Source organism: Zea mays, chromosome 10 (assembly GCF_902167145.1).
Source record: "Zea mays cultivar B73 chromosome 10, Zm-B73-REFERENCE-NAM-5.0, whole genome shotgun sequence".
Classification (NCBI taxonomy): Eukaryota; Viridiplantae; Streptophyta; class Magnoliopsida; order Poales; family Poaceae; genus Zea; species Zea mays.
The window spans coordinates 117,149,337-117,221,158 of NC_050105.1; the positions used below are offsets into that span (position 1 = coordinate 117,149,337).

The window sequence follows — 71,822 nt, forward strand, 5'->3', positions numbered from 1 at the left end:
GCAGGAGCAGGAGCCCGTGCTGCACATCTCGGACGGTTCGATGCACAGACGCAGACGGTCCAAGACCACGCCAGACGGTCCGGAGAATTCCAGCAGACGGTCCGATCATACTCAAGACCCGCAACGACCGCGCACCTTCAAACCATGACGACAAGAGATAGGTACGTGGAAAATAAATACATTTAAAGCAGCTGGTTGGCTGGTCAAATCCGGCCCGACTTTCGATCAATTATTGTCCAAATATGTGAAAAAGAAGGCTGGCCCCAGTGACCGGCCAGCAAAGCGACCTCGCTCGCCCATTCGTGAGCAATATCAGGTAAGACCGATTGGACCACCTCACCAATCGGAAAAAAATGGAAGGTCATACTGTCCAATTAAGACCTAACATACCTACATGGACACCTCCACCCCCATATCCACCAGACACAGGCCCAACAATATTGCCGGACTACTCGGCCTCAAAGGCCGACCAATCCGGCAAGGGGGCATGTGCCTGCAGCAATTGAAAGAACGACAAAAAAGGACATCATCAAAATAGGTACAACGGATGTCGTCATACAGAAAGAAAGTGAAGGGCCGATGATTTTTGGTGAATCGGCCAACACGAACAAAACAGAAGATACAGCTGCCTTCAAAATAGCCGATCCAAAATACTCCATGCCTCGATGGTGCCCAGCGAGATTGACACGGTCCCAAAAGCGAAAATTACAGCGCCTAAGAGCAAAAGAGAACCAGGAAAAGGAGGCGGAAAAGATATTCAATGACACACATCCACAGTACCCGCCACCGCAAAAGAAATGGAGACCAAAGGCCATTGAGGAAAAGCCATCAGCCACAAAAATAGAAAATAAAACAACACTTGTGCAGCACCCTGCAGGTATGACAGACAACCCGGCTAAAAAGGATGGACCATATACACAAGTAGGGGTGGGCGTTCGGGTTACCCGAAAATTTCGGGTCGGGTAATTCGGGTTTTTAAAATTTCGGGTTTTGAGAATCGATACCCGAAATTACAACGGGTTTTGCAATACCCGAAAATTCGGGTACCCGGAATTTCGGGTTCGGGTTCGGGTATTCCCGAACTACCCGAACTATTGTGTCGGCTTCGTAAAAACACATACACCCTATTAAATTAGTATAAAAATATAGTTTAAATAATGATATACGTGGACATATAAAACACAAGCAATCTACAATCACAAGTTATGCACACTTACACATAATTATAGATGTACAAATTAATAATTAAGCATGACATTAGTACATGACACATGAAAGTTCGGGTTATTCGGGTATTTCGGGTACCCGATTGTGATACCCGAATTACCCGAAATAAATTCGGGTTTTGCAAGTTGCTACCCGAAATTCCCGAACAAAATTTGGGTTTCGGGTATTTCGGGTTCGGGTTCGGGTATTTTGGGTTTGAGTTTCGGGTTACGGGTTTTTTTGCCCAGCCCTATACACAAGGCGCGGACAGTCCAACCCCTGAGTCCGGACCGTCTGCACCACACCAGGATGCCTCCGACGACGTACCGACATCAATGGAGGAGGACGACCTACTAGGAGAAGACCTGGCCGACTATGAAGCTTCTCCAGAGCGTCCAGGTATTGATGTAAATGTTATTACATTTTCCGCTGATTGTACTATTGTCGGCGACGATGAACCTGTTGTTGCCCAGTTTGATTTTGGTCCTAAAGAAGCCGCCTTTACTAAACCAAACGAATCGGCAAATCATTTAAAGCCGCTCTTCGTGCGCGGTCACATTGATGGGATATCGATTGCTAAAATATTGGTAGACGGAGGGGCGGCTGTAAATCTAATGCCTTATTCATTGTACAGAAAATTAGGTAAACAAGATGACGAAATTGTCAAGACCAACATGACCGTCAACGATGTTGGAACTGATAGTTCGATCAAAGCCAGGGGAGTCACGTTCGTTGAATTAACCATCGGGACTTAGACCCTTGCTGCTGCATTCTTCGTTGCTGATGTAGAAGGAAATTACAGTCTAATCCTAGGCAGAGATTGGATTCATGCCAACCAATGTATACCTTCTACATTACATCAAATGTTAATACAATGGGTAGGCGATGATGTAGAACAAGTACATGCTGATGTATCGGCCTGCATCGCTATGGCCGATGCCCCTGTACTATGGACTTATGAGACTGCTACATGTTTTACAGGAGTATATTTTTCTGATTACCAGTTCATAAGTATAGATAAGAAGGGTTTCATTCCTGTAATGCTAGAGCCGATGGAGAATCAGCTATCCTAAATAAAATTTAAATGATGAGTACACACAAAATTCATGAGTCCTTGGTCACGGACAGTTCGGCTTCTAAGGCCGGATGGTCCGGTCTTTCACAAAACAGTTCGGTCTTTAAGACCGAACATCTACTACAGCGTAAAGACAGTATTACAGATGATCTAGCCCCCGAGATCAGAGAGTCCGCCATCACATAAAGATCATCTGATTCCTCTGTGGGGGACATGATAGAGGAATTCAGAGATCTCGATAAACTAGGACAGGGGTTTACATCGGCTGATCCTTTGGAGGAGATCGACATAGGAAATGGTAAAACTCCAAGGTCGACTTTTGTAAACAAGACCCTAGAGACCGATCCTAGAAATGAAATGATCGGTCTATTGAAGGAATATTCGGATTGCTTTGCTTGGAATTACACTGAGATGCCGGGATTAAGCCGAGAGATCGTAGAGCATCGACTGCCCATTAAGTCCGGTTTCAGACCTTTCAAGCAAAGAGCTAGAACATTTCGTCCAGATCTTCTCCCACGGATCAAGGACGAAATCCACCGGCTGCTTGAAGCTAATTTTATTAGACCTTGCAGATACGCAGAGTGGGTCTCCAATATTGTGCCGGTGGAGAAGGAGTCAGGTAAGCTTAGAGTATGCATTGATTTTCACAATTTAAATAGAGCAACTCCTAAAGATGAGTATCCCATGCCCATAGCCGACACATTAATCAATAATGCATCAGGAAATAGAATTATTAGCTTTCTTGATGGTAATGCCGGATATAATCAGATTTTCATGGCCGAAGAAGATGCGTCTAAAACTGCCTTTATATGTCCAGGCTTCATTGGTTTATTTGAGTGGGTTGTCATGATATTTATCTGAAAAATGCCGGTGCTACTTATCAGAGGGCTATGAATTTGATCTTTCACGAGCTGTTGGGTACTGTGGAAGTCTGCATTGATGATACTATAGTAAAATTGGCTGAGTTTAGTTCTCATTTAGCTGATTTGCGCAAAGCCTTTGATAAGATGCGTCGGTATGGTTTGAAAATGAACTAATGTAATTGTGCTTTTGGAGTGTCGGCTGGTAAGTTTTTAGGATTTGTCATCCATGAACATGATATAGAGATATACCCTGACCAAATTAAGTCTATTCGGAATGTGGGACCTCTGACCTGTAAGGTCGAAGTGCAGAAGTTTCTCGGCAAGGTGAATTATTTACGAAGGTTTATTTCTAACCTAGCCGGGAAGATTGATGCCTTCACCCCTATCCTTCGGCTTAAGAATGATGCCGAATTTGCTTGGGGGGCAGAGCAGCAGGAAGCATTTGATCTCATTAGAAAATACTTGTCTTCGGCTCCCGTATTAAAAGTGAAAGGGAAATGTGCCCTTGGGCCATTTCTAAGTATTTTGGTGATTTAGTGTCCAACACAAGTGCCCTAGCGTAAAAAGGTGGACAAAGTACAAATCAAGGATAAATGTATGTTTCTCAGACTTAGTACATTGTTTTATGGACTAATGTGTTGTGTCTAAGTGCTGGAAACAGGAAAAATCCAATTGGAAATGTCTTGGCTCGAGCAGCCAAGAATCTGCTGAGTCTGGGGGCACCGGACTGTCCGGTGGTGCACCGGACAGTGTCCGGTGCGCCAGGCTGGCTCGAGCGAAGTGGCCGCTCTCGGGAATTCACCGGCGACGAACGGCTATAATTCACCGGACTGTCCGGTGTGCACCGGACTGTCCGGTGAGCCAACGGTCGGCAGGGCCAACGGTCGGCCGCGCGATCTGCGTGGGACACGTGGCCGAGCCAACAGCTAGAAGGGGGCACCGGTCTGTCCGGTGTGCACCGGACATGTCCGGTGTGCCAACGGCTCTCAGGCTGCCAACGGTCGACTGCGCCATTTATGGAAGGAAATCGGGCACCGGACAGTGTCCGGTGTGCACCGGACTGTCCGGTGCGCCAGTTGACAAAAGGCAAGATCAGCCTTCCTAGATTGCTCTCAATGGCTCCTAGCTGCCTTGGGGCTATAAAAGGGACCCCTAGGCGCATGGAGGAGCACACCAAGCATTCCTACAACATTCCTAAGCACCAAGACATCAATTTCGCACCTTTGATTCTTTGCGATAGCAATTAGAGCTCTAGTTGAGTAGTGAACTCATTGAGTTGTGTTGTGAGCTCTCATTGCGACTTGTGTGCGTGGTGTTGCTGTGATTTCTTGTCTTGAGTGTGTTACTAATCCCTCCCTTGCTCCGTGTTTCTTTGTGAATTTCAAGTGTAAGGGCGAGAGGCTCCAAGTTGTGGAGATTCCTCGCAAACGGGATTGAGAAAAAGCAAGCAAAACACCGTGGTATTCAAGTGGGTCTTTGGACCGCTTGAGAGGGGTTGATTGCAACCCTCGTCCGTCGGGACGCCACAACGTGGAGTAGGCAAGCGTTGGTCTTGGCCGAACCACGGGATAACCATCGTGCCATCTCTGTGATTGATCTTGTTGGTTATTGTGTTTTGTTGAAGATTCCTCTCTAGCCACTTGGCAGTTATTGTGCTAACACTTAACCAAGTTTTTTGTGGCCTAAGTTTTAAGTGTTACAGGATCACCTATTCACCCCCCCTCTAGGTGCTCTCAATTGGTATCAGAGTCGTTCTCTTCACAAAGGGACTAACCGCCCGAAGAGATGGATCCTAAGGGGAAGGGAATCGTGATTAACGACAAAGAGAAGGAATCCTTCGTCAACGAGCCGAAGGATGACAAGCCCACAGACTCCGGCTCGGGCCATAGACGGAAAGACGGGAAGAAGAAGAAGACAAGGCGCATCAAGGAAATTGTCTACTACGACGACAGCGATGAGTCTACTTCTTCCCAAAAGGGCGACGACCACAACGACTACGAGAGAAGGAAACCGGTCAATTCGAACTTTTCTTTTGATTACTCTCGTATTCCTCAAAGTACAAATGCTCATTTATTATCCATTCCTCTCGGCAAGCCTCCACACTTTGATGGGGAGGACTACGGATTTTGGAGCCACAAAATGTGTAGTCACCTTTTCTCTCTCCATCCTAGTATATGGGAGATTGTAGAGAGTGGAATGCACTTCGATAGTACGGATAGTCCCAGGTTCATTAATGAGCAAATTCATAAGAATGCACAAGCTACTACTGTTCTTCTAGCTTCATTGTGCAGGGATGAATACCACAAAGTGAGCGGCTTGGATAAAGCCAAGCAAATATGGGACACCCTTGTTGGGACTATGCTTCGTTGCCGAAGGTCTTGTAGGAAGAAGCGGCTTTCGGATGAAGCTGTTTGTATGGGATGGCCGAAGGTTCCTCTTCATGAAGCTTCGGTATTACAAACCGACTTAAAGATAGAATGACCTTTTAGCCCATAAGGGTCTGAGTCAATGTTGTAAACTTTTATGAGGGGCGTAATTGTAATTCTTCATAGGCTGCGACCTGTGCCTATAAATAGTGAACAGTATTCCTTTACTGTTCACACATTCTGGTAATTGCTGTCGCATCTTTCGGGAACCAATCTTTGCCAAGGCAGAGGTATAACTGTTTTCAATGATTCAATATATTGAGTAAATATAATATAATTCGTTTATGATTCATTTACCTTTTTATACCCTTTATTTTATGTTATCTTATACAATCTATTAAAATTTAATTACGAAGACTTAACCTTCGTAATTATATTCTCATCAACCTTCGTCCAAGGTTCATTATCCTCAAGGGAATAATGTTTCATGGACGAAGAACGTTAACATTTAACATTTTATGTTGCCTTGTTCTTAATTCATAGCATTTGAGAACAAGTCCCCAACATTGGCGCCCACCTCCGGTGAACTCACTTCCACTTTTTTGAGCTGATGGCTTCGTTCAACGATCAAGCTGGAGCTGCTTCGGACCCGAAGCTGGTGCTCCTGATTACAGGTGGTTCGTGCTCAGAACCAGCCAATAAAAAGCAGAAGAAAGAGGCGCAGAGAAGGGTACAACATGTTGGAGTGCAAGGACCCTTTATCAAGTCAAGGTGGTCCCACATCCCAATCACCTTCTCCCAGGAGGACCTTCAGCTCAAGGATTTTCCTCATAACGATGCTATGGTTATTTCTTGCGTTATCAAAGGGTTTCTGGTCCATAATGTCTTGGTTGATACAGGCAGTGCAGCTGATATCATATTTGCTAAGGCCTTCAGACAAATGCAAGAGCCAGAAGATAAGATTCATGATGCTACACATCCTCTCTGTGGCTTCGGAGGAAGACAGATTGTAGCACTGGGCAAAATCACCATGTCAGTGACCTTCGGGTTCATCAACAACACTAGAACTGAGCAAGTTGTGTTTGACATTGTTGACATGGAATACCCTTACAATGCAATTATTGGTCGTGGCACCCTCAATGCTTTCGAAGCAATTCTTCATCCTGCTTATCTTTGCATGAAGATACCTTCGGATCAAGGACCCATCGCTATTCATGGAAGTCAGGAAGCTGCCAGAAGGGCCGAAGGAAACTGGACTGACTCAAAACCAATCCATAACATAGATGGAGCTGAAGCTTGTGAACAGTACAAATTCAGAAGGGAGAAAGCAGCTTCAGCAGATCAGCCGAAGCCCATGCTCTTATGTGAGGACATAGCAGAGCAGAAGGTGCTGTTGGGCTCTCAATTATCCGAAGAACAGGAGAAAACCTTGATAAGGTTTTTGTTCAACAACAAAGATGTTTTTGCATGGTCAGCCAATGATCTCTGCGGAGTTAATAGGGATGTTATTGAACACTCGCTCAATGTTGACCCATCCTTCAGACCCAGAAAGCAGAGGCTTCGGAAAATGTCTGATGATAAGGCCGAAGGTGCTTGTAATGAAGTCAAAAGACTCCTCAGTGCAGGAGTTATCAGAGAAGTAAAGTACCCAGAATGGCTAGCTAACACTGTTATGGTAAAAAAGGCCAATGGCAAGTGGCGAATGTGTATTGATTTTACAGATCTCAACAAGGCTTGTCCGAAGGACGAATTCCCATTACCAAGGATAAACTCTTTAGTTGATGCAGCAGCTTCTTCAGAGCTCATGAGTCTGCTAGACTGTTACTCAGGCTACCACCAAATCTGGATGAAGAAGGAAGATGAGCCGAAGACTAGCTTCATAACCCCAAGTGGCACATATTGCTATCTTCGGATGCCTGAGGGGCTCAAAAACGCTGGAGGAAGTTTCAGCAGAATGACTGTGAAGGTTCTCCAGTCTCAGATAGGCAGAAATGTGCTAACTTATGTTGATGACATCATTGTAAAAAGCACGAAACAGGAAAATCATATTGCTGATTTGCAGGAGACCTTAGCCAGTTTCAGACAAGCTGGCTTAAAGTTGAATCCAGAAAAATGTGTTTTCGGAGTAAAGAAGGGGAAATTTCTTGGATGCTTGGTTTGAACAAAGGGAATTGAAGCTAATCCAAGTAAAATTGAAGCTATACTTCGAATGGAGCCACCAACTACAAAAAAGGGGGCCCAAAGATTAACAGGGAGGTTGGCATCTCTTAATAGATTTATATCCAGATCAGCAGAAAGAAATTTACCATTCTTCGAAGTGCTGAAATCAGCCGAAGTCTTTCAATGGGGACCAAGCCAACAAAAAGCCTTCGAGGAACTGAAGCAATATCTGATAGATTTAACAACATTAACTCCACCAACGCCAGGGGCTCCTTTGTTATTATATGTGGCAGCTTCGCACTCAGCGGTAAGTGCAGCACTTGTCCAGGAGAAGCTTGATGGCCAAGTCAAGAAGCAGGTCCCAGTGTATTTTGTATCTGAAGTTCTTAGTATATCAAAGAAAAACTATACAGAATTAGAGAAGGTGTTATATGCTGTTTTGATGGCATCCAGGAAGCTTCGGCATTACTTTCAAGCATACAATATTGTTGTTCCTTCTTCGCAGCCGTTGAAGGATATTATGAGAAATAGAGAAGCTACTGGGCGGATTGGAAAATGGGCTGCAGAGCTCAATGAATTTTGCATTGATTATGTGCATAGATCTTCGATCCAGTCCCAGGCGTTAGCAGACTTCATTGCTGACTGGACGCCAGGGGCTCAGGATGAAGAAACAAATAAAGATGCCGAAGTATGGACAGTGTTTTGCGATGGGTCTTGGGGAATCTTCGGGGCAGGAGCAGCTGCTGTGTTGGTCTCGCCATCCAAAGTTAAAACTTGTTATGCGGCAAGACTCGATTTCAGTTGTACAAACAATATTACTGAGTACGAAGCCCTGCTTTTGGGTCTTCGGAAGCTAAAAGCAATGGGAATCAGAAGGGCCATTCTTAAAACTGATTCTCAGGTTGTTTCGGGTCATATCGACAAGAGTTGCAAGGCTAAAGATCCGAAGCTTGAAAAATATCTAGACATGGTTCGAAGAGTCGAAGCTTCCTTCGAAGGATTTTCTGTCAAAAATATCCCTCGAGGACAAAATGAGCATGCTGATTTGCTAGCTAAGTCAGCAGCGCAGGGGCTGCCCTTACCTTCGGATGTGTTCTTCGAAACAATAAAAGCACCTTCGGTGGAACTTCTTGAAAGAGCAGTCCTCAATATATCTCCTATTTATAGCGAAGATTGGAGAACTGAGATCATCTATTACCTTCAGGGTAAATTCCTTTCAGATGACGAAACTTATAACAGGAGGATAGAGGCAAGAGCTCGTCCATATGTCATGATAGAAGGGGAGTTGTACAAGCATGGAGTTTGTGCTCCGTTACTCAAGTGTTTATCTAGAACCGAAGGCATAGAGTTGATGAAAGAAATACATGCAGGCCTGTGTGGATCTCACATTGGATCTAGGCCATTACTTGGAAAAGTTTTCCGTCAAGGGTTTTATTGGCCGAAGGCAGCTTCGGATGCAGCGGAATTAGTTCAAAAGTGCGAAGGTTGTCGGAAATGTGCAAGAGATCAAAAACAACCTTCGTCCTTAACACAGCTCATACAACCCATCTGGCCATTGCAAAGGTGGGGCCTTGACTTGTTGGGTCCATTACCACCGGCCCAAGGGAACTTAAGATATGTTGTAGTGGCTGTGGAATATTTTTCCAAATGGATTGAGGCAAAGCCTTTAGCCACAATAACTTTGGCCACCATTCAAAAGTTTTTCTGGCAGAATATTGTTTGTCTTTTCGGGGTACCAAAGGCCATCACTGTGGATAATGGAACACAGTTCGACTCCGAAGCTTTCAGAGATTTCTGTGATCAAATTGGTACGAAGATTCATTTTGCATCAGTCAGGCATCCGGAGTCAAATGGGCTCGTTGAAAGAGCCAATGGCATTATAATGACAGGAATAATGAAGTTAATCTTCAATCAACCCAGGGGAAAGTGACCAGATCAGCTAACCAAAGTGGTGTGGAGCCACAACACAACAACATCAAGGTCTACAGGCTTTACTCCATTCAAGTTATTATTCGGTGACGAAGCAATAACTCCGGAGGAAGCTAAAACTGGATCAATAAGAGTAGTAGCTTCGGCAGAATCAGGTTCTGAAGATGCTTATTCTGTGGAAAAAGATGCTTTAGAAGGGATCAGGCTTCAAGCTGTGGAGAATATCAATAAATATCAAGCCGAAACAATCAAATGGCGAGATACAAAAGTTCGGCTAAAGAATATTGAGCCAGGACATTTGGTGCTTCGGAGAGTGGCCAACCCAGACACAGTGGGCAAGTTGCAGTTGAAATGGGAGGGACCTTTCTTAGTAGCATCTTTGTCAAGACCCGGTTCATACAGATTGAAGGATATGGACGGCAACGACATTCCTAGATCTTGGAATGCGGATGAGCTTCGGCGATATTATGTGTAACTTGATGTAACTTTTTATGTTTTTTCTTTTTCATGGCACCCTTTTCCTTTCTAAAGGGGGAGAAAGGTTTTTAATGGGGCCATCATATGTAATTTCCTTTTTAGTTCTATAAGAGCAAAATCCCCCAAGGAATGTAAATGTAAAAGCTGAGAACGCACCATCGAGTGCCGAAAAGTAAAAAGCGAAGAAGCTCCAAAGTCGTTCCTAAGGGAATGCAGAGCTTACAGCGAAAAGTCAACGCTGATTCCGCCAAAAGTAAAAGGCGAAGAAGCTCCAAAGTCGTTCCTAAGGGAATGCAGAGCTTACAGCGAAAAGTCAACGCTGATTACGCCGAAAGTAAAAGGCGAAGAAGCTCCAAAGTCGTTCCTAAGGGAATGCAGAGCTGACGTGTGATTGTTTCTAAGAAAATAATGGCTGAGAGTATGGCTTCGGATATGTGTTTGGACATTCATTCGCACATCACATTACATCATAGCATTTGCATTCATAAACATTCATCCAGGCATATGTAGGATAACCATCATCATGGCATAAGTGGTTGCTTCGGCATAAGAGAAGAGCTTCTTCGCGTATAAAAAGGAGAGCTTCGGAAGAAAGGGAAATGTTGTTTTCTATGCTTCGCTGTGTACGAAAAGAAGGGAAGGTGTTTTTTCGCCTTCGGCTCAAAAAAGATAATTTCGTCCACAACAAAGCACTTCACATACATTAATGGAAGGGTAAGAGCATAATACAAGGTATGAACAGAACTCATTAAAGACAAGTTTAGTTACATTTACAAAAGTTATCTCAAAAGTTTCCTGAGTCTGTCTACAGTCTACTCCTACTTAATCTTCGAGGGATTTTAGCTTCGGTGTCATTCTTTTTAATCATTGACTTCGGCTTCGTCATCCTACATGAATTAAGTTGTTGTAAGTCAAAATCGAGCTTGAAGGAAGAGGTAAGCACAGGGTATGATTTCTTACTGGTTCAAGATGACTCTGAGCTTCGTCTCCAGCCTTTTCTCGCCCGCCTTTTGTCCATATCATTTTTACAAATCTATTGGAAATACTTCGGGCGAGATCAGGAATGTCATCTAGGATTGATGGTGATAAAGTGAAATTGGGCCTATTGACAATCTTTCCATGATCGCAGCCAGCTTTTAGGAAAGCTGCAGCAGTGCCCCGAGAAGCTACCCAGGCACAGAAGTCACCGTGCCCAGCTATAACTTCGTCGAGCTCGTCAATTTCACCCTCAATATGTTCGAAGGTCTTCGGTAAATCTTCAGCTGAGGGGGTGAATTTCTCACTGCTGGCTCCAACTGAGTGGAAAATTTTTCTTAGTCGTTGAATGCATTTGTTGCTAAATTCCAAACATTTTTCTTGAAGGCCCGCCAATAGTTTTTTCAAATCTGAATTTTGTTGAGCTTCGGCTTCAAGTTTTGCATTAAGTTCTTGCTTTTCTTGTTCAAACTGCTCAGATTGGCAGAGAAGCTTCGTGTTCAGTTCTGTTATTTTTGCTTCGGCTTCCGCCAATAAACCTTCAGTTGCCTGGAGCTCAAAGTTCTTTTTCTCAATAGCAGCTGATTGCTCCTTTATTTTGCTTTCTAAATTTTCAATTATAACTTCGTGCTTCTTGTCTTCAAAATCTTGCTGCATTTTCAAGGCTTTGCTCAACAGCATACTCTGCACGAAAACAACCTTCGTTAGACATGTTTTCATTATTAAAAACAATAAAAGTTAAGGGAAAAGTAGTTCACCTTGAAATTGGAATAAAATAAACTACCAACGATATGTTGTCGTCGGTAGCGGCTAATGTCCGTTTCTAGCTTCGGAAAACCGATACTCTTTGACAGAGTACCGATAACTTTGGCTCCAGTTTGGTTTCGGATACAATCTAATTTTTCATCATCAATACCTCCGAAGAGGAGTGCTCCTGGTTTGTACCCGCAAGATTTGGCATACTCTTTAAGCTCTTCTATTTCGGGTTTTGACAATTTTTCTCCAACTAAATTTTGAAACATGAAGGCCTCGTCCTCTGAAGCTTCGTCAACAATTTCCTTTTCTTTCCCTGGCACTGTGGCCATAGTCTCTTCGGCGGCAGTGGCAGCTTCTTCTGTGGCCATGTCTAGCAGTATTTTGTCAATGTGTTCGATTGTGCTTTCCAGGTTCAAATCTTCAATTGAGGCAGCTTCAGCAGCCGCGACCTCCGAAGGTGTGATTTCAATATTTGTTCTTTCCTCAGCCGCTGATGTCTTCTGAGCTGAAGCTCTTGGTGGTGTCTTGTCAATGACCTCGGTCACAGTGATGATTCTTTGTCTCTTTGCTTTAGTCGTTTTCTTCGTTTTTTCAGGCTCCTTTTCCTTTTGAAAAAACTTTGTCAGTTGAGGCCCCAATGGACTTAGCTTCGCAGGCAGGGATTCAGTCATTACCTTCAAAATTTCCTCCACGTCAGGGGCAGAGGGTGATGCGGGGGTTTCTTCTTCGTCGGATATTTTTTGCTTCGGAGAAGACGCTTTCCTCTTCTTCGGAATTTTCTTCTTTGATTCTTTCTCATCTTCATTTAAGGCTTCAGTTATCCTTTTCCTTTTCTGGCCCCCGACACCTTTATTCAGATTTTCATAGTCAGGGTATTCAAAACCCAAGGCATCCAGCACTCGGTTCAGTCTTCGCTTCGGACGGGTGCCGAAGGCCGCAGTCATCAATTGATCTTCTTTTTTGGAGTAGTTGCCAAGTATTTCATTACACATTACTTCAATTGTATCCAGCCACTCTTGGCAAGGTGTTTTAAAGTATTTCTTAAACTTGAAATAGTAAGGTAAACGCATAAGTTCACCTTCTTTCTTCTCCCCCTTTAGCTTCGGCATTTCCCATTCTTTTAAACTAGGAAAAACCTTGAAAGCCAAAAACTCCTGAACCAGGTCTCTTGTACTGATATGCTCTGCAATAATTCTGAATTCATTCAACGCTTGTTGTGTTGGACCTTCTGGTGTCATGTTGCAACGAGGTCGGGTTTCTCCGAAGATTAGTTCGAGTGGACTTTGCACAAGCTTCTCCTTGTCGTCATCAACCTTGACATAGAACCACTCCGACTTCCAGCCTGCTGCCCATTTGCTCCGGTAGCTGATTACAGGAAACTTTGTGGTTTTCCGATAAGCAAAATTATAGCAACCAAAATTGTCATGCAATCCATCTTTTCTAGCCTTCGTCTGATAGTGCAGTTCGTGAACTCGACAAAAGCTGTCCGCAAACGGCTCCACCGCTTGGCTTCGGAGGGCCCAGATATAAACACTAAGCCTAACAATAGCGTTAGGAGTCAACTGATGAAAATAGATACCAAACCTCTTCAGTACCTCTGCAATAATCCCATGTAGGGGGAATCTTAATCCAGCCTTTAGAAAGCTCTTGAAAATGACAATTTCATCCTTCTCCGGCTTTGGGGTAGTCTCTTCTCCCCCGAAGCGTAATAGCTTCTTCTGATTTTCATTGAAAAAGCCCGACTTTACCATCTTGGAGAGATCAGCCTTCGAAACAGTAGATTTTCCGAAGTCCAAGTGGCTGGGCTTGCTTGGCATGGCAATACGATAATCGTCTTCGGGATCAGTTTCCTCAATATCTTCTTCTTCCGCTTCGGCAATTGCTTGTTCTGCATCATCACTGGGGATCTTTTCCGAAGTTACCAGTCCGGATCTTTGCATCGCTTCGGAGATGGGAACAGTCTCCGAACCTTCAGCTTCGCCCCCCTCACGCTCAACCCTAGCGGTAGAACGCACTCTGGCCATTTAATTCTGAATTTGTGGAAATTTAATACTTTTTTCTTCCCAAGTTTTTTTTCTGACGAAGCAGGCTTCAAGTTGGAGCTTCGTTCGATTCCGAGAGTCAAGCTTCGGCGTCGGTTAAAAATTTTGGCAGCAAAACAGTGCAAATAGCAATGAATGATGTGGTAACTTCACACCTACTCGTCTGTTTATATAGTACTGCAGGTAAGAAGGCGAAGCGCCAGGATTTTTACACCAGGCGGATACCCGCTTGCACTCGCTGCGTGGTGGACCGCAGAGTCAAACAGTAACTCTGCAAGGTGGGACCGCCACGCGCTGGGAAATTGAATCGTTTCTCGACAACGAGCTCAGGGAAGGTGTTTTTTGGACCTTCGGCTCCCCGAAGCTTAAGAGACTTTTTTCATGGATCAAACTCGTTACGAAAAACGATCTAGCACCGCGAAAGGGGCTACTGTTGGGACTATGCTTCGTCGCCGAAGGTCTTGTAGGAAGAAGCGGCTTTCGGATGAAGCTGTTTGTATGGGATGGCCGAAGGTTCCTCTTCATGAAGCTTCGGTATTACAAACCGACTTAAAGATAGAATGACCTTTTAGCCCATAAGGGTCTGAGTCAATGTTGTAAACTTTTATGAGGGGCGTAATTGTAATTCTTCACAGGCTGCGACCTGTGCCTATAAATAGTGAACAGTATTCCTTTACTGTTCACGCATTCTGGTAATTGCTGTCGCATCTTTCGGGAACCAATCTTTGCCAAGGCAGAGGTATAACTGTTTTCAATGATTCAATATATTGAGTAAATATAATATAATTCGTTTATGATTCATTTACCTTTTTATACCCTTTATTTTATGTTATCTTATACAATCTATTAAAATTTAATTACGAAGACTTAACCTTCGTAATTATATTCTCATCAACCTTCGTCCAAGGTTCATTATCCTCAAGGGAATAATGTTTCATGGACAAAGGACGTTAACATTTAACATTTTATGTTGCCTTGTTCTTAATTCATAGCATTTGAGAACAAGTCCCCAACAACCCTCAAGATTTCTCATGAGGGGAACGACGTCACCTTGCTCACCAAGATGGAATTGGTGGAGGGCGAGCTTGGTCGATTCGCGATGATAAGGGGCGAGGAGCCAACCCAAACATACAACCGGCTCAAGACCCTTATCAACAAAATAAGGAGCTACAGAAGCACGCGATGGACGGACCACGACGTTGTCCGACTGATGCTAAGGTCCTTTACCGTTCTTGATCCTCATTTGGTGAATAATATTCGTGAGAATCCCAGGTACACCAAAATGTCGCCCGAAGAAGTCCTTGGGAAATTTGTAAGCGGGCGAATGATGATCAAGGAGGCGAGGTACGTGGACGACACATTGAATGGTCCAATCAACGAGCCTCAACCCCTTGCTCTCAAGGCAACAAGAAGCAAGGAGGCGCTACCTAGCAAGGTGGCACAAATTGAGGCGGTCGGACTTAATGATGAAGAGATGGCCCTCATCATCAAGAGATTCAAGACGGCGCTAAAGGGTCGCAAGGGGCAGCCAAGCAAGACCAAGACAAAGGGGAAGCGCTCATGCTTCAAATGTGGTAAGCTTGATCATTTTATTGCTAACTGTCCCGACAATGATAGTGACCAGGATCAAGGGAACAAGAGGGAGAAGAAGAAGAACTATAAGAAGGCAAAGGGCGAGGCACATCTTGGCAAGGAGTGGGATTCGGATTGCTCCTCGTCCGACTCCGACAATGAAGGACTCGCCGCCACCGCCTTCAACAAGTCGTCCCTCTTCCCCAACGAGCGTCACACATGCCTTATGGCAAGGGAGAAGAAGGTATGTACTCGAGACTCTACCTATGCTTCTTCAAGTGAGGACGAATCTAGTGATGAGGATGAAATAGATTATTCATGTTTATTTAAGGACCTAGATAGAACCAAGGTAGATAAAATCAATGAATTGATTGATGCATTAAATGATAAGAATAGGCTTTTAGAAAAACAAGAAGATTTGTTGTATGAAGAACATGACAAATTTATAGAAGCACAAAAATCTCATGTTTTAGAAGTTAAAAGAAATGAAATGCTTTCTTGTGAATTATCTTCTTGCCATGAGACGATTACTAGTTTAAGGAGCATTAATGACGATTTGAATGCTAAATTAGAAATAGCTAGTAAATCAACAACTTGTGTAGAAAATGCCGTTATTTGCAATAGATGTAAAGATTTTGATATTGATGCTTGTAGTGAACACATAGCTTCTATTGCAAAGTTAAATGATGAAATGGCTAGTCTTAATGCCCAACTTAAGGCTAGCAAAAGTGATTTTGATAAACTAAAATTTGCTAGGGATGCCTACACGATTGGTAGACACCCCTCAGTTAAGGATGGGCTTGGCTTCAAGAGGGAAGCCAAGAACTTAACAAGCCATAAGGCTCCCATCTCCGCCAAGGAGAAAGGGAAGGCCCCTATGGCAAATAGTACTAAAAGGAACCATGCTTTTATGTACAATGATAAAAGACAGTCTCATAGGAGTTGCAATGCTTTTGATTCACATGCCTATGACTCTTATGCTATGTTTGCTCCTAGTTCTTCCTATATGCATGGTAGAGATATGCCTAGGAAAAATGTTCATCATATGCCTAGGAAGAGTATTGTTCATGTTCTTAGAAAAGTTATGAATGGTCCCTCTACAATTTATCATGCTTTAAATACTTCCTTTGCTATTGGTAGAAAGGATAGGAAGATAGTTGCTAGGAAATTAGGGGCAAAATGCAAGGGTGATAAAACTTGCATTTGGGTCCCTAAGGAAATTGTGACTAACCTTGTAGGACCCAACAAGAGTTGGGTACCTAAGACCCAAGCATAAATTTGCCTTGCAGGTTTATGCATCCGGGGGTTCAAGCTGGATTATCGACAGCAGATGCACAAACCATATGACGGGGGAGAAGAAGATGTTCACCTCCTACGTCAAGAATAAGGATTCCCAAGATTCAATCATATTCGGTGATGGGAACTAAGGCAAGGTGAAAGGTTTAGGCAAGATTGCATTATCTAATGAGCACTCTATCTCTAATGTGTTTTTAGTTGAGTCTCTTGGATATAATTTACTATCTGTCAGTCAATTATGTAATATGGGATATAATTGTCTATTTACAAATGTAGATGTGTCTGTCTTTAGAAGATGTGATGGTTCACTAGCTTTTAAGGGTGTACTAGACGGCAAACTTTATTTAGTTGATTTTGCAAAAGAAGAGGTCGGTCTAGATGCATGCTTAATGGCTAAGACTTGCATGGGCTGGTTGTGGCATCGCCGCTTAGCACATGTGGGGATGAAGAACCTCCACAAGCTTCTAAAGGGAGAACACGTGATAGGTCTAACCAATGTACATTTTGAAAAAGATAGACCTTGTGCAGCTTGTCAAGCAGGTAAACAAGTGGGAGGAGCACATCACAGCAAGAATGTGATGACCACTTCAAGACCTCTGGAGCTGCTGCATATGGACCTCTTCGGACCCGTCGCCTATCTGAGCATAGGAGGAAGTAAGTATGGTCTAGTTATTGTTGATGACTTTTCCCGCTTCACTTGGGTGTTCTTTTTGCAGGATAAGTCTGAAACCCAAGGGACCCTCAAGCGCTTCCTCAGGAGAGCTCAAAATGAGTTTGAGCTCAAGGTGAAGAAGATAAGAAGCGACAACGGGTCCGAATTCAAGAATCTTCAAGTGGAGGAGTTCCTTGAGGAGGAGGGGATCAAGCACGAGTTCTCCGCTCCCTACACACCTCAGCAAAATGGTGTGGTAGAGAGGAAGAACAGGACGCTCATAGATATGGCGAGGACTATGCTTGGAGAGTTCAAGACCCCCGAGCGCTTTTGGTCGGAAGCCGTGAACACGGCTTGCCACGCCATCAACAGGGTCTACCTTCACCGCCTCCTCAAGAAGACTTCATACGAGCTGCTGACTGGTAACAAACCCAATGTATCTTATTTTCGTGTATTTGGGAGCAAGTGTTATATTCTTGTGAAGAAAGGTAGAACCTCTAAATTTGCTCCCAAAGCTGTAAAAGGGTTTTTATTAGGTTATGATTCAAATACAAAGGCGTATAGGGTCTTCAACAAATCATCGGGTTTGGTTGAAGTCTCTAGCGACGTTGTATTTGATGAGACTAATGGCTCTCCAAGAGAGCAAGTTGTTGATCTTGATGATATAGATGAAGAAGACATTCCAACGGCCGCGATACGCACCATGACGATTGGAGATGTACGGCCTCAGGAACATTTGGGGCAAGATCAACCGTCTTCCTCAACTATGGTGCATCCCCCATCCCAAGATGATGAACAGGTACCTCAAGTGGAGGCGCATGATCAAGGGGGAGCACAGGATGTTCAAGTTGAAGAGGAAGAAGCATCTCAGGCACCTCCAACCCAAGTTCGAGCGACGATTCAAAGGGATCATCCCGTCGACCAGATATTGGGTGATATTAGCAAGGGAGTAACTACTCGCTCGAGATTAGTTAATTTTTGTGAGCATTACTCCTTTGTCTCTTCTATTGAGCCTTTCAGGGTAGAAGAGGCCTTGCTAGATCCGGACTGGGTGTTGGCCATGCAAGAGGAACTCAACAATTTCAAGCGCAATGAAGTTTGGACACTGGTGCCTCGTCCCAAGCAAAATGTTGTGGGAACCAAGTGGGTGTTCCGCAACAAACAGGACGAGCACGGGGTAGTGACGAGGAACAAGGCTCGACTTGTGGCAAAAGGTTATGCCTAAGTCGCAGGTTTGGACTTTGAGGAGACTTTTGCTCCTGTGGCTAGGCTAGAATCAATTTGTATCTTGCTAGCATATGCCGCTCACCATTCTTTCAGGTTGTACCAAATGGATGTGAAGAGCGCTTTCCTCAACGGGCCGATCAAGGAGGAGGTGTACGTAGAGCAACCCCCTGGCTTCGAGGATGAACGGTACCCCGACCACGTGTGTAAGCTCTCTAAGGCGCTCTATGGACTTAAGCAAGCCCCAAGAGCATGATATGAATGCCTTAGAGACTTTTTAATTGCTAATGCTTTCAAGGTTGGGAAAGCCGATTCAACTCTTTTTACTAAGACTTGCGATGGTGATCTTTTTGTGTGCCAAATTTATGTCGATGACATAATATTTGGTTCTACTAATCAAAAGTCTTGTGAAGAGTTTAGCAGGGTTATGACACAGAAATTCGAGATGTTGATGATGGACGAGTTGAACTACTTCCTTGGGTTCCAAGTGAAGCAACTCAAGGACGGCACTTTCATCTCCCAAACAAAGTACACACAAGATTTGCTAAAGAGGTTTGGGATGAAGGACGCCAAGCCCGCGAAGACGCCAATGGGAACTAACGGACACACTGACCTGAACAAAGGAGGTATGTCCGTTGATCAAAAAGCATACCGGTCTATGATAGGGTCCTTACTTTATTTGTGTGCTAGTAGACCGGATATTATGCTTAGTGTATGCATGTGTGCTAGATTTCAATCCGATCCAAAGGAGTGTCACTTAGTGGCTGTGAAGCGAATTTTGAGATATTTAGTCGCTACGCCTTGCTTCGGGATCTGGTATCCAAAGGGGTCTAACTTTGACTTGATTGGATATTCAGACTCCGACTATGCTGGATGTAAGGTCGATAGGAAGAGTACATCGGGGACGTGCCAATTCTTAGGAAGGTCCCTGGTGTCGTGGAACTCTAAGAAACAAACTTCCGTTGCCCTATCCACCGCTGATGCCGAGTACGTTGCCGCAGGACAGTGTTGTGCGCAACTGCTTTGGATGAGGCAAACCCTCCGGGACTTTGGCTACAATCTGAGCAAAGTCCCACTCCTATGTGATAATGAGAGTGCTATCCGAATAGCGGAAAATCCTGTTGAGCACAGCCGCACAAAGCACATTGACATCCAGCATCACTTTTTGAGAGACCACCAGCAAAAGGGAGATATCGAAGTGTTTCATGTTAGCACCGAGAACCAGCTAGCCGATATCTTTACCAAGCCTCTAGATGAGAAGACCTTTTGCAGGCTGCGTAGTGAGCTCAATATCTTAGATTCGCGGAACTTGGATTGAAATGTAGCATACATGTGTTTATGCCCTTGATCATGTTTATTCTGCATTTTGTTGCTTATTGTGGTGCTCAAGTTGTACAAACACTCCCTGGACCTCACAAGTCCTTTTTGCAAGTGATGCACATATTCAGGGGGAGCTGTGCTACAACTTGACCCTTTGAGACTAACCATGTACTTGAGTTTGGTTGTTTTAGTCTCCAAGGAGAATTGAAAGGGAAAAGGTGGACTTGGATCATGCAAGACTTCCACTGCACTCCGATGAAAAGAGTAACTTTTCCAAGTTCATCTTTATAATCTTATTGCCTATTTGCTCTTAGTTGAAGATTGTGGTGAGGCAATGGGGTTAAAGGGCCAAGATTTATCCCGTTTTGGTGCTTGATGCCAAAGGGGGAGAAAATAAAGGCCAAAGCGATAAATGGATCAGCTACCACTTGAGAGTTTTTGAAAATAGTAGAATAGAGCTTTTGGTTTGTCAAAACTCTTTTATTGTCTCTCTTGTCAAAAGTTGGTTTCTAGTGGGGAGAAGTGTTGATTATGGGAAAAAGGGGAGTTTTTGAAATCTTGAATCAATTTCTCTTGGAATGACTCTCTTTATGTCTTAACACGTGTGTTTGATTTAGAGATAGAAATTTGAGTTTGATTTGCAAAAACAACCAAGTGGTGGCAAAGAGTGATCCATATATGTCAAATTTGAATCAAAACAATTTGAGTTCTTATTTGAATTGATTTTGTATTTGTTCTACTTGCTTTATGTTGTGTTGGCATAAATCACCAAAAAGGGGGAGATTGAAAGGGAAATGTGCCCTTGGGCCATTTCTAAGTATTTTGGTGATTTAGTGTCCAACACAAGTGCCCTAGTGTAAAAAGGTGGACAAAGTACAAATCAAGGATAAAGGTATGTTTCTCAGACTTAGTACATTGTTTTATGGACTAATGTGTTGTGTCTAAGTGCTGGAAATAGGAAAAATCCAATTGGAAATGTCTTGGCTCGAGCAGCCAAGAATCTGTTGAGTCTGGGGGCACCGGACTGTCCGGTGGTGCACTGGACAGTGTCCGGTGCGCCAGGCTGGCTCGAGCGAAGTGGCCGCTCTCGGGAATTCACCGGCGACGAACGGCTATAATTCACCGGACTGTCCGGTGAGCCAACGGTCGGCAGGGCCAACGGTCGGCCGCGCGATCTGCGCGGGACACGTGGCCGAGCCAACGGCTAGAAGGGGGCACCGGTCTGTCCGGTGTGCACCGGACATGTCCGGTGCGCCAACGGCTCTCAGGCTGCCAACGGTCGACTGCGCCATTTATGGAAGGAAATCGGGCACCAGACAGTGTCTGGTGTGCACCGGATTGTCCGGTGCGCCAGTCGACAGAAGGCAAGATCAGCCTTCCTAGATTGCTCTCAACGGCTCCTAGCTGCCTTGGGGCTATAAAAGGGACCCCTAGGCGCATGGAGGAGCACACCAAGCATTCCTACAACATTCCTAAGCACCAAGACATCAATTCCGCACCTTCGATTCTTTGCGATAGCAATTAGAGCTCTAGTTGAGTAGTGAACTCATTGAGTTGTGTTGTGAGCTCTCATTGCGACTTGTGTGCGTGGTGTTGCTATGATTTCTTGTCTTGAGTGTGGTACTAATCCCTCCCTTGCTCTGTGTTTCTTTGTGAATTTCAAGTGTAAGGGCGAGAGGCTCCAAGTTGTGGAGATTCCTCGCAAACGGGATTGAGAAAAAGCAAGCAAAACACCGTGGTATTCAAGTGGGTCTTTGGACCGCTTGAGAGGGGTTGATTGCAACCCTCGTCCGTTGGGACGCCACAACGTGGAGTAGGCAAGCGTTGGTCTTGGCCGAACCACGGGATAACCACCGTGCCATCTCTGTGATTGATCTTGTTGGTTATTGTGTTTTGTTGAAGATTCCTCTCTAGCCACTTGGCAGTTATTGTGCTAACACTTAACCAAGTTTTTTGTGGCCTAAGTTTTAAGTGTTACAGGATCACCTATTCACCCCCCCCCCCCTCTAGGTGCTCTCAAAAAGCACCACAAGAAGGAGTACCATTCCGACTATACATTGCAGCTGAAGATAAGGTCATTGGGGCTGTTCTCACACAAGAAACTGAAGGAAAGGAGCATGCAGTGACATATCTAAGTCGGAGGTTGGTGGATGCTGAAACGAGGTACACTTTTATTGAGAAGTTATGCTTATGCTTGTTTTATGCATGCACCAAGTGTAGATGTTATTTACTGTCTAGTCATTGCATGGTTTGTGGTCAAGCCGATGTGATCAAATACATGTTGCATAACCCAATTATGAGTGGTAGAATTGGTAAATGGGCTTATGCACTCATAGAATATGACTTGGCCTATGAACCATTGAAATCCATGAGAGGCCAGGTCATAGCAGATTTTATTATAGAACATCAGATTAATGACACTCATAAATTAGACATATCATACCTCACTGTTTCTCCTTGGACTTTATATTTTGATGGATCGGTTTGCAATGAGGGGCAAGGAATTGGCATTATGCTTGTTTCACCAAGTAATGTCTCCTTCGACTTCTCTAGCCGATTGAAAACTTACTGCACTAACAATCAAGCCGAATATGAAGCCCTTTTGTTCGGCTTGGAACTTCTAAATTGTATGGGAGTAAAACATGTGAAGGCATTTGGTGATTCTCAGCTGGTCGTCCAACATGTGTTAGAAGAATATCAATGTTTTGATGGTACTCTAAATAGTTACCTTGAAAAATGTTGGGGCATAATTCATTCTTTTGACGAATTCAGTATTCGGTATATCTCTAGAGTTGAGAATCATAGAGCTAACAATTTGGCACAAGATGCATCAGGTTGTCGAATAAAGCGAGGGAGATTTCACAACACTGAAAATCTGATAACCGGTGCAGGGCCAATTCCCCAGGTCGCGGACCGTCCGAGTAAAGACTCCGGACTGTCCTTGGTTACCAGGAAAGTTCTCCTAATTAATTCAGCTGATAATGAAGCCGATGCAAGTGATTGGAGGACGCCCATAACTAATTATTTATGAAATCCCAATATCAGGACAGATAAGAACATTCGGCGTACAACTTTGAAGTATGTTTTGATGAGTGATGAACTTTACGCCGAACAATCAACGGCGTCTTGCTTAAGTGCTTAGGCCCAGATGATGCTATATTAGCCATGACCGAAGTACATGAAGGAATTTGTGGTACCCATCAATCGGCTCCAAAGATGAAGTGGTTGTTGCGAAGGTCTGGTTTTTATTGGCCTAACATGATAGCTGATTGTTTCAAGTACTACAAAGGATGCCAAGTGTGTCAAAAATTCAGTGATCTACAGTTGGTCCCTGCAGCCGAATTACATCCTATCATCAAGCCTTAGCCTTTCAGAGGATGGGGATTAGACTTTATAGGAGAAATTCATCCTTCATCATCAAATGGGCATCGATTCGTGTTAGTTGCCACTGACTACTTTACCAAATGGACTGAAGTCGTTGCTCTGAAGAACATGACACACAAGGAGGTAATTGAGTTCATAACTGAGTATATTATTCATAGATTCGCCATTCCCTAGACCTTGACTACAGATCAAGGAACTTCTTTTTTGTTAAAGGAGGTACGTGAATTTGCTAAATTATATAGAATTAAGTTGCTTAATTCATCTCCGTATTATGGTCAGGCCAATGGACAGGCCGAGTCTAGTAATAGGGCATTGATTAACTTGATAAACAAGAAGATATCCGATAATCCTAAGCATTGGCATAAGATTTTGTCCGAAGCTTTATGGGCTCACAAAATATCTAAACATAGTGCTACTAAAGTATCTCCTTTTGAGCTTGTCTATGGGCAGGAAGAAGTGTTGCCTGTGGAAATAAGTTTGAATGCTGTCAGGTTCGCCAGACAAAATGATCTAACTGTCATTGATTATTATAATTCAATGATGGATAATATTGATGAGGTGACCGATAAGAGGGTGATAGCTTTGGGAGCAATAGAAAAGGACAAGATCATGGTAGCCAGGGCCTACAACAAGAAGGTCAAAGCAAAGTCATTTCAAGTAAGGGACCTGGTGTGGAAGACCATCCTGCCTCTAAGGAATAAAGACCGGAAGTTTGGGAAATGGTCGCCAAGCTGGGAGGGTCCTTATAAAGTAAAACAGGTAATGTCTGGTAACGCCTATTTACTACAAACATTACAAGGCAAGGATTTACCCAAGGCTTTGAATGAGCATTTCCTCAAGCAGTACCATCCTAGTATGTGGCAAGATGCTTAAGAAAACCGATGTAATCACATCGAGTTAAGATGCTTTTGATTTGCTCAGCTCCACCAAAAGGCAGGGGGCATATGTTGGGCGCCAAAATGAGAGACCGAACGGTCCGGCCCTAGGGCCGGATGGTCCGCGGTCCGGACGGTCCGCGCCTGTGGGCCGGACGGTCCGCGCAAGCGCAGAACAAATTAGGGTTCCGAGTTTCTTTCTATGTTTGTTGGCGAGAATCTCAGGATAAGCTCGGAATTTTGTTGGTAACGGGTCCAGCCCCCTCCTCTATAAAAGCAGAGGAATACGACCGATTTAATCAATCAATCGAACCCTCAATCAATACAATTTACATTTATTCTTAGGAGTAGTTCTAGTCTAGTTCTAGGTTAGTCTTCTAATCCCCAAATTCTCTGCTTCTCTTCGACTCTATGTCGATTAGAGGAGTCTAGGTCAGCCTGCCCGAGCCTAGCAAAGCGGAAAAAGACAGAGGGAGGGGGAGCTGCATCTTATTCTCTTCACGTTCAGGATCAGAGAAGCATTTGGAAGGGGCGAGGCCTTCATTTAACTCCTAGGATCTCTCCTCCCCGACGGGGTCCCTCCCAGGAGCGAGATCCAGGCGCCGCCGGCGATCTTCTGCCGCCCCCTGCACACGCGTGGACCGTCTGGCCCTAGGGCACGGACCGTCCGGCCCTCAGGCAGGAAACCCTAGCCTCGCACCAGGTCGCGGACCGTCCGGCCCCTAGCCGCGGACCGTCCGCGCCTGCGCAGAGAGCACTGCCGTTGGTTCGTGTTGAGTGATTGGCGCCCAAAAAAGGTGCCAACACTACCCATGTAGATTAGCAGGCAGTACCATTGACCAGGCCCAGTGCAACACGCGAACCAAAACAACTTTAAGGGCTCCTTTAGATACCCGGAAAGAAAATACACATGGGTTTACCCCGAAGGGAATTTCCACCCTACACCAGACATCCCTGTCCCACTAGGTGATTAGAACCCTCTAGAGGTGATTTTACCCGATATTTATTTGGGAGAGACAGGGATTAAAATCCTGACCAACAAAAAAATTAGAAAAATCAGAAAAAGAGAGAAATGTAAATTGTTGCTGCAATACACAAAATTATTAGCAAAGATAAAAAAATATTCGTACAAATCCGAAGTACATGCATCAAATGAAAATATTTCATACAAATCCGAAGTACATAAAAAGGCAAATTGTCACAAGGCACTCCAAAGATAACCATTCCAAAGTTCATACAAGAGTTTCTCATGTCAACCTTCACTACAATGTCTCAAAACTAGATACAAAGAAGCCAAAAATGTAAGCACCATCTGCAGCCATCAGCTTGTAAACACCATCAGCAGCCACGATACAATGTAGATTAGACCTACAGTTATATAAAAGCAAAACAGTTACATGCAATCATCTTGGTATCCAACTTTCTGATTAAGTCTGGAGTGAGAAGATGGACTAGGAACATGTGCAAATAAATAAGTTAATTGACTATAAGTACAAACATATGAAAGTAAGTTACCATGGGAGCGATTTCGCCTTTGACCCATAACAAACGAACCTTTGAAATCTTGAAGTTCATGAAAAATTCTCTATTGACCTCACACTTCAGCACATTTGTTGCCTGCGCCTTTTCCTCATCTGAAAGTTCTTCAATTGATTTTAGAAGATCCAGACACCACTTGATAGAATAGTCACCTGCTTCCTTAGTTGTCTCATTGAGTTCATTCATAAATATTTTTGTTTCATTTGCCCTAATGTCCACATAGTTTTGTAAAACTCCAGCAATATTGAGCTTTCTTTTCTTCCCAATCCTATTTTCAAGGTTTTTAGAGCAAGATGAAGATGATGTTTCTATCTAATCTATGTCTATGGGTCCACTAGATGGCATGTGATCATCCACATTTGCAAGGAAAGGGTTAAGGTGAGAATCATGAGCATCAATATCAATAGTGCTAACATGTTCAGTTGGTTGGGGTGCTGGTTTAGTTGATGTGAAGTTTAAATCACCTGTAGCAATGCTTCCTGTTTCACATAGCAAATAGATTCAATTCCATGTGATTCACATAGCATTGTATATTTAAATAGTAGATTAACAGAGGCACTTCTGATATAGACAAAGAAAGAACACAAATGACTCTAAAAGAGAGACAAAAAAGATTTTGCTTTACTACTGTATTCTTAAACAAAAGCTAGCTAGCTGTCACTCCACTAACGGATTGGTCTTTTGGAAATCAATGAGTTATCCTAGTTTTATCTAGCTTAATTAACTAAAAGGTATGTGATACAAATATTACAATACCTTCATGCAATTTTTTCAATAACGTTCGAAATACCAAGAGGAGCTAACATTTGTAGATAGACATAAAGATGAAACACTTAAGACACAGACTTTGACAGAGCGGCGGCTGCATCAAGGTCTGCTTGGCCCATGCTAATTAGGCGCTGCCGGCTGAAACTTCTGCTAAAGAATGTACCTAGAACATTCGCGAGAACGAAGAAGTTGATGTACCTGAAACTTCTCCTATGCCCCGGTTTGCTGTAGACTGTGTCGAGTGCAGAGGGTCTGAAACTTCTGCTACGCTTCGGATTTGCTGTAGATCGCATCGAGTGGAGAGGAGCTGAAACTTCTGCTACGCTCTCAACTTGCTACAGACCGCGTCGAGTGACGCGTGGAGAGGGGCAACAAGCAGCATGGACACGTTTTGTAGCGGTAGAGGAGTGCGACGAGTGGAGAGGAGCGGCGAGCAACATGGGCGTGTTTCCTAGCGATGGAGTGAGCGATGATGGCTGGCGCCGGTAGCGCAAACCCTAGCCGCCATGGCGAAACACGGGCTTGTGGAGGAGAAACACGAAACACGGAGCATGAGCTAGAGAAGGGAACGAGAAACACGAGCGTGGAGGCGTTTTTTTCATCCCCGTGGATCAACAAGGATGAAGTAAAAAGACCCGTGGCATTTTTTGCCCACACATCATCCAAAAGGAAGCCTAGGATAAATAGTGAAAAAAGGCACGGGCCTCATCTTTCTTCCCCGCGGTTTGGGTCGGGATCCCTGTGGGGAATGCAACATCCAAAGGAGCCCTAAGTGAGTTATGTGTCACCATCATTAATCAAGGGGTGCGGTGGAAGCAATCTTGGGGGATTACATTAGTGGGTTGCTACTATGTTTTTCACCCTTCTCTCGACCAAAATCTCCAGAATACTAACGAGTCAACCATCCAAATTAATATAAACGCTGTCGGCATTTGAACGCTGCAAGTTGCAACCTGGAAGCAAGCAGAATCCCAGTGCTGCAATTGCAATTCATAGGGGTGGGAGATGGCATTAGAGGAGGCTGCCCCTGCTCTTATGTGCATCAAACAAAGTGAAGTAATGAGTTCGCTTACTGTATCTCTTAGCCATTGTATCAAGATGCGCCACCAGGCAATGTATGGGTGCACAGACCTTGCCTTTGCGCCATTCGAAGACCTGAACACCTAGTGATTTCATAAGCTGCTGGCAGCATACTACTCCATCTATATTCAAGAGCCACATTTATTCAAATGTAAACAAGAAAGATGGCCCAACATGCAAGCCTATTTAGTGCTCTCTTAGCAATACGTACTGTGCATTTGAAACACTGTGCCCAATAAATTCCATTCATGGCCACATCAAGTTGTGAAATCAATTGGGGTTGATGAGAGGAATGGAAGTGATTGACACGGGAACTCCTCTCAGTGTTCCAGACGGTGGAGCTACTCTCGGACGAATTTTTAACGTTCTTGGGGAGCCTATTGACAATTTTGATAAAGTTTTTCTTACCTTGAGTCATTGAGTCATTATATACCCCTATTCTATTGTGGATCCTCCACGGTCTTATTTCTTTCATTCTTGCTCGAGCCGGATGATGAAAAATTCTCATGTCCGGTTCCTTTGGGGGATGGATCCTAAAGAATTCACCTATCCCAATAACAAAGAAACCTGACTTAAATGATCCTGTATTAAGAGCAAAATTAGCTAAAGGGATGGGACATAATTATTATGGGGAACCCGCGTTACAGAAAAGAGTCTTCGTTTATTGGGAAAGAATCAATATACTTTTAATGTCGAATCGGAATTCACTAAGACAGAAATAAAGCATTGGGTCGAACTCTTCTTTGGTGTTAAGGTAGTAGCTGTGAATAGCCATCGACTACCCGGAAAGGGTAGAAGAATGGGACCTATTCTGGGACATACAATGCATTACAGACGTATGATCATTACCCTCCAACTGGGTATTCTATTCCACTTCTACTTTTTAAATTAAAGGGTATTCTGAAAGAGGTATTTCTTTTATTTTCACAATAGCTTTCTTTTGAATCCAATTTCAAGTTCGATTAGAAGGATAGAAAGGCGATGAGAATGGGAAAAGAAAAAAAAATATTTTATTTTAATGAGTTCCCCTTTTTTTGCAATTTTCTTATTATCAATTCCATTCATTTATTTTATAGAATACTTTTTTATTCTATATCTATAAAAAATCTTTATTTTGTAAACTAAAAAATACAATAGTCAATATTCCTTATAATAGATATACTTAATTATATCATAAGAATCTTAAGATATATTTCGAATAGATAGAAATAGTAAATTTGAATTGAGACACATATTCTATGACAGATTTTAACTTACCCTCTATTTTCGTACCTTTAGTAGGCTTAGTATTTCCGGCAATTGCAATGACTTCCTTATTTCTTTATGTGCAGAAAAATAAGATTGTCTAGAAACGACGGGGCCAAATTTTCTCAATGTATTTCCAGGATCATAATACAGATATTTTTTTGTGTAAGTACTATAATATGATAGGGTATGTAGCTCTTTCTACACACAAATGAAAAACGTCTATGGATGCAGATATAAGCTACGAGCATAAATGCATGCATATGCGTAGCCAACTATAGCGAGTTTTTTTAAGTGGATCCACTAATTTTTTTTGAATAGAAAGTCAATGTATCTAACCAATTATTTCACAGGAGTACTAGCTACTGAAAGCTATTTCAGAATCAAAAAAAGTAAAGTAAAAATCATTTAGCTTATTCTCTCAATTTCAATTGACCGCTACTGGATTTAGTATATCTAATATGAATTGGGGTAGTCCTATGCATTGTGGATGGCTTACTTAATAATACTTAAAAAAACGAATTAATAATCGAGATTCCTTGCCGATACTCTACTCTAATAAATAAAAAAGAAATAAAAAAAGAAATCATCTATTTAATGAATAGCATAAGATTCATTGAGTTCTTGTCGCACTCCTTTGTGAAAGAGTAGAATGAGAAAGCTAGTGAATCTTAAACCCATTGATAAAAGAAAAAAAGGATAACAACTATGGTTAGGGAATAAAAGAGGGTTTGGGGATAGAGGGACTTGAACCCTCACGACTTATAAAGTCGACGGATTTTCCTTTTACTAGAAATTTCATTGTTGTCAGTATTGACATGTAGAATGGGACTCTCTCTTTATCCTCGTCCGATTAATCCACTTTTAAAAATTAAAAGATCTCGAAAACAATGAATTAAAGGATTTGATTACTCAATATTTGATTGGAATAGATTCACAATAATTCTAAAAAAATTATGAATTTTCTATTTCATAATCATTCCTAATTTCATTCTAAAAATAAAATAAAGAACCTATATTATAATATGGGTTCTGTCTCGATCCTTTGCATATGACCCAACAAGCCACCACAGAACCTCTCACGTAGCACTTCTCTTCCACCCAACACATTCAATCCTCTTCCTTTGCCACTCCCCATTAAAGAAAACCAATTGACCTCCCATCCCTCTCCCCCTATAAATAACCAGCCATCTCTTGTCCAGCAACACCAAAGGAACACCTCTGAGCATTCTAAAGCTCATAGTCCTCTCCTCCCAGAGCATTTCACATCGGTCTCATCTCCACCTGCTTGTATCCAGCGCCTCGTCACTCTACAAAACAGTAAGTCCCCTCGCTATCTGTATCTAGGCCTCTAATCCTTGTAACAGTATAGCATCCATTCTTAAGTGTATCTCAATCAGCTGATTTCAACGTTTGATGGATGCAGACAACACATACTTCCAAAACACAGCACATACCTCCAAAGGATGAGCCGCAGCAACAAGAAGAGCTCTAGGGGCCTTGACCTGAAACTGAACCTCTCACTTCCTGCAACAGGGGACTCCTCCGGGAGGGTGATGGCTGATGAGGAGTCATCCCCGAGCTCCTGCCTGTCGTCAGAGAACGAGCATGGCCTGCAGTGGTCCAACAGCCCTGAGGCCACATCCATGGTTCTTGCTGCCTGTCCTCGCTGCTTCATCTACGTCATGCTCCCACAAGATGATCCTTGGTGCCCCCAGTGCAAGAGCCCTGTGCTCCTTGACTTCCTGCAGGACAACAGCAACAACAGTAATAATAGCAGCAGGAGGAGCAGGAAGGGATGAACGATATGGTTCCATTAGGCTGAGCATCATGAAAAAGAGTTCTATGAAGTCTTCCAGTAGTTCTATTTTCTCCAGTCATTTCTTCAGTGTGACTGATATATACATACTAAAATAACGAAACGAGCACCCATACGCTAGTATTACAATTTTGATGTACACTGGCGAGTGATGGCTATATCTTTTATCCTTCTGATGTAGTGGTGAAAGCTGTCTCACTGAGTCACCAAATCACAGGTTGGAAGCAGCCTCTCTGCATTGCAGGGGAAAGACTTACCTCAGTTTATCCCTTCACGAGAGCCCCACTCATGTGAAAGCCTTCAGCAAATGTAGTAGTTTTGTTTATACGGACCGGACTTCGTATCTTTTCATTTCAAGATAAGAAAAGTTCACCCTGGTAGAGTGAAATTGGGAAGTAACTTCATTCTATCATACATAGGAGCTTCAAATCCAAGCTTCCGCCTCGGTTTCAATTTCCGACATGGTTAGCTGAACTGATCAATTGGCATTATTGCTTCCACGTTGCAACAAAAAGACGTGTATTTCATGGACTCTATCAGCTAGCCATGAAGACATCAGGTATTGAAATGGTGATGGAATTCCAAATTGGAAAGGGATATGTTTAAAAAAGGTTGAAAAAAGTTGGTGTGACGCCATGCAATAAATACTGATGAATTTCAGCATGCGTCACTCTGTTTCCACAGTGCATTTATCTGAATATGAACATTATTATGCAACAACCTTACTCAATGCTGCTTTGGTCAACTTTGTCAAGCCAATATATTGAAGTTCACTTGATAAAAGGTGACTCCGGTTAATGTCATCATTATCGGATACTACAAGTGGATTTGAATCACATCAAAAGAAGAAAGATCAAAATAGCATGTGCCTATATAGTATATGCCCATTAATTCATGTTGACTCGCAAGCTTGTCCCTTTCAATTCATTCATTCATGAAAACAACAATGTTTCAGGCTGTAATATGGTAGTTCGGTGACAAGACAACAGAAAAAGAAATGAGTTGTTAACAGGGAAAAGAAGAAAGAAACAAGACACAAAGAAAAACCGAATGTCATGTCAAAATTTATTACAGTATAAAACACAAAACGTAGCTAATTTAAGAATTACCATGTGTCACCTGTTTTGTTTGGTGAGTGTATGGGCCTATGTGTATTGCCTTGTTATCGATTATAACACACCTAAATCACAAGCAAATAGGCGATTACAAAAATCTGCACAAACCAAACCAGAGTATGATAGGCCTGATAGGCCAAAGAACATACTAACGTGAAATAGCAAATAAAAAAAATCGAGCCTAGTACTCTTACTCTATCTGTTCCAAAATGCAATCTATTTATGTTTGTTCTAAGTCAAACTTCTCTTGATTTGACAAAATTTATAGAAAAATGTACCAACATCTACAACACCAAATTAGTTTTATCAAATCTATCATAAACTATGTCTTTATAGTGCATATATTTGGTATTATAGACATAAATATATTTTTCTACAAACTTGATCAAAGGCTAAGAAGTTTGACTTACAAGGTAGGATAAAACTTACACACCTTACATTTTTTAAGCAAGAGAGCATTTATTAATGTGTTCTTCCATTCTCACAAATTATAGTATTTTACATATAAAAATAATTGTAAGATCATTAGTGAAACAAAGGGTAAACCAGGAGATTCACTAAAGGGGTAAACCAGGAGATTCACTAAAGAGAGAAATTAAAGAACAAGTGGAATAATGGATTTTCTGAACTACAGAGAATAATGACCAAAAAGAATTGCAGCTAAGGTCAATACTAGTGAAATGTTCACCTACACATCCGTTTATCCCATTTACACGCCGTGTAAACACTACACAGTGGCTTGCCGTGTCCATTTAATCAATCATTTATCCTGTTTAATCACCATTTAGTCCATTTAGATTGCCGTTTAGCCTGAATAAATAGCTAAATGATAGGTGACCGTTCAGACCGTTTAAGCGTTTAGAGTTTAGATCTAAAATTGTGGAGTGTGTCACAAAATGAAGCTCCATGGAGGCATGGATATTTTCAAGCTGAGGTAAAATGTGTCTTCTATCTCATAAGCACATACAGAATACAAAATCTTTTATTTCCAGATATTAAAGATAAAAAAATAAGAAGTTAATCAAATAAACATTCATTTGAATTTATTGTACATATAATAAAAAAGGAAGTATAACATCAAAAAGCTTCATCTCAAGTTACAACCCAGTACTCCAAGAGGCTATAACAAATGGCTAACAACACTACATGTGCAATAGATGAATAATAGATCTAAAATTGTGTAGAATCCAATATAACAGATAAAACTCAATAAGAAAGAATTGGGAGCTACACCACTTGAACATGTATTTTAAAAGAACTGAAACTAACACATGTATTTTTCGGTAAGTTCTAACTACATTTTTTGCTTATGGTGTTTGGCTAGGTCAAAAGCCCTCCAAGACTTAGTCGCTAGGATCGGCTCCTAGAGGTCGTGGTCGTGTGCCTTTGCCAGGCCTGTAAGTGTATGAGTCTAGTCGTGTGCCTTTGCCTGACCTAAGTGTATGAGTCTGTGTTTAACCTTGGGGATACTAATCTCATAGGGGTATATTTTTCTCTCTTAATGAAATAACGCGTAGTTCTCCTGTGCGGTTCAAAAAAATATAGTGTACCAAAATTGAAGTGCTGACAAGATTCAACATTATCTCAGAACAATTTGGAAAGTACAAGTTAGACACACACCTTTAGATTATATATAGCCACACCTTTCTAGGTAAAAATGATATTACCCCGAAAATCCTACAATTTTACACTCTGAAGTGTGAGCATGTTTACAACACCCTTTCAATCACTCCATATGTGTTCAGGCTGATCAACACAATGAATTAACGCCACCTAGAGGGCAAGATATTACCAATACTTTATATATTCTGTCAAAAAAAGTCCCTCGCGTAAATTGCTTTGAATAGGTAAATCAATCATTTGTCCTTGAGGATCCGCTATTAACCCTCTCATACCTACTAATTGGTGTACCTGAGATGCATTTCCTCTGGCTCCTGAAAAATACATTAGATAGACTGGATAAGAAGGACCCGTTATTCGAAAATTCGAATTCATTTCTTGTTTCAAATATTCACTTGTAGCATACTATATCTCAATGGATTGGCGTAATTTTTCTACCGCGTTAAGAAATAACCCCTTATGTGCGAGATTATAGAAGACCCCCTTTAAGATCAAATAATTCCATCGAATTGAGTATGACTGTATGTGTGATAGCATCTACTATACCAGGAATATCAATGAACCTCATTCTTACAATTGCTCAGAATACCCTCTTTTAGCTGCTAGGTGTATTTCTTATTTCAAGATCCATCTTACTAACTAGAATAAAAGAATGACCTGATAACGAGCATGCCTTGAGTTTGATAAACAAAAAAAATACAATGCACTAAAAACGGCTGAATTCTTTAAAGGGGTGTTTGGATTTTAGTCCTTTTATTTTATTCAATTTTAGTCCTAAATTGTCAAATACAAAAACTAAAATAGAGTTTTACTTTCCATATTTTAAAATTTAGGTACTAAAATAGAATAAAATTGAGTAACTAAAAATTAGCCCATAAAAACCAAACACAAGCAGTCAAAAGGGAAAAAGAAAACAAAGAAATCCTTTGCTGCAACTAACCTGATATGTCCAATGGAACATAAGGGGCCTAACAGCAACATCTGAAGACGAAAGACAAGAACACTCACCTAATGCAGACTCCATTCATCCACCAAGGGTCCCAATGCCGACAAGTTTGGTTGTGTATATGCCGAAGCATGTTGCCGAAGCATGTTGCCGGCTATGATCCTACAGAGATCACATCACGTCACATGGAAATATCTAAACGGGACTACAAGATACGGGAGGAGAAAAGCAATCTCGTCCTGACAGACTCGGGTACAGTCAGACAGCATTGGAGACGTGCACGAGAGACATTAATTGCAAATAAAGCACGAAATGTAGCTTAAAATTAGCGTTGTACATTAACTAAGAGGTTGTTTGGTTTGAGAAATCACTCCGTCCAAAATGAGGTGGTGCATTATAGATACATTCCTCAAAATTGGTGAGATGACCTCATTCCTTATATTAGTACTAAGTAACTAACTATGAGAAATGAGGTGGCGATGGATCAACACATTCTATTCCACAAACCAAACAAAAAAGTGAGGAGTGAGAAGATGATGGACTAACTCAATTCTCAAACCAAACACCCTATAAAATACCCACTCTGATCGCCTCCAGCCGCTTAGCCGTGCCCGTGTAAAATATTGATTTTTAATAATGGAAATAAGAGTTCCGGCTTTTGCATTTTAATGCGTACAACCATTACATTATAGACTTATTCAACAGTTGTTTGAATAATGAATCTAATGGAACTAAATAATATGGCTATGGATAACACTAGCCACCCTCAAGTCTTGTATTTGATCGCTATCTATGATTCACAAAGACTTTCATCACCACCACATTTAAAGTTTGACACACATCGAAAATTTGACACACCTCATTTCCTCCTTCCGTAGAAGTATCATTTCTTGCCGCTTTGTGTCGCCTTCCGAAAGCGACAGTCGCAATGGGCGACCGCTGGCTGGACATGGGCTTGTCTCGTTTGGCTAGACCAAGCAATCTGAGTCTGTCCCAACTTAGGGTACAGTTCGTCAGCCCGAACACAATTGGCTCGACCTGTGCCTTGACCAGAGGAGCCTTATTTGGCTGGCGCCTTCCCTTTTTTGAGCGACTCACCAAACCATCCCTTGCATGTATGCATCATCAACAAATCAGATCTGTAAAACAAGTGTAAAATAGGTGTCAGATCAGATGCACAGTCAAGCAGCTAGTGTGGAAAGGGGAAAATGAAAAAACCATTGTATTTCTCTATCTCTTCTCTACTCCTTTAAAGCACGAGTGTCGTTCGTTGTGCTTTATGTGCGAAGGATGTTTCTCGGTCGTAACATCTCAGATGGACCGTGATAAACCATCTAATCCCAATACGACACGTAGCCACACACAGCACAATGCTCCCATATAGTATCACCCGCTAGCTGAAGGAGGACGAACGATCAAATGAGCTATAAAAAGGGGGACATAGCTCCTTTTCAACTCATACCTTTCTCGACTTTTGACTAAGATAAAATGTAGTATTTATTTTTAGCACTTTAATATCTGATATGTGGATCATATGTCCACTTTGATATTAAATTTATTTTTATGGATATTTTTGTGGGGGAGAATCCACCATACTGGCTTGTCATTTGGCCCTCACATGCATGTCTATGATCTGTTGCACTGCAATATGATTGTATGTCGTCGCAGCACATCGATCGTTAGGATGAGTCACATCGTCGCAACGAGTGAGATCGGGCTTGCTAGGCGGGTCGACATCGCGACGATAATAAGCAGGACATGGGCACCGTGAAGGGTGCAAGGTCTTGCAGCATCACACGTCAGGAAGGGGGCAACAATGGGCAATGTCGGGAATTGGGCATCTAGGCGGAGTAGCTCAGACAACGTTAGAAAAAAAGAATAGGGCATGATAGATAGATAGATAGATAGATAGATAGATAGATAGATAGATACGAGGACTGAACCGAGTAGGACGAGAGTCAAAAGAACTGAGCTAATCTGATGAGGAGGTCTAGAATGAAATCGTTTTAGCCCACCCAAAACTGTAAGTTTCTCTATACTTAATATTAGGTGTAAGTGGTTATAGAAAATTGAGGGGGCATAGCCCACTTTCCCTGGATCCGCCCATGACCTCAGGCGGTTAGAGCAAGGCTAACAAAAGAACCAGCTGAAGGGTCAACACCAATATATATAGTAAGTTTTTTTTAGATGACTCTAAGTTCAAGAGAGAAATCATTTGAATTGGCTGGAAAAGAAAGAGCCAAAGTTAACTCCCGCAGCAGACTCTTTATCCTTATAGAATGCGTTGGAGCCGAGCTCCTCATGAAACATTTCTTCTCTCCTGTTTTCTCGCCTTGCCACCTAGGATATAAGTGACATGGAACTGTTTGAAGCCTGCCTAATCAGGCTTATTATATGTGCTCTTAATGTATAGAATGATAAAACCTATTGTTAATTAATGTAGAGGAGTAAACCCTCCCCAGTGTGGCCCTGCAGAAACACAACCGTGTATATTTTGATCATCTTATGATTCATTTAATACATTTTAAATATTTTTAGTCTCTAAACCAAACAGGGTATGAACTAAACTTTAGTCTCTTAGCTAAACTTTAGTCACTGTACTAAAGGAACCAAACGGGTCCTAAATAAACTACGCTTTAATACTCCACGGATAATGTTAAGAAACCATTTTGGGCCCTAAAGGCCCATATAACTCATATAGACAAAACTCTAACTCTGCAGTATATATAGAGGAGAATACTACCATATGCTAGAACCAGTGAATAGAATACATCAATAAAAATATCAGTTCTTCATATATCTTTGTTTCTTCTATATTTATGATTCTACTCTAGTTAAGGAGCCGACTTGTTAGTGAAGGATTCTTACTCGTATACGACTACATAGACGCACGCGGGAACGCCAATCACGCGGAACGTGTAGCTTCTAGAATCTAGACCGCTGCAACGATGCTTCACGGTCGGAGTCACAGGCCAATGGGTGCTTGTTGCACAGCTTGTTCACGCAAGACGTTTACGTGGAGCTGAAAAAAAAGACAGAGAATGACCCTGTTTATTCTGGCCACTAGAAGTTGTTGCATACTGTCATGTATATAATTTTTTACCCATTTTTATAATAATCACTTTAGTCAAAATAATCTAAAATTAATGTAAACACAGATTCGACTGAGTCATTACGATAATAGAAAATTATCACTTTCTACATTATAAAACATATAAACTCTTTTATTTTTCCTCTACACATAATCTCTAGGATACTCAGATTATATCCACAATCAAATTCTTTGTACGGCCAAATTTTTAGAAAAGTTTCTCGAAGAAAAAAACTGTACCAAAAGACGCAAACAGCTCCAATAGCTCATATCCGTTTACTCAGTTTAGCCCACGAATTAAAAAGACGCATGTGCCCCTAAAGTTTCTAAAAATTAGTAGTACAAGAAATCGCGTGGAACAGGCCTCCGGGCAGGCGGGCAGCGCCGCGTTGCCGACCACGCATTCGAGTGGCCGGGCGTCACGTGGTGACGTGGATTTTACTTTAGAAATTGTCAAACGAATAGTTCTATAATTTGTATTATCATTTTAATTCCAAAAACGATCAAATATAAAATAACTGCAAACATTGAAACATACAATTTAACATAATAGGACTCGGACCCTGTTCCAACTCTATAAAATTAGTTGAGTGATTTAGAACGGGCCAGCTAACAGAGCAGCTACTATACCTTTAAACAGCTACTAGCTAGTCGTTAGCTATCTCAAGCTAGCTGAAACCAGCTAACAAATTATTAGCTAAGAGCATCTCCAAGAGACTAGCTAAATAGTTTCTCAAGCTAAATTTTAGCTACTTAATAGTATAATAGCTCTTCAACAGACTAGCTATCTAACTTGCTAAGCTATCTGGTTCTCCAAATTAACTCCCTCACTAGCTAAATTTGGCTAGCAACTCTCGTTAGCCAAGCTAACTTGCATGTTGGAGAATCTGTTGGAATGAGATGTTATATATAAAGTTTAATATTTATGGAGAGACAAATAAAGCAAATAGAGAGTCAAAAATAAAGAGTCTCTTGGAGATGCTCTAACAAATAGTGGTTAGCTTTTAAGGTTTGTATCAAGTGCTAAATCCATTTCAATAGAGCTGAAGTTTTACTAAACCACCCGTGAGGTAGTACGGGGCCGTTTAGTTATTCAGGAACTTAGTCCAGGAACAAGCCAGAATGATTGTCCGATTTGTATAATGTGTGGTTTGAATCTATTCATTTTGTTGGAATTTAAATTTACTTAATAAAGTAGATTATTTGGTTTGGTATTTAACATTTTACTATTTTTTAAAGCTCATATATTTTTTTTGATAGGACAGGAGGGGCGAGTCTCTACTGGAATTTTATTAAAACTTTAAAACGACAGAGTTAGGAGCATACAGTAAGATATATTACAGAAGGTTATAATTTGCGGTTTCTACTGCCAATATTGAAGCCATTCAGGGATTGCCGAATCGAATCTCCCTTTAGCTCTATGAGTGACGAGGTGTAATTCTTTTGTGAACTCATTTTTACATTGTTGCACTGTTGGGTCCTTGTCCTGAAAAAGCCAGGCATTAAGGCACTTCCAAATGCTCCAAGTCATGAGAATGACGATTTCCATAGAGAAGGGAACATTGAGCTGCTGTTCTAGATTTGCTGCAGCATCCACATGATTAGTAATTCTTGGGGCGTCAAACCAATTGAATTCCAGCAAGCCTTCGCGAAGTTACATTTGAGGAAAAGATGATAAAGGGTTTCCTCCTTTTTTGCCAGATGCAGTTCTCACAGGTGTAAGACTCAAGAGTCATGTTTTTCCTCCTCAACATATCCCTTGTATTGAGTCTGTTCTTTAACCAAAGCCAAAAAAGACCTTATGTTTTGGTTGACATTTATTTTTCCAAAGCGATCTGAAGATCTGATGAACTTGAGCTTGACCCATCAAATGTCTATAAGTCTTCTTTGTAGAGAAATTATCAGATCCCCAAATGAGTTTCCAAGCATCCATTGTGTTGGTCACCGTGATTTGTCCCCAAGTTTCTTCTAATTCGAGAAATTGTTCATAGGCCTGCACTGACAGAGGAAGCTGAAAAATTTCAATAAGGTGTTCCTTTTGTTTAGCTTCTTTGACACTAAGTTTGCTGTTACAGGCAAAGGAAAATAATTCTGGATATTGATGGGCCGGGATGCCCTTATTCCACATATCTCCCCAAAAAAGAATAGTTCTCCCATCCCCAATAGTTGGGGCAGCCAGTCCCTTGAAATCTTGGACAAGACTTGTCGGCGTTTCGAGACCGGGGGGTCCCTAAGCCGACGAGTGAATGTGTCGCGTGCCCCAGCCCAGATGGGTCGAGCGCGTGGGCGAGCGCGAAGGGGGGAAGCGAGGTGGCCGGAGACGGGCGTGAGAGAGGTGGAAATCCCGCGGCCTTCGTGTTCGTCCCGCGCCCAGGTCGGGTGCGCTTGCAGTAGGGGGTTACAAGCGTCCACGCGTGTGAGGGAAGCGAGCGGCCCCAAGAGAGCGCCTGTCTCGTCCTCGTCCCCGCGCGGCCAACCTTCTCTAAGAGGGCCCTGGTCCTTCCTTTTATAGGCGTAAGGAGAGGATCCAGGTGTACAATGGGGGTGTAGCAGAGTGCTACGTGTCTAGCGGGGGAGAGCTAGCGCCCTAAGTACATGCCAATGTGGCAGCCGGAGAGATCTTGGCACCCAGCTGGTGTGGTGTCGTGGCTGTCGGAGGAGCGGCGGAGCCTGGCGGAGGGACAGCTGTCGGAGCGGTTGAGTCCTTGCTGACGTCCTCCTGCTTTCGTAAGAGAGCTGAGAGTCGCCGTCGTCACAGGGCTTGCGGGGCGCCATCATTGCCTATCTGGCGGAGCTAGCCAGATGGGACACCGGTCTTGTTCTCTGCGGCCCGAGTCGGCTCGGGGTAGGGTGATGATGGCGCTTCCTGTTGACGTGGCTGGCCTGTGCCCTAGGTCGGGCGACGTGGAGGCTCCTCCGAAGCCGAGGTCGAGTCTGTCTTCCATGGCCGAGGCCGAGTCCGAGCCCCTGGGTCGGGCGAGGCGGAGGTCGTTCGGCAGAGGCCAGGGCGGAGTCCGAGCCCTGGGGTCGGGCGAAGCGGAGTTTGTCGTCTTCTGGGGCTGAGCCGAGTCCGAGCCCTGGGTCGGGCAGAGCGGAGTTCGCCGTCTTCCGGGGCTTAGCCCGAGTCCGAGCCCTGGGTCGGGCGGAGCGAAGTTCGCCGTCTTCCGGGACTTAGCCCGAGTCCGAGCCCTGGGGTCGGGCGGAGCGGAGTTCGCCGTCTTCCGGGACTTAGCCCGAGTCCGAGCCCTGGGTCGGGCGGAGCGGAGTTCGCCGTCTTCCGGGACTTAGCCCGAGTCCGAGCCCTGAGTCGGGCGGAGCGGAGTTCGCCGTCTTCCGGGGCTTAGCCCGAGTCCGAGCCCTGGGTCGGGCGGAGCGGAGTTCGCCGTCTTCCGGAGCTTAGCCCGAGTCCGAGCCCTGGGTCGGGCGGAGCGGAGCTTCCTATGGTGCCTTTGGCAGGGCCTGACTGCCTGTCAGTCTCACTCTGTCAAGTGGCACTGCAGTCGGAGTGGCGCAGGCGGCGCTGTCCTTCTGTCAGACCGGTCAGTGGAGCGGCGAAGTGAAGGCGGTCACTTCGGCTCTGCTGGGAGGCGCGCGTCAGGATAAAGGTGTCAGGCCACCTTTGCGTTAAATGCTCCTGCGACTCGGTCGGTCGGCGCGGCGATTTAGTCAGGGTTGCTTCTTAGCGAAGGCAAGGCCTCGGGCGAGCCGGAGATGTGTCCGCCGTTGGAGGGGGGCCTCGGGCGAGACGGAAATCCCTCGGGGTCGGCTGCCCTTGTCCGAGGCTAGGCTCGGGCGAGGCGTGATCGAGTCGCTCGTATGGACTGATCCCTGACTTAATCGTACCCATCAGGCCTCTACAGCTTTATGCTGATGGGGGTTACCAGCTGAGAATTAGGGTCTTGAGGGTACCCCTAATTATGGTCCCCGACAGTAGCCCCCGAGCCTCGAAGGGAGTGTTAGCACTCGCTTGGAGGCTTTCGTCGCACTTTTTTGCAAGGGGACCAGCCTTTCTCGGTCGCATTTTGTTCCGGTGGGTGCGCGCGAGCGCACCCGCCGGGTGTAGCCCCCGAGGCCTCGGAGGAGTGGTTTCACTCCTTCGAGGTCTTAATGCCTTGCGTAATGCTTCGGCTAGTCTGGTTGTTCCCTCATGCGAACTGGCCGTAGCCCGGGTGCACGGTCGGGGCCCAAGTTCTCGGGCTGGTATGTTGACGCTGTCAACGGTTCGGCCGGAGCCGGGTTTGCGAGAGCAGCCCCCGAGCCTCCGCACAGGGCGAGAGGGCGATCAGGGACAGACTCGGCTTTTTTACATACGCCCCTACGTCGCCTTTCCGCAAGGAGGAGGGGGGAGAGCGCCATGTTACCCTCGATGGGCACCGAACATGGTGTCTCCGGTGAGCTGCAAGCGGGTAATCCGAGTGGACGTCCGTGCCCCGTTCGTTGGGGGTCGGCTAGGGGCCCAGAGGCACGCCCAAAAGTACCTGCGGGTGATCTGCCGGACCCGGTCCCCTGGCGACAGGGTCCGAGGGCTCGATGCCTCCCTCCGATGGGATTCTGTTACAAGATCGCTCCCGCTGGTCTCGGAAATGTCCTAGGGTACCTCGGGAGCGCAGCCCGAGCCTTGGTTATGTATCGAACGTACCCCTGGTCATCCCTCGCTCGGCGTCTGAGGCGACTGTGAACCCTTCGGGGGCCAGCCTTCGAACCCCTGATCAGTAATGGGCGCGGAGCCCGAGTAGCCTGAGGCGGCCGTGGAGCCCTTCGGGGGGCCGGCCTTCGAACCTCTGACCAGTAGTGGGTGTAGGGCCCACGCGATCTGAGGCGGCTGTTGAACCCCTCGGGGGGCCAGCCTTCGAACCTCTGATCAGTAGGGGGGCTCGGAGCCCGGTTCCTTCACAGGGAAGGATCCTTTTCGGGGTATCCCCCTTTCCCGGTCCCTGTTGCAAGAGATAGAGAAAGAGGAAAAAAGGAAAAGGATACGAAATCGAACGACGTGGCGTACCTTTTTTGGCGTGGTTATTACAGCGAAGGCGAAGCGTCGCCCGCTTCTCCCGCCAGAAGCGCCGCCTGTCCCGCCGCGGAGTTAATGCGACGGGGCGAGTGGTTGGCGGGGCGGCCGTTGCGCGTGCGCGAGCCATTCGAGGAACGGATCACGGGCGCCCTGTCTTCACGCCGTGAGAGGGGGTTCTCTTGCTGCCCCCGGATGGGACGTGAGCCTGGCCGACGACGCGACCGCTACTTCCGCCCGCCTGCCACCGTCATTACTGCCGGCCCACTTTCGGCTGCATTGACCGTCGCGCCATGCTGGCGCTGCTGGGTCGTGCGCTAGGTCGCCTCGAGTCGCGGCATTGGTTCCGCAACCGAAGAGGCGCGGTGGTGGCGCAAGTGGCGGTGCAGTTGCTTGCATGCAGCATCCGGCGCGCCGGTTGCGTGACGCGTGGGCCTGGGCCTCCATGCTGGCGTGTTGGGAGTCGGAGAAGCACGTCCACCTGGCGCGGTTGCATGCCGCCTGCATGGCTGCCCGCCCCTTCCGCCCGTTGGTCTGGGCAAAAGTGGGGGGTCGCTTGTAACCGCTGGGCGGTTGTGTGCGCCACGCGCGGCGGTTTGGCTTCTTCTGCTCTGAGCCGGTTCGCATGACATGCGGGACCCAGCCCCCGCGCCGCAGGGGAGGGCCTTGGAGCGTGTTGGAGAAGACTCAGCCCGTGACATTTGGGGGCGCACGTAGGGAGAGTTGCCTTTAAAAGGAGGGCGACCCCTTTCGGAAGGCGACCATGTCTTCTCCCTCCCTTATGCATCGCGTCTTTCCACCTTCCAAGCCCCCGGATGGGGGGTACCCGCCGTCTTTTCGCCTCATCGTTGGAGGAACGCAACTCCGTGGGAGTTGGTACCTTTCAGCCATCGTTCGGCTTCAAGGATTTTCATCATGCAGCCCGGCTGCACCCCTCCACCTGCGGTCACCCAAGATGGTGACCTCCGGCTTGATGGTGGGGGAAAGCGAGCCGGGCTGCGGCCTCTGCCCCTCCCTCAGCCTCAAGGATTTTCATCACCAGGGCTGGGGAGGAGAGAGTGCCGAGTTGGGGTCGGCCCCTGCGTGAGCGGCGGCCCGCTCCTTCACTCAGTGATCGGAGGGAAGGGCGGTTGTCGTCCGTGGCGCTGGCAGCTGCACCGTGCCTGGCTCTCGGACGCGAGTGGCTTCGGAGCCGCTCGCGGCGCCGGCGTCTGCCACGGCAGCTTGAAGAGGTTCTTCCGCCAGCGAGATAGCCAAGGCCGGCCATGGACCGACCTCCAACTCTACGGCCTTCTGCCCGTCCTTGCCTTACGAGTTTGGGCATGGGCGGGGGCCTCCTGGCAGCAGCACCCGCCCTGAGGTCAGTGCTGCCGCTGTTCGGCCCCCCGGAGCAGAAGTCGTCGTCGTCGCTGCTGCTGGAGCAGGTGACGGCGCGCCATTCGTCGGTCTTCTGTTGCTCCGCAGGCCCACCCCTATCGAGTGGGGTTGTTCGTACCTGCGGAGGGGGAACCGGAGTTCCGTTTGTAATGGCACTTTGAATGCCAGGGTTTTTTGTTCATTGTGGCTGTCGAGGCCTGAACATGTATGTAATTTTGGCACGGAGCCGTGTTTTTTCCTCATTTTTGAGCACTAAGACTCGCCTGTCGATTATCTGAACCGCTTCACCAAGCATGAGTCGCCCCGTGTCAAGGTGACGAGTGAGGTATCCGTATCCCGGAGGCGTAGGAGTCCCTCGGCTCGATCGGCCTTGTTGTCTGAGGCTCCTCTAGCTTAGTTAAAGAGACCCCTTGGCCGCTCTTCGACGAGCCGAGGCCAGGGGTAGCGATATCAGCACGAACAGAGGCGGAGTTAGCTCGAAAATGAAAACCTGGTTGGCCGGAGCCTGGCCGGGTTGTCCGTTAGCGGGACCGACGCCGGAGTTGACCAGCCGAGGCCTCGGGCCGGGCTGGCGCCCTTGGAAGATGGTTGGCCGAGGCCCCTGAGGTGACCGGCCGAGCCACCTGCCCGGGCCGGATTCCCGGAGAAGATCCTGGCGGCGATGGCCCGGGCGTGGTGATGACATCGTCCTTCGGAGTGGAGGTCTTCGGACCGCGTCGCCGTCCGAGGCTAGGTCGAACCTGCCGAAGTTGTCGTCGATGCCGAGGGTGCCGCTGCCCCCTTCCAGCGTCAAGACCCGAGCCTACAGGATCAGATTGTCTTGTAGCGTGTGCCTTCTGCGGCCGCCGAGGCCAGAACACACACCCTCGCTGCGTTGTAAAGTTGCGTCTCTTTTCCTCTTGTTTCGAGTATCTGGACTTTTTGTCGGTAACAGGGATGTTTGTGCGAGCGAGAGTTGCTTCTCGCGGAAGGTGATGAGTGAGGTATCCGTGTCCCGGAGGCGTGGGAGTCCCTCGGCTCGGTCGGCCTTGCCGCTTACGCGTACTTTCACCCGTCCATGAGGCCCTGTCACCGACTCAGTCGAGAAGGCTCGAAGGATCGCTTCGGCAGAAGAGCTTCCGAACGTAAAGACTTGTTCGGTCCGCGGAATCACTTTATCCGAACGCGAGTTACTTATCGCAGAAGGTGATGAGTGAGGTATCCGTATCCCGGAGGCGTAGGAGTCCCTCGGCTCGGTCAGCCTTGGCTGCTTACGTGTACTCCGTCGTTTTCAGGATCCACTTTTCGAAGTAGTCAAAAAGCACGAAAAATATTCTGGTAAAAGAGATCTTTTTTCGAGGAAAATTTCGACGCAGAGGGGGTTCCCCCCTTTTAGCCCCCGAGGGAGGGTCGGGCTTTGCCGAGGCGAGGCCGACCCTTCCTTGATGACTAAACTTTGCGTGGGTGCGAGGTATATGAACAACTTGAAAACATCTTAAGGGTAGAAGCGACGTAGCTGTTGGATGTTCCAAGCGTTGCCGTAGACCTCGCCTTGACTGTTGGACAGCTTGTACGTTCCGGGCTTCAAAACTTTGGCGATGACGAATGGCCCCTCCCAGGGGGGCGTGAGCTTGTGCCTCCCTCGGGCGTCTTGCCGCAGCCGAAGCACCAGGTCGCCCACCTGGAGGTCTCGGGGCCGGACCCCTCGGGCGTGGTAGCGTCGCAGGGACTGCTGGTACCGTGCCGAGTGTAGTAAGGCCTTGTCCCGAGCCTCTTCCAGCTGGTCCAGCGAGTCTTCTCGGCTAGCTTGGTTGCTTTGATCGCTGTAGGCCCTCGTCCTCGGGGAGCCGTATTCCAGGTCAGTGGGCAAGACAGCCTCGGCCCCATAGACCAGGAAGAACGGCGTGAAACCCGTGGCTCGGCTCGGCGTTGTCCTCAGGCTCCAGACCACCGAGGGGAGTTCCTTCATCCATCGCTTGCCGAACTTGTTGAGGTCGTTGTAAATCCGAGGCTTGAGCCCTTGTAGAATCATGCCGTTGGCACGCTCTACTTGCCCATTCGACATGGGATGAGCCACGGCGGCCCAGTCCACCCGGATGTGGTGATCCTCGCAGAAGTCCAAGAATTTTCTGCCGGTGAACTGGGTGCCGTTGTCGGTGATGATGGAGTTTGGGACCCCGAAGCGATGGATGATGTTGGTGAAGAACGCCACCGCCTGCTCGGACCTGATGCTGTTCAGAGGTCGGACCTCGATCCACTTGGAGAATTTGTCGATGGCGACCAGCAGGTGCGTGTAGCCCCCAGGCGCCTTCTGCAAGGGACCGACGAGGTCCAGACCCCACACAGCAAAGGGCCAGGTGATGGGTATCGTCTGCAGAGCCTGAGCGGGCAGGTGGGTCTGCTTCGCATAGAATTGGCACCCTTCGCAGGTGCGGACAATTCTAGTTGCGTCAGCCACCGCCGTTGGCCAGTAGAAGCCTTGCCGGAAAGCATTCCCGACTAGGGCTCGAGGCGCTGCGTGATGGCCGCAAGCCCCGAGTGTATCTCTTGCAGGAGTTCCTGACCTTCGGCGATGGAGATGCATCGCTGGAGGATGCCCGAGGGGCTGCGGTGGTAGAGGTCCTTCTCATCGCCCAGCAAGACGAACGACTTGGCGCGTCGCGCTACCCGCCGAGCCTCGGCTTGGTCAAGGGGTAGCTCTCCTTGGCGGAGATATTGTAGGTACGGGGTCTGCCAATTTCGATCAGGCGTGGCCCCGCTCTGCTCCTCCTCGACGTGCAGTGCCTCGCCCTCGGGGGCCGAGGGTACCTCGGGCTGAACCGAGGGCGCCTCGGGCCGAGCTGAGGGTGCCTCGGGCTGGACCGAGGGTGCCTCGGGCTCGAGCGTGTCGTTGATCTTGACGGAGGGTTGATGCAGATCCCGGGAGAAGACGTCCGGGGGAACCGTCGTTCGCCCCGAGGCTATTTTTGCCAGCTCGTCCGCAGTCTCGTTGTAGCGCCGAGCGATGTGGTTAAGCTCGAGCCCGTAGAACTTGTCTTCCAGGCGCCGAACCTCATCGCAGTAGGCCTCCATCTTCGGGTCGCGGCAGTGGGAGTTCTTCATGACTTGGTCGATGACAAGCTGCGAGTCACCGCGGGCGTCGAGGCGTCTGACCCCTAGCTCGATGGCGATCCGCAACCCGTTGACCAGGGCCTCGTACTCAGCCACATTGTTGGACGCCGGGAAATGGAGGCGTAGCACGTAGCGTAGGCGTTTCCCGAGGGGCGAGATGAAGAGCAGGCCCGCGCCGGCTCCCGTCTTCATCAGCGACCCGTCGAAAAACATGGTCCAGAGCTCTGGTTGGATCGGAGCTGTCGGCAGCTGGGTGTCGACCCATTCGGCTACGAAGTCCGCCAATACCTGGGACTTGATGGCCTTCCGAGGGGTGAACAAGATTGTCTCGCCCATGATTTCCACCGCCCACTTTGCAATCCTGCCCGAGGCCTCTCGGCACTGGATGATCTCCCCCAGGGGGAAGGATGACACCACAGTTACCGGATGAGACTCGAAGTAGTGTCGTAGCTTCCGCCTCGTCAGGATCACTGCATACAGCAGCTTCTGGACTTGTGGGTAGCGAATCTTGGTCTCGGAGAGTACCTCGCTGACGAAGTAGACTGGCCTCTGAACGGGCAATGCATGCCCCTCTTCTTGCCTCTCAACCACAATCGCGGCGCTAACCACCTGAGTGGTCGCGGCGACGTAGACCAAGAGGGCTTCTCCATCAGCCGGGGGCACCAAGATAGGCGCCTTTGTGAGGAGCGCCTTCAGGTTCCCGAGAGCTTCCTCGGCCTCAGGGGTCCAAGCGAAACACTCGGCCTTCCTCAAGAGGCGGTACAGAGGCAGACCTCTTTCGCCGAGGCATGAGATGAAGCGGCTCAGGGCCGCGAGACATCCCATGACCCTCTGTACGCCTTTTAAGTCCTTGATGGGCCCCATGCTGGTGATAGCTGCGATCTTCTCCGGGTTGGCTTCGATGCCCCGCTCGGAGACGATGAACCCCAAGAGCATGCCCCGGGGCACCCCGAAGACACACTTCTCGGGATTGAGCTTGACGCCTTTCGCTTTGAGACATCGGAATGTCACTTCAAGGTCGGAGAGGAGGTCGGAAGCCTTCCTTGTCTTGACTACGATGTCATCGACGTAGGCCTCGACTGTGCGACCGATGTGTTCGCCGAACACATGGTTCATGCACCGCTGGTACGTCGCGCCCGCATTCCTCAACCCGAACGGCATGGTGACATAGCAGTACATGCCGAAGGGCGTGATGAAAGAAGTCGCGAGCTGGTCGGACTCTTTCATCCTAATTTGGTGATACCCTGAGTAGGCATCGAGGAAGGACAGGGTTTCGCACCCAGCAGTGGAATCCACGATTTGATCGATGCGAGGCAGAGGGTAGGGAACCTTCGGACATGCTTTGTTGAGACCAGTGTAGTCTACACACATCCGCCATTTCCCCCCTTTCTTTCTCACAAGCACAGGGTTGGCAAGCCATTCGGGATGGAATACCTCTTTGATGAACCTTGCTGCCATTAGCTTGTGGATCTCCTCGCCTATCACTCTGCGCTTCTCCTTGTCGAATCGGCGCAGAGGCTGCCTGACGGGTCGGGCTCCGGCCCAAATATCCAGCGAGTGCTCGGCGACATCCCTCGGTATGCCGGGCATGTCCGAGGGACTCCACGCAAAGACGTCGGCGTTTGCGCGGAGAAAGTCGACGAGCACTGCTTCCTATTTGGGATCGAGCCCGGAACCGATCCGGATCTGCTTGGAGGTGTTGCCACCGGGGTCGAGGGGGACGGCCTTAACCGCCTCCGCTGGCTCGAAGTTGCCGGCACGGCGCTTCACGTCTGGCACCTCTTTAGAGAGGCTTTCCAGGTCGGCGATGAGGGCCTCGGACTCGGCGAGGGCCTCGGCGTACTCCACGCACTCCACGTCGCATTCGAACGCGTGTTTGTACGTGGGGCCGACGGTGATGACCCCGTTGGGGCCCGGCATCTTGAGCTTCAGGTAGGTGTAGTTGGGGACGGCCATGAACTTCGCGTAGCATGGCCTCTCCAGTACCGCGTGGTAGGTTCCTCAGAACCCGACCACCTCGAATGTCAAAGTCTCCCTTCGAAAGTTGGAGGGCATTCCGAAGCAGACGGGAAGGTCGAGTCGTCCGAGGGGCTGGACGCGCTTCCCGGGAATGATCCCGTGGAAGGGCACAGCGCCTGCTCGGACGGAGGACAGATCGACGCGCAGGAGCCTGAGGGTCTCGGCGTAGATGATGTTGAGGCAGCTGCCCCCGTCCATCAGGACCTTGGTGAGCCTGACGTCGCCGACGATGGGGTCGACGACGAGCGGGTATTTCCCCGGGCTCGGCACGTGGTCGGGGTGGTCAGCTTGGTCGAAGGTGATGGGCTTGTCGGACCAGTCTAAGTAGACTGGCGCCGCCACCTTCACCGAGCAGACCTCCCGGCGCTCTTGCTTGCGATGCCGAGCCGAGGCATTTGCCACATGCCCACCGTAGATCATGAAGCAGTCGCGGACCTCGGGGAACTCTCCTGCTTGGTGATCTTCCTTCTTGTCGTTGTCGCGGGCCCTGCCACCCTCTGCGGGTGGCCCGACCCTATGGAAGTGGCGCCGAAGCATGACGCACTCCTCGAGGGTGTGCTTGACGGGCCCCTGATGATAGGGGCACGGCTCCTTGAGCATCTTGTCGAAGAGGTTGGCACCTCCGGGGGGCTTCCGAGGGTTCTTGTACTCGGCGGCGGCGACAAGGTCCGCGTCGGCGGCGTCGCGTTTCGCTTGCGACTTCTTCTTGCCTTTCTTCTTGGCGCCGCGCGGAGTAGCCGCCTCAGGAGCATCTTCCGATGGGCGGCCCTGGGGCTGCTTGTCCTTTCGGAAGATAGCCTCGACCGCCTCCTGGCCAGAGGCGAACTTGGTGGCGATGTCCATCAGCTCGCTCGCCCTGGTGGGGGTCTTGCGACCCAACTTACTCACCAGGTCGCGGCAGGTGGTGCCGGCAAGGAACACGCCGATGACATCCGAGTCGGTGATGTTGGGCAGCTCGGTGTGCTGCTTCGAGAATCGCCGGATGTAGTCCCGGAGAGACTCTCCCGGCTGCTGCCGGCAGCTTCGGAGGTCCCAGGAATTCCCGGGGCGCACGTACGTGCCCTGGAAATTGCCGGTGAAGGCTTGGACCAAGTCATCCCAGTTGGAGATCTGCCTCGGAGGCAGGTGCTCCAACCAGGCGCGAGCAGTGTCGGAGAGGAACAGGGGGAGGTTGCGGATGATGAGGTTGTCGTCGTCCGTTCCACCCAGTTGGCAGGCCAGGCGGTAGTCCGCGAGCCACAGTTCCGGTCTCGTTTCCCCCGAGTACTTTGTGATAGTGGTCGGGGGTCGGAACCGGGTCGGGAACGGCGCCCGTCGGATGGCCCGACTGAAGCTGCCAGGTTCTGACCGACCCCACTAGATGCGGGCGGCGGCCTGACCCTGACGTCGTTGGCGACGCGGTGCTGGAAACCTTGGGGCAGGTGACGTATTTCTCCGGTCGGGGGTTGGCCCGCCCATACCTGCCCGACGTCCCGGCGGATCGGCTCAAGCGCTCCTGCTCCCTCGTCGAGCCTGGCCTGCGCCCCGCGGACTTGCTCGAGCTGTGGGTCGTGACCCCCCGCCGGAACGGGGACCACAGCTAGCTCCCACGGGATGTCAGCGCGAGGCACCGGCCTAGGGAGATCACTGTCCTCCGGCATGCCGAGATGGTTGCCTTCGGAGGGATCCCCTAGCTCGACGTGGAAACATTCGCGGCTTGGGCCACAGTCCTCGTCGTCGAGGTTGCGGCTACCGTCGGAACAGTCGGAGAGGCAGTAGTCACATGCGGTCATAAAGTCCCGCATGGCACTGGGGTTGCCAAATCCAGAGAAATCCCAACAGATGCTGGGATCGTCATCTTCCTCGGACCCAGAGGGCCCGTAGGTCGAGACGTCCGTCAATCGGTCCCAAGGCGACCGCATACGAAACCCCAGAGGGGTTGCACTCGCCTCAACGAGAGCGCCCGCCAAAGCAAGGTCGCTAGGCGGGTTGAGGCTGAGTCGAAATGACGTAGGATGGGAATCGGTCGGTACCTTTTGGTCGACGAGCAGCGACATAGTCACGTCGGGGACTGATTGCACCGTCGTCTCAGGTACGAGGGCGACGTCCTGCAAGCTCTCCGCGAGTGCGCTGGCGTCGTACACTCGCTCGGGATTGGCGTGTCGCGGGGGGACGGCGCTCGCCTTCGTCTCAAGCGCGAGGTCGACGCCCGACGCGCCCCCCATTGGGGCGCTGGGGACGTCGATTCGCTCGACAACCGACGAAGCGTGGCCTCCCGCTTGGCCTTGGTTGCCCCGCCTCCTCCTCCGTTGGCGGGGGAGAGGACGGGGCGAGCTCGAATGTTGTTCGTCCACCACGCGGGGAAGATGTCGTCGATTCCGCCGCCGGCGGACGGGTTGTCGGCCGCCATTGTCGTTGTCGCGCGGCGGTGGAAGGAGTATCATGTCGTAGCTGCCGTCGAAGGACATGAACTCAAGACTCCCGAAACGGAGCACCATCCCGGGCCGGAGAGGTTGCTGGAGACTGCCCATCTGGAGCTTGACGGGAAGCTGTTCGTCAACACGCAGCAGGCCCCTACCTGGCGCGCCAACTGTCGGCGTTTCGAGACCGGGGGGTCCCTAAGCCGACGAGTGAATGTGTCGCGTGCCCCAGCCCAGATGGGTCGAGCGCGTGGGCGAGCGCGAATGTAATATCCCATTTGTAAACAATTTGGAGAGAGAAGATCTCATTAGGTGTTTTTGCCCCATACTCACTGTAACCTGGTAATAACCATATACAAAGAGAACAAATAATTAATAACACCTAAAAAATAAACCTTTGCATCATATTGGATATTTGTTTGTGCATTTAAAATCATAGTACTACGAATAAAAATAAAATAATAATGGAGAGGATTTGAGGAAAAAGGAGAAGAAGAGAAAGGATATCAAAATATAAATAAAATATGCATAGTTGTATTTCTAAAATTAGTACTTCTAATTTCACAATTTAAGGTGAGGATAAATTGTCACATGATTTGAGTTTAAATTTGAATTTAAATTGGAGTTTGGAAATAAAGAAAGAGAAATGAAACTAGATAATAAAAAGGAGAAAGATCAAAACCCTGTTTGGGCCGACAGCTACCCTATCTGGCCCATCTCCGGAAGACGTGCCGCGCAGCCCAAACTCACCTACCGCGCGCGCTCCACGCTGACACCCGGGCCTCGCCCATCGGTTTCTCCCCCACGCGCCTCACCCTGTTGCGTGGGCCCGCTGACTCAGGACGGATATCCGGATCCCAGCTCGCGGTGCGGTGGTTGCAACGGAATCCGGGATTCCACGACGGTGGATTGCAACGGCGGGCGCCTCGGGCCTTTATGTGCTGACCCCATGACCGTCTTCCCCATCCTCGCGCCTCGATTAGGAAAGCATCAACGTGGTCAGAGGGTTGGGAAAAGCTTGGCATTCTGCCAATCGGGTGCCGCTGCCGTGGGAATCTCATCAACGCGAGCTCCCGTGCGGCCACCTCAGGGCGGTGGTGCGGAATCACCGTTGTGTTCGGGTCGCCTACAAGGTTTACGGAGCTGGGAAGAGGCGATTGGAGTCGAGGGAAGTCTGGCATTCTTCGCTCCGCTGTCTCCTTCGCCGCAGTCAGCTCGGTTCCGTGGCTGGAGAAGTCTTCTGCGCCACTGTAGGTAAATTACCCATCCACGTGTTCACCATTAGTTCCGCATTGTGTTGAGACTATCGGGCTCAGGGTTGGGGCTTTAAAGCGCTAGGCCGCGGTTCGCCGGTGTTCGTCGCCGGAGTCGCTGTACCTAGGCGAGCGTGGAGAAGAGATAGGCGGGCCGTTGATTTCTTGATGGGTGGCCGAGATTAGGTAAAGTGCTGTAGGATTGGTAGCCGTGGGATCGTGAATGCGCGGTGGGGTTTAAATCCTGCTTTCCCCTTGGCGAGTCAATCGGGACCGTATGGTTCTGATCGGACGGTTTGAGGCGATTCAGACTTCATAAAATCATAACCATTGGATTCCGATCTGACGACGCCAGTCACACACTGATTCATAGCGTGATAAAATCTAATCTCAGCCGTAAGCCTTAAATCAGACGGCCGATATCATCTCGTACCCTTTCGCCGTGCGCATTTTGCGGAACAGCCCCTCGGTTATCCAGGAACCAACCCGCAGTCCCCTCGTGAGCGCCTTGGTGTCTTGTGCACTTTTTCGCTCTAGCCCCCAGATACCTCTGTTATCATCGCCCAGTCCAGGGATCAGTAAAATGGTGGGAAATAATTAAAAAAAGTATTTTTAGTACAAAATTAATGCCAAGAACTTGTGTAATTCCTAGAAAATATATTTTAACTCCTTTTAAATTTAATCTAGTTGATATAATTTTGTATTAATATTGTTTATCACTTAGTATCTCTATTTTAGCATGAAACCCATATTAAAATTAATCACTTGGGTAATTTTGTTACCAAACACATAAATACTTCGGAAAATCATAACTTAAAATTCGTATCTCCAAATTTGATGATTCCAATTCCTAGGATCTTATTTTAATGTTTATATTATTATTGTGTATCTTATTTACATGTTTGGTGTGATGTTAATTTTTGCTATGCTATGTATGTATTGTGTCGATGCGAGTAGACGAGCAAGCCACTGTGGAATCTGGGGTTCAGCAAGTAGAGATTGCTGAGCAGGAGCTCGTGGAAGGCAAGTTGTGCCCTTGATCACTTCTTTTACCCATTCATGTTCTTATTAATCATAATGATCTGCATAGGTTAAATTTGATGGGACCCAATAGGTTACCCTAGATTTGACTATCTTTATACCTTGTTTCACCACTGGTTTTACTACTAAACTTTTGGGTAGTACATGCTATTGCTTTATGTGGCTTTGGGTATAGAGATATTCATCACTCATTTTTATACTTGTTATTATCTGTTCATTATTTTATGTTCATGATAAGATCATTATGTTAATGGGAACATGGAGAACCACCCGGGAAAACAGTGCTACCACAAGGGTTTAATGGGACGCCCTTGGCTGATTAACTAGGAAAGCTAGTGGAGGGCTACCTTACCCGAAAGGGGCAAGGGCAGTAGGGGAGTGGTCAGTGTAGGGAGGTCCTTGGGTTGATTTTGCTGCGATGGCGGTCAGGCGAGGGATTCCTGCACTGGAGCTTCCTATAAACTGTAGCGGGTAGTCTGAAGCTAGTGGAACTTTGTAAAGACCTCGTAGTGGTACCCTGCCTCGCTTCCTTGGTAGAGGTGTGTGGGGTCTGATCAACTCCGTGGCAAATGGGTAACACGACTTGTGGGTAAAGATGCGCAACCTCTGCAGAGTGTAAAACTGGTATACTAGTCGTGCTCACGGTCATGAGCGGCTCGGACACTCACATGATTAATTTATGGAACTTAAACTTAATTTGTCATATCATTGCATTTGGGATTATTTTATTATTACTTTTATTTATTATTACTATGGATTGGTATTCACTTACACTTAGTAACAGCTAATAAAATTTTGACCAACTTATAAAAGCAATGCTCAGCTTCAGCCTTTATTTCATTGATCAGCCTTACACTTCATGAACTCTGACCTTTGGTGAGTTCATGCCACATTATTCCCCACAACTTGTTGAGCGATGAACATGTGTGAGCTCACCCTTGCTGTCTCACACCCCCCACAGGAGAAGAACAGGTGGTTCAGGAGGAGCCACAGGGCGAGGAGTTTGATCTGATCTAGGTGGCGTTTCTCAGTTGACATTGGCGCCGACGATCCTTAGTTCGTTTTATATTTATTCCTTTATTTTGTAATAAGTCTTCCGCTATGTAATAAATACTCTGATGTTTTATGACATTTATCTCTATACACTCTGTTATTATATATGTTGTCTTCTTGGCGCATGTATGAGATGCACCCGACTTTGTTCCTTTAAAGCCCGAGTGTTACAGAAGTGGTATCAGAGGAAATGTTGACTGTAGGACGAAACCTAGATAGAAATGGACAACCCTTACCTACTTATCTCACTCTGATTCTTTCTATACTTATCTTGATCCTGTCTCACCTTCTACTGTTCTACTCTGATCATTCTTATCTTCTCTATTCTAAGACAAGGTGGATTTCAAACCTTGGAATCACTACCCCTATGACATTTTTAAGAGATAGGAGGCCTAAAAAAACTATTTTTTCTATTTTTTAAAAAAATGTTGTTTGATTGTTCTGATGATAAATGTCTGATTTGCTTCTTTGATTGATTGAAATAGTATAGACGAGCATCTTAGCATGTACCACCATAAGGTAATGTATTAGCTTTAGTGGATAACACACTAATCTACTTAGCTAATAAATCCCCCGCAGTAACATTCCTCGTAATTACTCACCTTATCTACAACTCTTCCTTTCTTACCCTATGTTTCTAACCCAGATGGGCTACCTCTATACTGTTAGAAGAGAGCAGTATAGACTTGATCCTTGGTATGTCATGGTTAAGAAAGGCAAAGGCAGTATATACACTATGCTAAGGGAACTGTAGAACTCACCAGTTCCAAAGGACAAAGATTTGAAGTGAAGTTGCAGTAACTACCACCATCAGACTAGTGGCATTCTTAGTAGATGAGAAGTTTGTGGGTGGCAACATCCATGCAATTTGGGATTTTCCGGATGTCTTTTCAGAGGAGTTACCAGGGATGCCACCAGATAAGGAAGTTGAGTTTGTCATTAATCTCTTACCTGGGACTGCCCCTACTTTCAAACGGCCATACAGGATGTCTGTAGAAGAGTTAAAGGGACTGAAGAAGTAGTTAACGGAATTGCAAGAGGCTAGATACATTCATCCGAATTCTTCACCTTGTGGAACGCCGGTTCTGATTGTACAGAAGAAAGAAGGATCGCAAGGGATGTGCGTGGATTATAGGTCCCTTAATGATGTTACTATGAAGAACAAGTATCCGCTACCCCGTATTGAGGATTTGTTTGATCAGATGAGAGGAGCCAGGGTATTCTCGAAGATTGATCTCCGATCGGGATACCATCAGTTGAAGATTAGACCATCGGATATTCCTAAGACGGCTTTCTCGACTCGATATGGATTATACGAGTTCACTGTTATGTCATTTGGATTAACCAATGCACCAGCTTATTTCATGAATTTGATGAATAAGGTGTTTATGGAGTATTTGGACAGATTTGTCGTGGTGTTCATCGACGATATTCTTATCTATTCTAGGAGTGAAAGCGATCATGAAGAACATCTCAGGTTGGTGCTACAGAAGCTACGAGACAACTAGTTATATGCCAAGTTCAGCAAGTGCAAGTTTTGGATTGGCGAGGTGCCATTTCTTGGTCATATCATTTCTAATGGAGGAATTTCAGTGGATCCTGCTAAAGTTAAGGAGATAATGGAATGGAGTGTGCCCACTACCGTGACTGAGATTCGTAGTTTCTTGGGGCTTGCAGGATATTATCGAAGATTTATTGAAGGATTTTCTAAGATTGCCAAGCCTATGACCTCGCTTCTAGAGAAAGGAAGAGAATTTAAGTGGGATGATAAATGTCAAGAAAGCTTTGATCAATTGAAGAAAAGATTGATGTCACCTCCAGTGTTGGTTATGCCAGATCTGCAGAAGGGATTTGACATTTATTGTGATGCATGTGGCCAAGGTTTGGGATGTGTACTCATGCAAGAAGGACATGTGATCGCCTATGCATCTCGTCAGTTGCGGAAGCATGAATTGAACTACCCCACTCATGACTTGGAACTGGCAGCCGTTGTACATGCACTGAAGATCTGGAGACATTACATTATGGGAACTAAGTGCCAAGTGTACACGGATCATAAGAGTTTGAAGTATATATTCACTCAGAAGGATCTCAACCTTAGGCAACGCCGTTGGTTGGAGCTCATTAAGGATTATGATTTGGAGATTCACTATCACCCGGGCAAGGCGAATTTGGTTGCAGACGCCTTGAGTCGGAAGGAGCATGTTCACTCCGCTATTGTTGTCCAGCTACCCGAGGAATTAGCAAAAGACTTTGAGAGACTCAATCTAGGAATTGTTACACATATAGAAGGAGTTACCATTGAATTGGAACCTACCTTGGAGCAAGAGATTCATAAAGGTCAGGTTGGTGATGCTAAAATTCAAGAAATTAAGGATCTGATTACGGAAGGTAGAGGCCCAGAATTCATGGAGGATGAGCAAGGCACCGTATGGTTCAAGGATCGGATATGTGTTCCGGAGATTGATAGCCTTCATGAGACTATTTTAAAAGAAGCCCATGATTCTGATTACTCTATCCACCCTGGTAGCACTAAGATGTATCAGGATTTGAAATAGAAGTATTGGTGGTATGGACTGAAAAGAGATGTTGCTGCACATGTGGCTAAGTGTGATGTGTGTCAGAGAGTTAAGGCCGAACATCAAAGACCAGCTGGACTATTGCACCCGCTTAAGATTCCTGAGTGGAAATGGGAAGAAATTGGTATGGATTTTATTGTTGGACTACCCCGCACTCCAGCAGGATATGACTCTATTTGGGTAATTGTGGACAGATTAACAAAAGTGGCTCATTTCATACCAGTGAGGACTAATTATACGGGAGCCAAGCTAGCAGAATTGTATATGACTCGGATAGTTTGTCTACATGGAGTACCTAAGAAGATCATGTCTGATCGAGGATCGCAGTTTACTTCTCGATTTTGGAAGAAGTTGCATGAGAGCTTGGATACAAAGTTGAATTTTAGTTCAGCCTACCATCCCGAGACTGATGGATAGACAGAGAGGACTAATCAAGTGCTAGAAGATATGTTAAGAGCTTGTGCCCTCAAGCATGGTGGCAGTTGGGAGAAGAGCTTACCCTATGCTGAGTTTTCTTATAATAACAGTTATCAAGCCAGTTTGAAGATGTCACCGTTTGAGGCTCTATACGGCAGAAAGTGCAGGACTCCTCTATATTGGGATCAAATTGGAGAAAGACAATTCTTTGGGCCTGAGCTAATTCAAGAGGCAGAAGAACAAGTTCGAATGATAAGAGAAAATTTGAGGATTGCACAATCTAGGCAAAAGAGCTATGCTGATAATAGGAGAAGACTACTGGAGTTTAAGGAGGGTGATCATGTCTATTTGAAGGTGTCACCACTTCGGGGTATGAGGAGATTTAAAGTTAAAGGAAAGTTGTCCCCTCGCTTCATTGGACCTTTCTTGATCTTAAAGCGAGTGGGAGAAGTTTCATATCAACTGGAGTTACCCGATCATTTGTCATATGTACATGATGTATTCCATGTGTCCCAGCTAAAGAAATGCCTCAGGGTACCTGAGGAGCAGCTACCAATGGAGGACCTCGTGTGCAAGATGACCTGACCTATGCTGAGTACCCTATCAAGATTCTGGACACTTTGACTCGAGTTACAAGAAATAAGGTGATTAAGATGTGCAAGGTACAATGGAGTCACCATGGTGAAGATGAAGCTACTTGGGAGAGAGAAGAAGAGCTTCGCATAGACTTCCCCCATCTTTTCCCTAGATCTTCTTAAATCTCGAGGACGAGATTATTTTTAAGGGGGGTAGGATTTGTAATATCCCATTTGTAAACAATTTGGAGAGAGAAGATCTCATTAGGTGTTTTTGCCCCATACTCACTGTAACCTGGTAATAACCATATACAAAGAGAACAAATAATTAATAACACCTAAAAAATAAACCTTTGCATCATATTGGATATTTGTTTGTGCATTTAAAATCATAGTACTACGAATAAAAATAAAATAATAATGGAGAGGATTTGAGGAAAAAGGAGAAGAAGAGAAAGGATATCAAAATATAAATAAAATATGCATAGTTGTATTTCTAAAATTAGTACTTCTAATTTCACAATTTAAGGTGAGGATAAATTGTCACATGATTTGAGTTTAAATTTGAATTTAAATTGGAGTTTGGAAATAAAGAAAGAGAAATGAAACTAGATAATAAAAAGGAGAAAGATCAAAACCCTGTTTGGGCCGACAGCTACCCTATCTGGCCCATCTCCGGAAGACGTGCCGCGCAGCCCAAACTCACCTACCGCGCGCGCTCCACGCTGACACCCGGGCCTCGCCCATCGGTTTCTCCCCCACGCGCCTCACCCTGTTGCGTGGGCCCGCTGACTCAGGACGGATATCCGGATCCCAGCTCGCGGTGCGGTGGTTGCAACGGAATCCGGGATTCCACGGCGGTGGATTGCAACGGCGGGCGCCTCGGGCCTTTATGTGCTGACCCCATGACCGTCTTCCCCATCCTCGCGCCTCGATTAGGAAAGCATCAACGTGGTCAGAGGGTTGGGAAAAGCTTGGCATTCTGCCAATCGGGTGCCGCCGCCGTGGGAATCTCATCAACGCGAGCTCCCGTGCGGCCACCTCAGGGCGGTGGTGCGGAATCACCGTTGTGTTCAGGTCGCCTACAAGGTTTACAGAGCTGGGAAGAGGCGATTGGAGTCGAGGGAAGTCTGGCATTCTTCGCTCCGCTGTCTCCTTCGCCGCAGTCAGCTCGGTTCCGTGGCTGGAGAAGTCTTCTGCGCCACTGTAGGTAAATTACCCATCCACGTGTTCACCATTAGTTCCGCATTGTGTTGAGACTATCGGGCTCAGGGTTGGGGCTTTAAAGCGCTAGGCCGCGGTTCGCCGGTGTTCGTCGCCGGAGTCGCTGTACCTAGGCGAGCGTGGAGAAGAGATAGGCGGGCCGTTGATTTCTTGATGGGTGGCCGAGATTAGGTAAAGTGCTGTAGGATTGGTAGCCGTGGGATCGTGAATGCGCGGTGGGGTTTAAATCCTGCTTTCCCCTTGGCGAGTCAATCGGGACCGTATGGTTCTGATCGGACGGTTTGAGGCGATTCAGACTTCATAAAATCATAACCATTGGATTCCGATCTGACGACGCCAGTCACACACTGATTCATAGCGTGATAAAATCTAATCTCAGCCGTAAGCCTTAAATCAGACGACCGATATCATCTCGTACCCTTTCGCTGTGCGCATTTTGCGGAACAGCCCCTCGGTTATCCAGGAACCAACCCGCAGTCCCCTCGTGAGCGCCTTGGTGTCTTGTGCACTTTTTCGCTCTAGCCCCCAGATACCTCTGTTATCATCGCCCAGTCCAGGGATCAGTAAAATGGTGGGAAATAATTAAAAAAAGTATTTTTAGTACAAAATTAATGCCAAGAACTTGTGTAATTCCTAGAAAATATATTTTAACTCCTTTTTAATTTAATCTAGTTGATATAATTTTGTATTAATATTGTTTATCACTTAGTATCTCTATTTTAGCATGAAACCCATATTAAAATTAATCACTTGGGTAATTTTGTTACCAAACACATAAATACTTCGGAAAATCATAACTTAAAATTCGTATCTCCAAATTTGATGATTCCAATTCCTAGGATCTTATTTTAATGTTTATATTATTATTGTGTATCTTATTTACATGTTTGGTGTGATGTTAATTTTTGCTATGCTATGTATGTATTGTGTCGATGCGAGTAGACGAGCAAGCCACTGTGGAATCTGGGGTTCAGCAAGTAGAGATTGCTGAGCAGGAGCTCGTGGAAGGCAAGTTGTGCCCTTGATCACTTCTTTTACCCATTCATGTTCTTATTAATCATAATGATCTGCATAGGTTAAATTTGATGGGACCCAATAGGTTACCCTAGATTTGACTATCTTTATACCTTGTTTCACCACTGGTTTTACTACTAAACTTTTGGGTAGTACATGCTATTGCTTTATGTGGCTTTGGGTATAGAGATATTCATCACTCATTTTTATACTTGTTATTATCTGTTCATTATTTTATGTTCATGATAAGATCATTATGTTAATGGGAACATGGAGAACCACCCGGGAAAACAGTGCTACCACAAGGGTTTAATGGGACGCCCTTGGCTGATTAACTAGGAAAGCTAGTGGAGGGCTACCTTACCCGAAAGGGGCAAGGGCAGTAGGGGAGTGGTCAGTGTAGGGAGGTCCTTGGGTTGATTTTGCTGCGATGGCGGTCAGGCGAGGGATTCCTGCACTGGAGCTTCCTATAAACTGTAGCGGGTAGTCTGAAGCTAGTGGAACTTTGTAAAGACCTCGTAGTGGTACCCTGCCTCGCTTCCTTGGTAGAGGTGTGTGGGGTCTGATCAACTCCGTGGCAAATGGGTAACACGACTTGTGGGTAAAGATGCGCAACCTCTGCAGAGTGTAAAACTGGTATACTAGTCGTGCTCACGGTCATGAGCGGCTCGGACACTCACATGATTAATTTATGGAACTTAAACTTAATTTGTCATATCATTGCATTTGGGATTATTTTATTATTACTTTTATTTATTATTACTATGGATTGGTATTCACTTACACTTAGTAACAGCTAATAAAATTTTGACCAACTTATAAAAGCAATGCTCAGCTTCAGCCTTTATTTCATTGATCAGCCTTACACTTCATGAACTCTGACCTTTGGTGAGTTCATGCCACATTATTCCCCACAACTTGTTGAGCGATGAACATGTGTGAGCTCACCCTTGCTGTCTCACACCCCCCCATAGGAGAAGAACAGGTGGTTCAGGAGGAGCCACAGGGCGAGGAGTTTGATCTGATCTAGGTGGCGTTTCTCAGTTGACATTGGCGCCAACGATCCTTAGTTCGTTTTATATTTATTCCTTTATTTTGTAATAAGTCTTCCGCTATGTAATAAATACTCTGATGTTTTATGACATTTATCTCTATACACTCTGTTATTATATATGTTGTCTTCTTGGCGCATGTATGAGATGCACCCGACTTTGTTCCTTTAAAGCCCGAGTGTTACAGCGAAGGGGGGAAGCGAGGTGGCCGGAGACGGGTGTGAGAGAGGTGGAAATCCCGCGGCCTTCGTGTTCGTCCCGCGCCCAGGTCGGGTGCGCTTGCAGTAGGGGGTTACAAGCGTCCACGCGGGTGAGGGAAGCGAGCGGCCCCAAGAGAGCGCCTGTCTCGTCCTCGTCCCCGCGCGGCCAACCTTCTCTAAGAGGGCCCTGGTCCTTCCTTTTATAGGTGTAAGGAGAGGATCCAGGTGTACAATGGGGGTGTAGCAGAGTGCTACGTGTCTAGCGGGGGAGAGCTAGCGCCCTAAGTACATGCCAATGTGGCAGCCGGAGAGATCTTGGCACCCAGCTGGTGTGGTGTCGCGGCTGTCGGAGGAGCGGCGGAGCCTGGCGGAGGGACAGCTGTCGGAGCGGTTGAGTCCTTGCTGACGTCCTCCTGCTTCCGTAAGAGAGCTGAGAGTCGCCGTCGTCACAGGGCTTGCGGGGCGCCATCATTGCCTATCTGGCGGAGCTAGCCAGATGGGACACCGGTCTTGTTCTCTGCGGCCCGAGTCGGCTCGGGGTAGGGTGATGATGGCGCTTCCTGTTGACGTGGCTGGCCTGTGCCCTAGGTCGGGCGACGTGGAGGCTCCTCCGAAGCCGAGGTCAAGTCTGTCTTCCATGGCCGAGGCCGAGTCCGAGCCCCTGGGTCGGGCGAGGCGGAGGTCGTTCGGCAGAGGCCAGGGCGGAGTCCGAGCCCTAGGGTCGGGCGAAGCGGAGTTCGTCGTCTTCTGGGGCTGAGCCCGAGTCCGAGCCCTGGGTCGGGCGGAGCGGAGTTCGCCGTCTTCCGGGGCTTAGCCCGAGTCCGAGCCCTGGGTCGGGCGGAGCGAAGTTCGCCGTCTTCCGGGACTTAGCCCGAGTCCGAGCCCTAGGGTCGGGCGGAGCGGAGTTCGCCGTCTTCCGGGACTTAGCCCGAGTCCGAGCCCTGGGTCGGGCGGAGCGGAGTTCGCCGTCTTCCGGGACTTAGCCCGAGTCTGAGCCCTGAGTCGGGCGGAGCGGAGTTCGCCGTCTTTCGGGGCTTAGCCCGAGTCCGAGCCCTGGGTCGGGCGGAGCGGAGTTCGCCGTCTTCCGGGGCTTAGCCCGAGTCCGAGCCCTGGGTCGGGCGGAGCGGAGCTTCCTATGTTTCCTTTGGCAGGGCCTGACTGCCTGTCAGTCTCACTCTGTCAAGTGGCACTGCAGTCGGAGTGGCGCAGGCGGCGCTGTCCTTCTGTCAGACCGGTCAGTGGAGCGGCGAAGTGACGGCGGTCACTTCGGCTCTGCCGGGGGGCGAGCGTCAGGATAAAGGTGTCAGGCCACCTTTGCGTTAAATGCTCCTGCGACTCGGTCGGTCGGCGCGGCGATTTAGTCAGGGTTGCTTCTTAGCGAAGGCAAGGCCTCGGGCGAGCCGGAGATGTGTCCGCCGTTGGAGGGGGGCCTCGGGCGAGACGGAAATCCCTCGGGGTCGGCTGCCCTTGTCCGAGGCTAGGCTCGGGCGAGGCGTGATCGAGTCGCTCGTATGGACTGATCCCTGACTTAATCGTACCCATCAGGCCTCTGCAGCTTTATGCTGATGGGGGTTACCAGCTGAGAATTAGGCGTCTTGAGGGTACCCCTAATTATGGTCCCCGACAAGACTAAGCAAACTTTTCCACCAAAAGGAGCCAATTTTTGAGCAGTTAGGGAGCCTGTCTGTCCTGTAATAGTTGTTCCAAACCAGGTTTACCCAAGGTATATCATGATTATTGAAGAACTTGTGCAAAAACTTCAGAAGCAAAGCCTTGTTGTTTGTCTCTAATCTGACCACTCCCAGGCCCCCATTTTTTTAGTCTGAGTAATCATGCTCCAAGCAGCCAGAGCTGCTTTCTTCGAGTTGACGTCGTTTCCTCTCCAAAGACAATGTTTCCGATAAGAATCAATCTTATTGACCGTGGCAACCGGAATTTTCAGGGTGCACATCAGAAAGGTCGGGAGAGCTGAGAACACCGAGTTAACAAGCTCTAACCTACCGGCCTGGGAGAGGAGAGCAGAAGTACAGGACAATCTCTTCTCAATCCTATGAATGAGCGGTAAAAAGTGGCAGATTTTAGGCTTTGACAGACCAAGCGGAACACCAAGGTAGGTGAAGGGCATTGAACCCGTCTGACAGTTGAGTGTTCTGGCTAGAATCTCCATTTTAGCCAAGCAAACATTGATGGGGTACATACTTGATTTGTTATAGTTTACCTTGAGCCCCGTCGAAGTTGCAAAAGAGTTCAGAACAGCTCTGAGAAAAAATAATTGTCTAGGGCAAGCCTCCATTATCAATAGTGTGTCATCCGCATATTGAACGATCGGAAAATCTTGACCACAATTCGCGGCGAGGGGCAACTTGAGTAGGTCTTGTTGTCGTGCTTTATTGATGATGCTCTGCAGCAGATCCGTCGCGAGAACAAAAAGAAGAGGCAAGAGGGGGTCTCCCTGCCTAACCCTGCGCTTGCAATGAAAAGTTTTCCCTGGTACGCCATTAAGGAGGACCGAGGACGTACCAGACCGAAGAATATCCCTAATCCAGCTCATCCACCTGGGCACAAAACCTCTATGCGACAGCACCTAAAGAATCAGCTCATGCTCCAGTAAAACAAAGGCCTTTTCAAAATCCAATTTGAGCACAATGATATCTTTTTTTTTGAGATATGGCAAAGATGAATATATTCATATGCCCAGGCCAAGCAGTCTTGAATGGTTCTTCCTTTGATGAAGTCATATCGATTTTTGTGAACAAGGGAAGTCATCACTGCCTATAAACGATTGGCCAACAGTTTAGTGATGATTTTCATACTATTGTTCAGAAGCGAAATTGGTCGGAAATCACCCACTAAACTAGCATTATCCTTCTTCGGGATCAGGACAATGAAAGAACCATTGATACTTTGAAGACAAACATCCCCGTGGTAAAATTGGTCACATAAATCATAAAAGTCCTGAGAAATAATAAGCCAACATTTTTTGATAAAATTGGTATTAAACCCATCAGGTCCCGGGGATTTATCAGAAGGGAGAGCCGCAACAATGCTATCAATTTCTTGCTTTGAAAATGGCTCATCTAACCAATGCAAGTCACTGTGGAAGAACAGCAAGTTAGGGAGATCAAAGACATTCTCTAAAAAATCTGAAGATCCCAAACGACATTTGAAGACATTCCAAAGCAGGTTAGCTTTAAGATCATGCTCTGAAAAGATTGAGCCACTGTCATCCGAGAGCAACGCAAATGTATTACGGCCATGCTTTACCGTTGCATGAGCATGAAAAAATCTAGAGCAGATATCTCCATCGGTGACCCATTTGATGGAAGCCTGTTGCTTCCAATAAATTTTTTGAAACTGAAGCAACTCAGCATTCTTGGATTGCAACAAGTCACGAAAATTCCATTCTTCAATCGAAAGGTCACGGTGCTCTTCAATAATATCAATGAATTCAATAAGCAACTTAATTTGTCTCACAGTTTTGTCAATTTTTGGCAGTGATCGCTGCCACTCTTTAAGGATCTTTCTGGTGAACTTGAATTTTGCTGTTAAGTTCTTCGCTTTGTCCAAAAGACTTGGCTGACCAGTCCAAGAATTTTGAAAAACAGTCATAAACTCATTGAATTGCAGCCAAAAAATTTCAAATCTAAAGATCTTGGGTTTGGGGACCTTTGACTTGAAAGAAATCAGACAAGGTACATGATCAGAGATATCCCTAGGCAGCGTTGTTGCGAGGGTGTCAGGGTAACACACCGACCATTCTTGCAACATGAAAAACCAATCGAGTCTCTGAAGAAGGGGCTCCCTTTGCCTGTTCGACCAAGTAAAGGAGAGGCCATGGAGGGGAATTTCCATCAGGTCAAGCTGACTGATTGCCTCGTTAAATTTCAACATCAAGTTAATGTCCCCCCCAGCGATATTTCTGTTTTCAGGCCTACATGTAAGGTTAAAGTCCCCAACAATCAACCAACGCTTTTCCGAGGGCATATTAATATTGGAGAACCAGTGAAGGAATTCAATTTTCCCATGCGGAGCACAGGGCGCGTAAATGTTTGTGACAATCCAAGATTCATCCGACGATATAGCAGAAAACTCAACCGAGAGAGCATACTTGTTCTGAAAAATAGCACTGCCAACCAACTTCAAACTATTCCAAACAGTAATGAAACCCCCCGAATTTCCTATCGATGGAACAAAAGCAAACTCATCAAAAGAATTGGGACAGAACCTTCTGAGGTCAGCCCTGTCAAAAAATTCCTTCTTCGTCTCCTGCAAGCAGATGATGTCGCAATTGGATTCCCTAATCGCACAATGAATACCATTCCCCTTAGCCACCGCGTTAATTCCACGGACATTAAAACTTAAAACGGACCAGTCACAAAAATTAATAGCATTGTGACTATTCATCGAAAGGATCAGATTCGTTGATGAAAAGGAACCCAAACCCAATAACTGGGTGGGCAAAAGTGTATCTGTTAGAATGGAACATAGCACTACCAGAAACCACAGAGTTCTTCAACACAACAAGCAAACAAAGACGCCAGGGCCGAAACAGCCAAAAAGCCTGGCGAAATTGAGACCTGCAAAATAACCCCACCCGAAGCAGCATCAACAGATCAGTTGTCATCATCTGAAGAGTCTTGTTTCTTATCCCCCTTGTCTTTTTTCCCTGACTTATTAGGGCCAACACAGCCAGGGGGGTTCTTCTTTTTCTTCAGAGCTTTGTCAGCCAGCTCCACTTCTGACAGATTGCAAAAGCTCTCCCCTAAGCGTCTGATAGTCTTAGCAGATAGGGAGGGGGGACCCTCAAACTTGTGTTGACACATCAAACAGTTCTTCTTCTGGCAGGAACCCTGTCTGAACCCAGCCTGGGCGTCACGGAGCCGCTTGCTTCTCCTCAGGTCAGATTCCACAACAGCATGTTTTGGGGGGAGGAGGCCGGGTCTGAGGGAACAGAAGCGTCGTCAGCAGATTCCTCAGAAAGAACCGAATCGAGGAACTTGCCATCAGGGCACTTCCTGGGGATGACAAAGGAATGTGTCTCAGTCTCTGGCTCCAACAGAGCAGAAGGAATATCTGAAGACAAGAAAGATTTTGACCAACTAAAAGAATCTTCATGCAGCAAGTTGGATAGGAAAAAGGGCGCCCATTTCTTGGGAACCTGCACCGAGGTCACCGAATTACCAGCTGGGGCAAAATAGTTAGCCCAGATCTTATAGAACTAGGCATTCCTTTTCCTTTCCAAGTGACTCAGCAAAACAGGGTCCGGCTGCCAGTCTTGCAAAAACATAAAGTTCAACAACACATTGTTGGGGCCATTAACGTTAGGCTCCACCGGCTGAGCATCAGGGATAACAATATCCCCTGGCACATGGAGAACTCCCTAAATCGGTGGGCCGTCAACCTCCTGGAGCCCAATCATAGGGATGTCACCCAAGGCAGGGGGGCGGGGGCATTAAAGTTGGGCACCGGCCCCACAACCACCAGATCATCAGGAATCTGCCCATTCTGAATCTTCCCATTCTGCAGCGGAGCACCATGAATGTGACCAGAAGAACTATCCGAGGACAGGTCCGAATGCGGATTGCTGACCTGCTGCTCGTCAGGTGGCAGGTCCAGATGGGGCTGCTGTACAGGTGGATCATTAACAATCCATTGGTCCCAATCTCCTTGAATGTTGTCTGCTGGCTGGGCCTGGACATTGTCTTCTGGCGGGAAATTAAGATCCCAGCCCACAGCCGGCACAGGTTGACCCAAACCAAAAAACACAAGAGGGAGCTGTTGACCATCCTCCGGGACCACTGGCACCGGATCCTCATCTTAGGGCTGACCCCCCAGCAAAGTTTATTGGATGATCTCGCACTGCACTGTCCATGAGTCACCAATAAAGCCATTAGCTTCAGAAAAAACAATGAACTGTGGGACCTCCTCCAGAGACGTGACCCGAACCCTGAGCAAAGTCCTGTAGACATTTCGTCTGTCCTCTTCCCACAAGATCAATCTGCCAAAAGAGCCAATAGCCGCCTGCAAGTATTCTGATGAACGGTAATCCAGGGGGAATCCCAACAGCATAAGCCAGCATTCCCGATTAAAGAAAAGGGCTCTATGATTCCAAGCATCATTATGTCGCTGAGCAGTGAAGGAAGCATCGAGGTATTGTTGCGGGCCGAGCAGGACAAGATTGTCTCTTTCAAGCACGCTGCTAAATTGAACCAGAACCTGACCCAGGTGCGACCTCTGGATATCGCGCACCCCAAGCCGTCTGTGCTCCACAAGGTATTCTCTGACCACATCCCTCACCGCCGGGAAAGTAATCTCATGGTCAGGTAAAGGTTGAATGCTGATAATAGCCCAGTCCTCATGCAATGGCGGGAGGCGCCTAGTTACTGACCTGATCATAATTTCCCGGTGAAGGACCACCGAAGCGCTGAAGCCCGGTGGGAGAAAGGGTTCAGGATCAACGCGCCTATACGCCATCGGAGCAGGAACCGAGGATCACCAACCAACGGACGGAGACGGAGCAGGTTGGGGTTTTGGTGAGGTGACGCCCAAAGAAAGCGTCAAGGACTGAAGGGGTGTCGATTCAGATTTTTTAATACCTCCCGGGCGAACTCCTCGAAGCAACTGAATTTGGGCGGTCCACCGATCAGAGACACCACAGGGGTGCGAAACCAGGTACTGTGATCAGGAGAATTTTGGTTTCCCACCAAGGTGACCCGACTCCCAAAGGCAGGGAACGAAGTCAGAGGAGAACCGAAGGAAGTTATCTTGTTGGGACAAAATAAATCCAAGTGTCCCCGGCCTTTACAGAAATGACAGCTTAAGGTCGGCGGGCCCAGCAGCCCAACAGGCCCACGAGCACGCACGGGGCGCCATTGGAGGTTGCGGGGGCGAGACCAGTTGGAATTCGAAATTTGAAATTTAGAACGGTTGGGAATACCGCCTCCAAGAACTACACCAGAAGAATTAGAGCCCAAGAACCGAGGAGATCCAACCCTCCCCATAGAGGAAGAAGGCCACGATCCCACAGCCGAAAAGTTCAGACGATTGAACACAGAAACTCTGGGGCGAGGCCGAGGCCCAGCAAGGGGCCTCCAATTACTATGAACCTGAGCATGATTATGGAAAGGGGGGTTCAAACGATTGAACACCGAAGATCCAGCCCGAGCCGAACGCTGAACACCACTAGGGGACTTGATAATGTTGCGAATCGGAACAACATTAGCACCGGTGAGAGGGAGCCTAACAATATCCGCATAGGAAGGATTCTTCCTGCCCCGGACCTTCAACCAGGAAGTCGCTTCCTCATCCGAAAAAAGCTTGAATTCATGCTTCCAATTGGGTCCACCACGATTCCAGAGGTTGAAGAAGGCCCTGAATTCCTTACGCTCAATGCAACCAGAGTTGTAAATATGAAAACCCACAGCCATCGAAGAAACCGAAAACCGAAAAACCCGATCAGCCAGCTGAAGCACCTCAAAGCCCGCGGCGAACCCACCAAGAGCAGCCTGAAGAAGATGACCAACCGAGACCGAATTCAACTTGAAGATGCATCTGCCAAAGGAGACCACCAATCAGAAGGACGACCGAAGACTTGGGCGAGCAGGGCAAACAGAAGATGCCAGGACATCCCTGAGGGAGTCCTCGAAGGCCAGGCCCGGCCGAAAGTTCAGGAGAGAGAGGTCCATGGTTGAAGAACGAGAAGACCGGGGGGAGGAAGGAGCGAAAAGCAGAAGGACCTGAGCTAGGAGCCGACGAGGGCTGCCGTGGCCTCCACCCGCGCCATTATCCCTTCGAGCTTCTGCAAGACCTCTCGCTGGAGTCCATCATCGGGGAGCACGACGTGTCGCCGGCCGCGAAGCTGAGCCTCGCGGCGAGGGTGTCGGAGCTCCTGACCAAAGCTTCCACTCACGACACAGCACACCTCGCCCTGATAATAAGCGTGTTTTTTTGTTTAGGCCTTAAAGCTCATATATAAGTCTATTTTAAGTTTATAGGCGGAGTGTGAGAAATAATTTTATGTATGGACCTAATATGTTTCTACTCACGTTCTTCGCCTTAGACCCTATAGTAGAAGTGTAGCACATAAACATCATTCACTTATTGCTAATAATAGTATATAAATATGTTTTACATAAAACCGTATTGACTTAATTGATATTTGTTTTAGATTAGAATTCGATTCTAAAGATCTAAACGGCGCGTAACAATAATCACCCGGAATAGTTCCTACTTCCAGCGTAACCGAACAAGGGAAGCCGCTATGGTAGAGCACTAGAGCTGGATTTGATTAAGGTTTCAGGACAACAGCTAAGACTCTAGGAAAAAAACTTTCATTCAGTACCTTCAGATCCACCGCACCGAGAAAAAAAAAATTAAACATCTACGTAGCTTGCGTTACTGATTGATGTTTGTGAAGAGAATCTCTGGAGGTTGGGCATCTATCATTCATCAGAGCTGCAACGGACTGCTACCCCCAAGCAAGGCCACTTTGTAAGGTGTCCCAGCATATAACAGTACAAAATATAACTCATGACTATATGGAGAAGACTACGGTCTCCTTGTTACATCAATAATTCTGACCTTACTTTCAGTTTCGGTGGGTTTTTATGTCAGTCACATCACACCAAATGGCACCAAATTAAACCTAAATTATCCAGCTCCTTTTCCCTACTTTCCACACACCTAATTCAGCTTTCTTCCCTTTAGTATATTCACAAAAACTCTCCTCTGATCCACGAGTCATCGATCATCATCATGTGTCCTAAATCCAAAGCCAGCGAAGAAGAGATTCCGCTGGTACCGTAGCCGCTGAGCTAACCACCAGCCGGTTCTTGTCGCGTTGTCTGCAACTTTGCAAGTAAGCAACTCGTCACCCGTCAGCCACCACCAAGTCACCTTCGTTAGGCTGTTTGCCCATCCATCCACCCATCGTCTTGCACGTCCAAGAAATCGAGAACTCACGCAGGCGTCGCCCACTTGCCCTCTTCGTCCTCCTCCCGTCGTGAATTCCACGCTGGTTCAGGGATGTCGATCGAGCTCCTGACGAAATTCCTCACGTAGGTGCCCCCCCTTCCATTCCATCCCTGCCCAGGCCGCCTTTCTTGCCTGAAATTTGGGCGGGGCTTTGCGGGTGCCGGGCGATTTGTGGTGTGGTCGTCTATGTTCCTGGAAGACGGCTGTGCTGGGCTCATCTGTTGTCCAATTTGACTCTATTGCAGATTGCTGTTCGGGTATGCCATGCCAGCGCTGGAGTGCTTCAAGGCGATCGAGCAGCGGCCCGGCCGGGCAGATCAGCTCCGCTTCTGGTGCGAGTATTGGTAATGATTCAGCTCCCCGTGGTTTCATTTGCTCAGATGGGTGTCGGGTGGTGGTCCGAATTGGATGGAACTGGTACCAGTAGAGAGGGTTGGGTACTTGGATCTGTCGAACCTGGTGCTCATCCACAAAAAGGGGATCGGTTTCTTCTATCTAGTAGGTGCAGTGTTGTCTCGCTTGATGTGGAATTCAGTAGCAAGTTACTCCCTCCGTTTCTTTTAAGTTGTCGCTGGATAGTTTAATTTTGCACTATCCAGCGACAACTAAAACGAAGCGGAGGGAGTATTATTTAGCAAAATAAATTCAGCAGCAAATCCCGTTCTCCTCTTATGATATTTGTTAAGGATTATGTAGCAACTTCGTACCATCTTCCCTACTTCATTGCTGTTTTTTTCTTTGTGTGTGTGTGCGTGTGTGTGGTGGTGGTTGACTTTCAGACGATAGAGTAAAAGCCTGCAGCGTGCGCTGATGGGTCTTGGTCTTGCTGTGTTTGACTGGTTTCAGCAATCTTGCAGGATCATCCTAGTCCTCCTCGTCATGTTCGACGAAATTGCTGGGGTTCTCATTTCTAAGTAATCACCAAAACACAAGTCTGAACTCATTTCAGCAGTCTCTCTCTCTCTCTCTCTCTCTCTCTCTCTCTCTCTCTCTCTCTCTCTCTCTCTCTCTGAACAAAGATTCAGATTCCCGCTTGCATCCCTTTCACAGGATCCCAATGTACTACGAGCTGAAGCTAGCCTTCCTCGTCTACTTGTGGTACCCAAAGACAAGGGTATGTGCCAGAAACACTCTGTCTGCAGCTACACCAACGAAA

General features: G+C 46.9%; 2 protein-coding genes and 1 pseudogene across 3 annotated transcripts in view; all 3 read left to right on the plus strand.

Moving 5' to 3' along the window:
- Positions 1–30,013: 30,013 nt before the first annotated feature.
- On the plus strand, positions 30,014–30,752 carry LOC100278661 (uncharacterized). Its single transcript, NM_001371663.1, has 2 exons — positions 30,014–30,124; positions 30,231–30,752. The coding sequence occupies exon 2, from the start codon at positions 30,271–30,273 to the stop codon at positions 30,604–30,606; it is 336 nt and encodes a 111-aa protein (NP_001358592.1). The 5' UTR covers positions 30,014–30,124; positions 30,231–30,270; the 3' UTR covers positions 30,607–30,752.
- Positions 30,753–35,762: 5,010 nt separating this feature from the next.
- LOC111590419 (uncharacterized) lies at positions 35,763–35,971 on the plus strand (annotated as a pseudogene).
- Positions 35,972–70,254: 34,283 nt separating this feature from the next.
- LOC100284353 (uncharacterized) overlaps positions 70,255–71,822 on the plus strand; it is a 2,287-nt gene continuing 719 nt past the window's right edge. The window contains exons 1-4 of one of the 2 annotated variants that reach the window (NM_001157248.2): positions 70,255–70,749; positions 70,912–71,010; positions 71,524–71,580; positions 71,717–71,780. In NM_001157248.2, coding sequence (NP_001150720.1) covers positions 70,718–70,749; positions 70,912–71,010; positions 71,524–71,580; positions 71,717–71,780 — 252 coding nt within the window. In that variant the 5' untranslated portion in view covers positions 70,255–70,717. Of the gene's footprint in view, positions 70,750–70,911; positions 71,581–71,716; positions 71,781–71,822 lie in introns of both variants that reach the window. The other variant, NR_182057.1, reaches the window with a different exon arrangement.

Excerpts from the sequence above, each read along its gene's own strand:
- LOC100278661 (NM_001371663.1), top strand. The coding sequence starts at position 30,271 with ATGAGCCGCAGCAACAAGAAGAGCTCTAGGGGCCTTGACCTGAAACTG.